This window comes from Paramormyrops kingsleyae, chromosome 19 (assembly GCF_048594095.1).
Source record: "Paramormyrops kingsleyae isolate MSU_618 chromosome 19, PKINGS_0.4, whole genome shotgun sequence".
NCBI classification, from domain to species: Eukaryota; Metazoa; Chordata; class Actinopteri; order Osteoglossiformes; family Mormyridae; genus Paramormyrops; species Paramormyrops kingsleyae.
Window position 1 is genome coordinate 20,635,660 of NC_132815.1, and position 72,089 is coordinate 20,707,748.

A 72,089-nucleotide genomic window follows, 5' to 3' on the forward strand; every position below is an offset into this window, starting at 1 on the left:
TTATTATAGCCCTTTTTGACAACAGCAGTCCAGAACTGATACTCAGTACAGTGGATATCATTCATTTGGTTCATTTACAGTTTAGGGTTTGATATTGACTTTATATTTGCTTTGTGCAGGCAAATCTACAATCACCTTCTTTCTGGGCCTTTCACAGCAAGGGCGTTTCAGAAGTGGTGATGAGCAATGTCCTATTATAAGGTATTTGCTTTGGATTGTTTTAAAATGTCCTCCAAAAATGTCACAAAAACATAACATTTACATTTCAAAAGCATCTGCACATTTCCTGCAGGGGGCAGTGTACCCAAAGCAGTGTGTCTGTGCAGCAAAATGAACCCTAAAATGCCATAGGCAAAGGCAACAATCAATCCAGCTTTTTGCCCATCTTGGGGAATCCTGTAAGCTCTGCTAGGGAGCACAAGGCAGGGGCAGCACCCTGGACAGGATGCCAGGCCACAAACACTAGAAGCAACTAAGAGGAGCCAGTTAAGTCTCACTGCATATCTTTGGACTGTGGGAAGAAACACACAAACTCCACACACACATATTGCTTGGGGTTCAAGCGGCCGGCTCTGGAGGTGTGCTACCCAATAAAGCACTGTACTGCCCAAATAATACTCCTGTCATACTCCAGGGTGTTTGGACTGATGATGCAACTTCATTTGTGTACATTATTCTTTCAAACAGCTCATTTTATTGATATAATCATATACTATATTAAGAATATATATATATAATTTATTTATTAAAATTTATCTTCTTCTCATTCCCCAAGATGAGACAGTGAGCTCTACATAACAAATGCGGTTTTTGTGCAAGTATCATGGATTCCTGCAATTTAAAAACAAAGGTGATGGACTACGCCAAAGACTAAAGCATTTTTTTTTATAAAAGAAGACTATATCCGCCATCTTGTGGACATTTTGTTCAGCAAACAGGAATCATTCGAAAACACTTTTACCCTCTTCTGGCCACTAACGGAATTGCACGTGATCCCAAATCCCATAATAAAAGTGGCAATTTAACAAGTACCATGCTGGCGTAGGATTAAAACCGTTAACAATTGCTTATAAAATGTAGGTGCAGTCTCTACGCAGGAAACAGACTAATAAATTATTATTTTTTAAATAATAATTAATAATTTATGTCAAGTTCTAATACATTGTAAACCATCTAAAAATGAAATCCATTTTCTGTAGCTTTACCTATTCAGGGTAGCAGGGGGGTCCGGAGCCCATCCCGGAAGCTACGGGCGCAAGGAGGGGAATAACCCAGGATGGGGCGCTAACTGATTAAAAACAGTAAAATATATTTTAGTCACTATAAAATAAGACGATAACAGAGCTGACTCATCGAAAAGTTTTGGAGGAGGTTTTGTATAGCTTACATGCACATTAAAGTGTCAAGAAAGAGTCGAAAACTTTTTTTTCGAGAACTCTACAAGTTTTAGTTTTAGAAAATGCCTGGATGTTAGTTATATATCTAATTAATTAGTTTTATATTTCATTATATTTTGTAATTAAGAACCATAGCCTAAGACAGGGGTCTCCAACTCCGGTCCTGGGGAGCTACTGTCCAGCCTGTTCCTGGTGTGGCTCATCAGAAGGCAGGTACAACAGAAAACCTACTGGACAGTAGCTCTCCATGCAGGACCGGAGTTGGAGAGCCCTGGACTAAGAAGACAACCGGTTCTGATTGTGATAATAATTGGAAAACAATACGGTGGCTATTATCACTTTTTCACTTGTTTAAAGAAGGTTGTTGGATTGTGACAGGGTTCGAATTACAGGCTTTCGGGAGCCTGTTGTCCAGTGCGCACCGCAAGCCACAGGGACGCACATATAAAGGCGGTCAGTAATACGGTTACTGCGAAAAAACATTCTACTATGGCTACTGCAGGCAGTTAATACCGTCAGTGACATTTCATATAGGCACAGTAACAGCAATATAATCACGCAAGACGTTTAACAGCCTAATCAGAGCAAAGAAAACAAAATCACAAAGCACGCACACCTCTTCAGCAACACATCACTTGGGGAAAAAGCAGGTGAGCATTACTTAGATAACTTGTTTTAAACCACAGCGAAGCAAAACAGCCGTTTGCAGCCCATATTTATATCCTACAATTTTTTAAATCATTATTTCAGGAACGTTAATGAACGGAAAACAAAATACAACGTATAAAAGAAAAGCAGCGCATTTTCAGAGCTTCCCTTAAAGGATCAGGGGTGGCTTTGGGGCAGAAGCCCGAGCCCGTTTCAGGAAAGCCGAGCTCCCTAGGGCCGCATCAATTAATCCGTAAGTTATGATAACGCCCATAATACTCAGTATTAAAAATAGGCCTAGTTGACAACGAATATTATACCTTCGAATACTGTATACCGCGGTATAAAATTCAAACCATAGCAAGCAAAATAAGGCGGAGATAACGGATTTGTTCCTATGCTACTTTGTCACTTTTAACAGAGACTGTGTACACTATGTTAAGTTTTATTTACAACTGCGAGTTTATTGTTTGTTTGTTTTTTATTTATAAATAATTTGCGCTTCTCAAACTGCGGTTTGGCTCACTAGTCAATTAATTGATTATTATTAAAAATAAGTTTTTTGCAGCTGTAGTGAAATCGCACGTGTTCGTTTGTGTACAACAGAATTCTGAAACTAAAAGATAATGTTTAAAACCGCACGCATATGGCGTGACTATGGGTGTGGCTTGTCAAGTCCCGTGACCTCTTTCAACATCAAGAGAAAACGGCTTGAAGGATTTGGGGTGTTAGAACGCCTCAGAAATATCTTTAATATCATCTTGTACGGATTACTTATATAAAAAATATCATCATTATCCTTCAAGCTAAAATATAACATCATGTCATTGGATTTGACAACTTTGTAGCCTAAAATATATACACAACATAAAGTAACAACTGATAAAACATACATTTCGACATATTTAACAGATGGTAGAGCTAATTCATTTTGAGTTGGGTTGTAAATAGTTCTGGCACTCATACGTGGCTTTGCTGTACAGAGGCGTTGCTTTAGGTATACTGCCTCCTGCAGGAAAATTATGTAAAATACAACCAAGGAAAGGTTACAAGGGAAAGCCGAAAATTCAAAGTGACACGTAGGCCTGTTGTTGGGGGGGGGGGTGGGGTCACAGCATTAGATCTTTACGGCATTAGAAAGAAAATGTATGACGTCATTGTTTGGAATCTATAGAAATCAACTTAATCAGCTAAAAATGAATTTAATCCGCTGTCTTCGATTTGGAAAGCTCTGCTGACATCCATTCATTCAAAAATCATTTGCAAATTTTAAATAATTTATTGGTTTTGAAATATTTCTTTGAGATTTTACTATATACCCAATGTCCTCAGCATGCATTATACAACCAGAGTATAGATTCCATCAACTATACACTCACCTAAAGGATTATTAGGAACACCTGTTCAATTTCTCATTAATGCAATTATCTAATCAACCAATCACATGGCAGTTGCTTCAATGCATTTAGGGGTGTGGTCCTGGTCAAGGCAATCTCCTGAACTCCAAACTGAATGTCAGAATGGGAAAGAAAGGTGATTTAAGCAATTTTGAGCGTGGCATGGTTGTTGGTGCCAGACGGGCCGGTCTGAGTATTTCACAATCTGCTCAGTTATTGGGATTTTCACGCACAACCATTTCTAGGGTTTACAAAGAATGGTGTGCAAAGGGAAAAACATCCAGTATGCGGCAGTCCTGTGGGCGAAAATGCCTTGTTGATGCTAGAGGTCAGAGGAGAATGGTCCGACTGATTTAAGCTGATAGAAGAGCAACTTTGGCTGAAATAACCACTCGTTACAACCAAGGTATGCAGCAAAGCATTTGTGAAGCCACAACACGCACAACCTTGAGGCGGATGGGCTACAACAGCAGAAGACCCCACCGGGTACCACTCATCTCCACTACAAATAGGAAAAAGAGGCTACAATTTGCACGAGCTCACCAAAATTGGACAGTTGAAGACTGGAAAAATGTTACCTGGTCTGATGAGTCTCGATTTCTGTTGAGACATTCAAATGGTAGAGTCAGAATTTGGCGTAAACAGAATGAGAACATGGATCCATCATGCCTTGTTACCACTGTGCAGGCTGCTGCTGGTGGTGTAATGGTGTGGGGGATGTTTTCTTGGCACACTTTAGGCCCCTTAGTGCCAATTGGGCATCGTTTAAATGCCACGGCCTACCTGAGCATTGTTTCTGACCATGTCCATCCCTTTATGACCACCATGTACCCATCCTCTGATGGCTACTTCCAGCAGGATAATGCACCATGTCACAAAGCTCGAATCATTTCAAATTGGTTTCTTGAACATGACAATGAGTTCACTGTACTACAATGACCCCAACAGTCACCAGACCTCAACCCAATAGAGCATCTTCGGGATGTGGTGGAACGGGAGCTTCGTGCCCTGGATGTGCATCGCACAAATCTCCATCAACTGCAAGATGCTATCCTATCAATATGGGCCAACATTTCTAAAGAATGCTTTCAGCACCTTGTTGAATCAATGCCACGTAGAATTAAGGCAGTTCTGAAGGCGAAAGGGGGTCAAACACCATATTAGTATGGTGTTCCTAATAATCCTTTAGGTGAGTGTATATAGTAAAATATAGGTTAATCAATCCTCTCAAATCTATAAATATAGTCTATTTTAATGCCTGAGATTTTTGTATGAAAGGTTTAAATCTCCTGTAGGTTAAAATATTCTGAGTGCTTTATTTTAAGACTTTTGATTGAAATCCAGGTCTAGATGGATATAGAGGAATTAAAGGCGTGAAACTCTTGCCTGTATGCAGCTTTTGGGAAATGCAGGATTTACTAGCTCAAACCTGCCAATTCCTAAAAAAAAAAAAATACACACTACTGTGCATCAACAAGTTTTTTGCGTGCTCTTAAAACGAAACATGCTAAATAATTTCTGTTCTTCATAGTTACACCAAATTGCTGCTTGAACACACAGGTTGTTCCAAAAATATCATTTTGGATGGACGAATTCACGCTCTGGGAACAAAATTCAATAAAAACACAAACAACTGATTAAAACTTACCATTTTTATTATGATAATGTTATTTGATATGTCGAATTACAAGTGTATGATGTAACGTAAAAACAGTTAAACTTATACATATATGCATATTTACATTATATATTTATGGAAAGAAATAAGCTACATCAGTATACGCTTCAAAGGAAGAAAGTAAGAAAATACACCTACAATGTGAGTTAATTGAACTACAAATTTTACAACATTGACGTGGTATTTAAAACCATGGAGAGGACGGGGAGAAAAAAAAACAACAAAAAACAACATACGCAACCAGAAACAGGAGATGTTATCAGTTTCAAAGAAAACTGCGGTATAAGGGAGGCACTTTGAGGTTGTCAGGACGTGAACGCATGGCACTAGGAAGGTAAAAGATAAATTAGACATGGAGAAATGGAAGTAGTCAGGCGTGATACGTAGCACAGAGCCAGCATTAAAAGAATTCATTTTTTTTAAAGTGATTGGTGTACCATATATACTGCAGCCTAACACATTGACGGTTTCTCACTTATGCTCAAGAAGTAAATCACTTAACATGACCAAGAACTTATAGAGTATGGAGAGGTCATAGGAAAACCACTTTTCCGCTGGCAAAGCAACTCAAACATTGGGAATGAAGCGGAGCAGCTTTGCACTCATGAAATTAACCTCCGCAGACTAGAATATACGTGCATCTTTATGCCTTCCGAATGCAATCTTTTTTTTTCCCCATTTTCTTTTTTTTTTATATAGAAAATATGACAATATACACTAGCAGTGAAATGTCTCAGTTATGCAAGTAAAGAGGCAAGTTAAAAGGATCAGAGTTGACAATGCATATAAAATACAGTACATGACGAGGAGTAGCACTGTGCCGTATAATACAGAGCAGAAATTCACTTGATCGGTATTGTCCAATATACACATTCTCCACTGCATCTCTCCTAAGACAAAGCAAAGTTCAATCAGATTCGTCCCACCTTGGTTCAGCTTGCAATATGCAAATAAATCAAATGCCTGACATGGGAGAAAATAACGTGCTTAGAAACAAAGCTAAGCTAAGGGGGAAAAAAAAAAATAATAATCCACTCTCCATATGCTTATTTAATGCTCTTTGAGAACTGGTTAACTTTTCACTCTTCCCTAAATTACAAAGCCGTTTTTCTTTCTGTTTTTATTTTGCTAAACGACAAAATTAGCGATTGTTCTAGCAGCTTTAGATATTAAACGTTTAAAAATAATAAGTGGACTGCCACTACTGTACCGCATTAGCCGTCTGCACTTATTCTCTCGATTACAAAACTAGAAAGAAAGTCTTTAACCCCTTAAGTAATTTCCATCAGGTAAACCACACTCTCTACTTTTCAATGTGAAACAATACTCAAAGGTGAGCTATGTACATAACACTGTCAGGTCTAGGACAGTAAAGTCTAACAGCGGTGATAAATACATCTAACCAATTTAGCATGGGGGCTATCATGATTTAGACATAGGGTTATTTATTTACAGATGCTGTAGGTTCAGTACCTCGGGATTACCTCATTAATATAGAGTCAGTCTATACAACGAACGTGTCAGCAAAGGGAAGCCTCCGGGCAGCTGAAATTGCATAGAAAGGTGAAGAAAGTTTGGTGCTGAGAAGTGAGAGTGGCTCTTACATGGGTAATGCCGAGAATTGCAGCCATCACCCCCATCCCCATCGCCGGGGGGGGGGGGGGGGGGGGGGTTTGGCGGGAGGGGGGGGAGGGGGATGGGGCCTCTCAGGCTGCCACAATAACTGCTCTTCTTAAAGTGTACTTGTTGGGATTTACCAAATTCGCCGTGTTTCAAGATGCCGTTAAACGGGAAAAAAAAAAAATGCACATAAATATTCTAGATGGATGAATATCGAGTAAAACAAATTTTTTAAAAAGCAAATACTAATATTGTGTGCTCAATTAGCAATCACACGCCAAGCTTTAATTCAACGATATTAGTATGTACTATATCAACTTGAATAAATACCTCTGCAAATGATCAATATAGATTACATTTATTGCCTACTGACATAGTATGTGTGAGCATGTTACTATACACAATTTTATGTGTAGATATACAAGTATACATACGCAAATATACACATGCACACAGACAGGCTATCAGCTATATGTAAATGTATATATGCATATACGTATACATATATACATCTTTGTTGCTGTGTGGTGGATTTCACTAATCTCATTTTAAACGGGAATCGTGGTGAATGTGGAAACCAGCACTTTCAAACGATGTATGATTACTTTATTGTGTTTTTTTGGTTTCTTTATGTCTGGGGAATATTGTAATAAATCCCATCCTTATTAGAAAGAGACTGCGAAGGATTGACTGACCATTAAGTGCCACTGTAAAAACAAAAAACTGCTGAATGAAATGCTTATTTGTCAGTTAAACAGAACAAATAAAAAAACAAAACCAAACAAAAATATCTGAAGCAGATAACCACAGCAGAGGTAAAGAAAACATTATCAAGATCACTTGATAGTAAAACTACTTTAGATTGGTCTCGAGTTCATTAAATAAGGGCTTCTTTACCTTTGATACAGAAAATAAAGTATAACTGTTAATAACTTTAACCCCCCCGGCAGGGTCTACATAGGCGCAGACGTTTTTGTTACGGAATGAATCATCTTGCATTGGAATGAAATATTGTGTGTGAACTGGCCTTGCCAAGAGCGGGAAGTCGCAAAATGGCGGCAAAACCAATGAGAATCGCAACAGACAGTCCCAAACGAACGAGAAGCACACCTATCACACCTGCACGGTTACGTGAAGATCAGGAAAGCGAACCGTCAATGGCGTCAAGACCCGCTCTTGAGGGATCCTGTGGCAAAAACTGCGCCGTTTCACCAGCAAATGCGATATTTCTGAGAAAAAGGCCACTGTTACCGACTGCAAATGGAAAAAGAAGAGCCATGCAGATCCCTTTTGCTGTACACTCCCAACGCTATTCTCTGTTCTAGTTTTCAGTCGCAAGACGTTGGCTTGTTTCGACATTGTTTTGTTTGTTTGTTTGTTTGTTTTCTGCACTAAAGACAACAGATTCCTTCACAAGGGTACACACAAACACATGTTGACGAGCGCAGCGTGCCGCTCTGGTTCTCATCGACATCGCTGCATCTGTTAGTCCGGTGTTGCGGTCTAGATGCGTAAGTGTATGAGCGTGTGCGTGCGTGTGTGCGTGCGTCTGCGAGTGTGAGTGTGTGCCTGTGATTTTGCCGTAATCTCGCTTGTCCTCGGCGTGGAGCACTACAGAGCCTCTCCGTCCCTCGCAGGCCGAGGCGCTCACCGCTCACGGCCTGGAGGGGGCAAAAAAAAACAGCCCCTCCTTCTCCAAAGGCTCCAGGAGAGAGAGAGAAAGAGACAGAGACGTCACCCTCTGGAGGTGGTCAAGAAACGCGTGGGGTGGGGGGGCGGCTCAGCCGGCGGCCTTATGGCGCCCCCCGCAGCAGCGGCAGACCTCGCCGCAGTGGTAGCAGGCACGCAGCGGCAGGTAGCAGCACAGGCAGGGTGCCACCAGCGACAGGGCCGCCAGCGCCATCCAGCGCAGGCAGAAGTGCTCCTCGGAGGGGTCGCAGGAGCATGGGTCCGAGAAATCTCCCTCCGAGTCGGACATGCAGTGGTAGAGCATGCTCTCAGCGCACAGCATGCAGCTGACGCGGTGGATGCACTGGCGCACAGGATCGGGCGCGTCGGGGCACTGGCCGCGCCGGTTGTCCTCGTGGTTGAACATCTCGCGGCAGTAGGTGCAGCGCGAGCGCTCGCCGTCCTCACGGCGCCTCCGCGACGCCTTCGTCGTCTTGAGCGGTGGCGATGGCGGGGCTTTGGGGCCTTTGGCCGGGTCGGAGCCCAGCTCCCCACGCCCGGGGTATTTCTCGGCGTCCAGCTTGAAGAGCGGGCCCCCCGAGTCCGGGTCGTCGCGCTCTGGGCCTGGCCTCCACGTCACCGGGTGGCGGTAATCCTCATAGCCGCGGCTCAGAACGTCCCGCCGCGGGTTGATCCGCACGATCTCCTCCTCGTCCTGGAAACTCACGTGCCGTGGGGTCTTGATGCTCACCTGGTTGTGGGAGAAACAGCGGCATTAAATTCAGGCGTGTAAACAAGAGAAAACATTTATCAGGGTTCTTGCAGGTTTCAGCAAGTTAAATTTAAGACCTTTTTAAGACCTTTTAAGAGCATTATGAGTAAAATTTAAGACCAACACGATGCATTACTAGAAAGATTCGAAAGATACCAGAAATTCTCAAATGTTATGTCACTCGATCATATCCTTAGCCTAACATCCGCATATCATATGTGTTTAATAAGTTTTAATATGTTCATATGTGTTTAAAGCATGTGGGAGTGGTATTTTAAGGCTTAAACTATAAAAAACTTTATGTATATGGTCTTTCTATATCGTGGATTTTCACCTATCGCTGATGGGTCTGGAACGTAACTTCCGCGATAGGCGGGGGATCCAGACCCATCAGCCATAGGTGAAAATCCACGATATAGAAAGACCGTATACATAAACTTTTTTATAGTTTAAGCCTTAAAATATATAGTGATCCCCCGCCTATCGCGGAAGTTACGTTCCAGACCCATCAGCGATAATGAAAAGAACTGGAAACAGCTGATAAACACGGGGAATCCACACAGGGTTAACGAGGGGGCGTGGCACACGTGAGGAGCGGACGAGCGGGGCAGGACATACTGCACTTTTAATCAGATTTTTTAGATTTTCTAAGCAATATTTATTCAAATAAGTTTTTTTTTCATCTCTATTTTGCTTTTTTGTCTTGGTTTACCTTTTTAAAATCTTGTTTTTATAAAGCACATTAAATAACCGCTGTGTATGATAATAAAAACTTGCCTTATCTTACCGTAAGGAGACCGAGAAACGCTCTCCTCAAGACCACAGGAACAACTACAAACTATATGCTGGAAACTAAGACATTCACAAGGTAACTCCATGAAAAGCTCTGTAAAAGTAGAAATGTGTTTATTTTATGATAAGATAACGTGAGCCAACTGGCTAGTAGTTGCCTTTTAACTGAAAAAATTCACTCCAGTCATCAGAGAAAAAAGTTACAAACGCACTACATCGAAACATTTACATTGCAATAATGTATGGCATGAAATAAACCTGTAACTATATCATTCAGTAATAAAACAACATACCGTTCACATTGGCCTCAAGAACCAAGTTAGCGCTTGATTCCCCTGCACTTCCTGTTGTAGCTGAACGTGCACCTGACATTTTAAGGCCTTAAATTTAACTTTCTGAATTTTAGACTTTTTAAGACCCCGCGGGAACCCTGATTTATCCGACAATCCTCTAAGTCAGGGGTGGCCAATCTTATCCGCAAAGGGCCGGTGTGTATGCGGGTTTTCGCTGCAACTCCCTAATTAGGACACTAATTAGAGGACAGTAAAAAAAACTAGAGGACAGATTGGCTGAAGAGTCCTCACACCTGGGTTCGGACAGCTGACCTAAAGGTTATCCTAAAAACCTGCATACACACCGGCCCTTTGTGGATAAGATTGCCCAGCCCTGTTGTAAGTGCTTACAGGGCACAGGGCTTGGAGAAACGCTGGACAGGATACCAGTCCATCACTCACACACACACATATACCACATGCACAACCCCTAAGACTTTATGCAGCCAAACTGTTATAGGACTGAAGGAGGAAACTGGAGCACCTAAAGGAAACCCACGCGACACAGGGAGAACATACAGACTCCACACGGGCACAGCGGAGGAGGGATTTGAACCCACACCCCTGTAGGCGTGAGTCAAGCCAGAAAAAATCCAAGAGAAAAACCAAACTGACGACAGATCCATAAATCTCGACGTTATCACTCAGTAAGACGTCTGTGTGAGAGACCAACCACACATAAAACACGGCACTGTGCCTCACTTACCGGGGGAGGCAGGTACCGGCGACTCGGGGTGGAGAGGTCGAAGGCCTGGGCGTGCGCATAGCACACCCGGCAGGGCTCACTGGTCACCACGTTCCGGGAGAAGATCTCTGCCTTCCTCTCCATCGTCGGAGGACAAAGAGCAGGGGCTTCGGGATTCAACTGCGAATACAGCAGACGACACGCTTCGTTCATGTCAGCTTCATCTAAAATAAATGCTAGAAGCCCAGTTTAGTCCCAAGTCTTATGTCCCATTCACTGATTTTTGAGGCAGTAATATTTTCAGCCAGCAGAGGGAGCTGGGGTTGATGCAGGCCACTTGTCTTGAGTTCTCCACTGACTCAAAGGCTGTGTGCTTGGAACACTGAGTTCTTATCTCCACGCTTACGCCCTGCGGCATTTTTAATGGTGCAGAAACGGCAAGCATGTGCCCGACAAACACAGCCATGCTCCTAACCTCCCACCGCACACCAGAGCTACAGTCAATAATCTTAAGCAGTCCCGTTCCTTTTTCTTTTAAAAAATGTATTTTTCACAAAGAAGGCGGTTACTAAAAATATGCCTCTCGTTTACTCTCATTGGGGTCCGCAGACAGTGTGTCCCTGATTTACAGAGGACAAAATGGACGCTTTAAAAAAAAAAAAATAAAATAAAAATTTTTTTAGGACGCATTCATCGAAGCAACATTTCCCTTTATTTTCAAGAAATCAAAACGTGCCAAATATAGACTGTGTGTCACACAGGAGGAGAAAACGAGGCATGAATCACAAGAGTACATCTGTGCCTGCAGATATGCAGATGTCCCTGTGCACACAGGGACACGCACGCACACAGGGACACGCACGCACACAGGGACACGCACGCACACAGGGACACGCACTCACACAGGGACACGCACGCACACGGACATGCACCACAGCCACCAGGCAGCCTGTGGGACTGAGGAAGCGTCACAGCCTGACGGCCAGACAGGAAAACCTCAACAGAGAAAGAAGGAACAAGAAGTGGACTGTTCTGAAAATTCAGGAAAAATGACAAAGCACAGGCAAAACAGCTCCTTGACGACATACCTGATACACACAAGCACCATGTTCGCAATCAAGAATGACCTGTAAAATAGGCATTTTTATCCAAATACTATGTTTTGTCAGTAGTAAACCTCCATTTTTATGTCACACTAACAGTCGCCCCACCAGGAACTTCCAGCTGAGATTTCTGATCATCAGTGCAGTTGCTCTACCACTATGAAAGGGGGGGGGGGGTGCACATCTCACTGAAAGAAGCACTCTAGGGCACACCTGGGGTGCCAACCTAAATGGGTAGGACAAACAGCTGGGATGGAGATGGCTCACTTTCGCTAAAGCCCAGAGGAGAAGCTGGGGGACACAGGAAGCCCAGTGGAAACTGGACATGAGACAGGCCGACACGGAGCGCTCACAGGCCGACACAGAGCCCTCACAGGCTGATGTGGAGCACTCACAGGCCGACACAGAGCCCTCACAGGCTGATGTGGAGCACTCACAGGCCGACACAGAGCCCTCACAGGCTGATGTGGAGCACTCACAGGCCGACACAGAGCCCTCACAGGCTGATGTGGAGCGCTCACAGGCCGACACAGAGCCCTCACAGGCTGATGTGGAGCACTCACAAGGCAACAAATAACATTTAAAGGGTAACACAGAGCACTCATAACCTCATAGCCAATGACACAGAGCACTCACGGGGCAACATAGCACACTCACAACGTTCAATGAGCAACAAGAAAATGCTCACAGACCAATGCGGAACGCTCACAGGGCAACAAATAACACTCAAAGGGTAACACAGAGCACTGACAGGGCAACGCAGTGCACTGACAGGGCAACGCAGAGCACTGACAGGGCAACGCAGAGCACTGACAGGGCAACGCAGAGCACTGACAGGGCAACCCAGAGCACTTATAGCAAATGACACAGAGCATGCACAGGGCATTGTGGAGCACCCGCAGCCAGTGATGCAGAATGCTCGCAAGGCAAGACAGAGCACTCATAGAGCAAGACAGAGCACTCACAGCAAATGATACAGAGCATGCACAGGGCAACATGAAGCACTCACACAGCAACGTGGAGCACTCGCAGCCAGTGATGCATAGCGCTCACAGGCAACGTGGAGCACTCACAGGGAAACAAGGAGCACTTACAGCTAATGACGCAGAGCACACACAGGCAATGAAGCAGCGTGCTCACAGCCAATGATGCAGAACGCTCACAGACCACCGCAGAGTGCTCAAAGGGCAACAAAGAACACTCACAGGGCAACACAGAGTACTCACAGGGCAACACAGAGCACTCACAGGTAGGGCTGGGAGATAAAACGATAACGATGATTATCGTGATATAATTTCCCTCGATATCGATATGCCAAGTGTTCTATGAAAGTTTGATATAATTTTAGACACAACATGTTACTGGTGATACACTTTGCATCACAAAATGAGATCACTTTCTCCATGACAACTTGTCAGGATCGGCAGTGGAGCACAATGAGTGCAAAGGCAGTCATGAAAATGGGGGATTTGATTGAACAAATAACAGAATGCAATGGGGCAAGTAGGCAGACAAGAGACAAAACCGTCAAAACAACATGGCAACTCACCAGGAGAGCAAGTAAGTCCAAAGCAACCCCTTCAATAAGGGTAATCCAGTGAGATCCAAAAGGAAAATCCATAGTAAAATTCAATCTGTGAGAAATTCCGACAATAATAATCCACAGAGAATTAAGAAAAGGTAGGAAGAATGCCAGCTACAGCGTTTTTCAGCAATACCTAACATAACCTGCTCATCTTGTATCTCGGACTTGTGAAATGCTACGCATAGCGCTTTTGGTTTCCTTTTGGGCGGGCATGCTTTGAGCTCAACAGAGAGCTCAATTTAATGGGATCAGGAAATACAGAAAATTGTTCCGGAAGCAACATTTTGGTCATCACTACTGTCTGGCAAGTGTTTTTTACATTCTAACCATAAAGAAAAGTTTATGACTACGATTAACCATCTGATTTTCTTCATTTTCAACTCCGGAATAAAAATCAGCCTTTAAACTGGAGAGAAAAAATAACTTGACATTTATCGCAAATTGACCGATATGAACATTTTTATTGTGATAACGTTTTTGGCCATATTGCCCAGCTCAACTCAAAGGGCAACACAGAGCACTCACAGCCAATGACACAGAGTACTCACAGACCAACTCAGAACACTCAAAGCCAATGATATGGAGAACTCATAGTTAATGACACAAAGCCCTCACAGGGCAACATAGCACTCACAGGGCAAAACAGAGCACTGACAGGGAAACAAGGAGCACTCACAGCCAATGACGCAGGGCACTCACAGGCCAACGCTGAGCATTCACAGCCAATGATGCAGGGCACTCACAGGCCAATGATGCAGGGCACTCACAGGCCAATGATGCAGGGCACTCACAGGCCAATGATGCAGGGCACTCACAGGCCAATGATGCAGGGCACTCACAGGCCAATGATGCAGGGCACTCACAGGCCAATGATGCAGGGCACTCACAGGCCAATGATGCAGAGGACTCACAGGCCAATGATGCAGAGGACTCACAGGCCAATGATGCAGAGCACTCACAGGCCAATGATGCAGAGCACTCACAGAATATCACACGCATTAGCACCTGTGCGTAAACTGGAACAGATCCACACATCCCGTTACACTTGCAGTCCTTGTGTCCAAAGGAGAATTAGTGGTCATTCTTACCACTCCTTCATCCTCCACACAGATGACTGCCCAAGCAACTGGCTCCAAGAATGTGGAGATGGCGAAACTACCAGGCAACCATACACACGATGTGTCACCAATCAGTATTTTAAAAAAATATGTGGGAAACAGGATGCAGAAATAATTCCCAAAAAGGTGTTTTTCCACTGCAAATGGTGTGTGTGTATATTATATATATAATTATTTCTTCATACACCACACTTTACCTACATTTTATGCAGGCAGATACTTAGGAAAGACCGAGGGAAAGACTTCATTTCCCAGAAGCACATTCTCTCACAGTGAATAAGATGGCCGTCACTGTAATGCTGCCCCCATGATGACGATTATGAAGGACAGGTGGATGCTGGCCTCTATGTACGGATTAGTACTGAACACGCCATCAGTTCTGGGAATCCGATTCGCGCGCACACCAGCACGAAGTATAAGGATGCAGCTCATGCTGCAGGTTAAACCCCAGGCATGAGTGCCAACTGGGAGCAAAAACGTGGACCGTCTGGGGGTCCGTGAGGACCGGGTTGGGAAACGCTGCCTTAAATAACCCTATTGTGTGCAAGGACGAGTGCAGACATCGAGCTGGGCTTCTCCAGAGAAGGCCTTCTCCTATGCATGCCTGGGGTTTACAGGAAATGTCTACTTAGCATCACAAAAACAGCAGTTGGCCAGTGCAGCGGGGCTGTGGCGCCAGCCTGCATACGCGATTAGCTTCCCCCTCGCGCTTCTCACTGGAAATGTGCCGGGGGGGAATTTAGCACCGCCCACTTCCTGTCCCTGAGCAGCACATCAGCAGACATACCTGCACTCCGTCTTCAGACATCTCCGGGTCACTGTGGGTCGAAGGGCAGCCTGTAACGACAAGACTGCATTTCAGGGTGTTACCTAGCACATGCATGTTCACACGTGCGTGCACACACACACACACACACACACACACAATACCAGCATACAAAGAAACCACAGTATTACCAATACCTATTCTATTGGAATAAGGCCAGATGGACTGTCCTGTCTGCTACTGATTCCTGTACATATTGCTTGCACACACTCACCTTTAAATACGCCTCTTTAATGAAAGCACCAGCCCACATCCCACAAACCCCCCCCCCCCCCCACTGCGTCTCTCTGGTTGTTGAGACTGTACTGTCACCTTTCCTGCCTGCAGCATGATGGAACGCTTCAGACGGTCAAGACGAGTCCCGACCACCAAACTGCAGTTTAACCACGTTTCATAACAATCCCCCCCGTTTCCATGGTGTTACATCTTGAAAAACCACAACCCCTCCTCCCCCACTCCCACATTTCATTTCAGCCATTCTACATAGCTATCTCTCTCTAACTGTACTGTATGTCAGTGTGGTGCTCAATAAAGTACGTTAAAAACAACGCAGGCATTCAGCTAAATAATCCTTATAATTATCCATTCAGCGAAAGTAATATTAATGATAATACATGAGAATACACATTCCCCTTTCATCTCTCTTAGCAAAACCCAAAAAGTGCAAATATATCGTGGATGGGTACATATGCGTGTACGGTACGCACCGCTACCACCCCTGGCCCCGGTGCGCCACGTCCGTCTCTGATGGAACCCGGGGCCAGACTGCCGGCGAAGCCCTGTAGCCAGTTGCCATGGTTACGCAGGGCCTCAATCCGACAGAGGGCTCAGAGCGCAGACGTGTGAAGGATCTGCGCAAGGTAATGCGGGGTGGATCGGAGGGGCTTCGATAAAGAGCCGGGTCTCAGATCTGGGAACGCGGGGCAGTAGGGAAGCACCCACTGTTATCTGAAACTGGTCGGCCTGATGGAACATTTGTGTGTGAGCCGAGGTGAAACGGCATGCTGCAGGGACACGCATGTTATGCCACACGCTGGTTGCTATGGCAACTCTGACACTGCCTCGGGGTTTTAGGGTCAGTGATACGGTCAGTGCGTCAGACTTCCATAATAAGAGCGACAAAGGGAATAAAACAGCCAGTGTGTGGCGCCGTGACCCTGCCTGATGCCAAGTTAATGACAGCACAGGCCCGGGCAGGATCGGATCGCAAAGAAGACACGCTATACCTGCCCAAAGGGCTGTAATAATCTAATAAATGTGTTACGTAGGTATATATTGCAAGAGGAAGAGCATAGCCGTTTTGCTGCTTTTGCTGTACTGAGAGACTGTCATTGTAGGGTCTTTCCCGCCTGGACAGGAAACACCGTACTCTGCTGAATGCAGTATGACCGTCACACCTTGCATCATCTTTCATTTTATCCGGATGTACTCAGAGGCCAAACACACGCACATACTCAACAAACTATCAGGTTTTTAAATCTGGAGGTGATCATAATCCCGAGGATAATAATAATAACTGATACCTTATTGTTCCGCGTGGGGAAATTCTCTCTACGCCTCCCCCGACTTGCAAGCGGGCGGTGAAGGGCTGCCACCCTTAGCTCCCCCCAGGGAGCTGGGGATTAAGGGCCTTGCTCAAGGACCTGCAGATGTGCCGATGCCAGGCTCCATACAGCAACCGTCTGATCACAAGCAGAGAAGCTTATCCCACTGAGACACACGCTACCCCACCTCTGACCTCAGATGGTCAGATGCTTTCCAGCGTGCTTCTCCACTGCGATTCCCTGGGTAGACAGGCCTCTCAGTCCCATAATGCAGCACTGCCTCTCCTGCCAACAGGGCAATGCCCAAAGGGTGCCCCTCTGTGCCATCGTGCCCATCCACAGCACCTGTCACCGTGTGAGGGGTCACAGGGGGCTGTCAGGTTAACAGCCTGGTGCCCATTTCTGTGACAAACCCCCCCCGTGAAAAGCTTTGCTCTTGGATGGACTCTCCAGGCAGCTGTCCAGCCCTGGAATACCCAACAGAGTGCGACATAACAGCGAACTGTGGCTCTTTTCAAATTGTGGAAGTCCAAAGTTTTTCTGGACGTATGCTGGGGCTGGGAGGGGGCGCCGTTATGTAACTCGGAGAAGGTGGTGGCTGGCCGAATGGACTCCTTTTCCGCCAGTCGCCTGTCTGCTCAGCTGTATCGCTCGCCAGAATGTTAGCAGAATGTCAATGCAGACCTAGCACTTCCGGCAGAGACGGATTGGTGGGGGTGGGTGGGCTAGAGGCACATCCACAGCAATCAGAATCATAGGCAGTATGACAGGAAGTCATGGACACAGGAGGCTCTGCCCCGAAATGCCTCCCTTCCCATAATGTTTGCTGAAGCTGAATGAGCTGGGTGTGACACTCATTGTCGAGAAAAACATGAGCAGCGCAAGCCAACCAGAGAGAAGATTGCAAGGTATTCACCACCCCCCCCCCCCCACGCCGAATACCAGTGAAGGCCAAAATTACTCAGGAGGAAAAGAAAAAAAACAAGCATAACCTGGAGGCATTTTTACACTGAATGCCGGTTCCTGTGGTAGGGGGTAATAAATGACCCCAAGAGGGCCCTGCACACATGTTCCCGGGAGTGGCCTGAGATCACCTGGCCACACACCAGGTGCATCACCCCGCCACTGAGGTGGTCAGAGCGCCCCCTATGTCACGAGTGCAGTACTGAAGCAGGAATGTTATGTAATACAGTCTGGAAATGGGGCATGGCAATGGAAACTAAGGCGGCGGGGGAGTGGGGGCTCACCCTGGTCGATGTCCTCCACAGCCCTTCGGATGCCCCTGTCGAAGGCCCGGGCATCTGCTGGGCTCTGGAACGTCAGGCCGAACTTCTTGTCGTTGAGCCTCCAGTGGTGAAAGATGGGGGTGACCTTGTTGTAGACAAGCTCCTTCTTCAAGACGCACTCCAGGACCACCTGCGGCGCCGATTGGCTGCATTAAAACCCTCACACTGTGCGCACGCCGTGGGGAATTATGCCATTTCCACATTCATCCTCTATAAAAGGTGTACAGGAAACTCCACAATCCTCCTGCATCTAACTACGGGTCATTAATATTTAATTGTTACCTTCCTGTCCTGAAGGAACTAAACAAAATAACTCCTTTCATTGTGAGGAATGCCTGTGATCTGCGAGACCTTGTGTGTCTGTGTCTGTCTCTGTCTCTGTGCATACCCTGTGTGTGTGTGTGTATATATACCCCCTGCCTGTGTGTGTGTGTGTGTATATATACCCCCTGCCTGTGTGTGTGTGTGTGTATGTGTACCCCCTGCCTGTGTGTGTGTGTGTGTGTGTATACCCCCTGCCTGTGTGTGTGTGTGTGTGTGTATACCCCCTGCCTGTGTGTGTGTGTGTGTGTGTATACCCCCTGCCTGTGTGTGTGTGTGTGTGTGTATACCCCCTGCCTGTGTGTGTGTGTGTATACCCCCTGCCTGTGTGTGTGTGTGTGTATATATATACCCCCTGCCTGTGTGTGTGTGTGTGTATATATATACCCCCTGCCTGTGTGTGTGTGTATACCCCCTGCCTGTGTGTGTGTGTGTGTATATATATACCCCCTGCCTGTGTGTGTGTGTGTGTATATATATACCCCCTGCCTGTGTGTGTGTGTGTGTATATATATACCCCCTGCCTGTGTGTGTGTGTGTGTGTGTGTATATACCCCCTGCCTGTGTGTGTGTATATACCCCCTGCCTGTGTGTGTGTGTGTGTATACCCCCTGCCTGTGTGTGTGTGTGTGTGTGTGTGTATACCCCCTGCCTGTGTGTGTGTGTGTATACCCCCTGCCTGTGTGTGTGTGTGTGTATACCCCCTGCCTGTGTGTGTGTGTGTGTATATATACCCCTGCCTGTGTGTGTGTGTGTGTATATATACCCCTGCCTGTGTGTGTGTGTGTGTATATATACCCCTGCCTGTGTGTGTGTGTGTGTATATATACCCCCTGCCTGTGTGTGTGTGTATATATACCCCTGCCTGTGTGTGTGTGTGTATATATACCCCCTGCCTGTGTGTGTGTGTATATATACCCCCTGCCTGTGTGTGTGTGTGTGTGTATATATATACCCCCTGGCTGTGTGTGTGTGTGTGTATATATATACCCCCTGGCTGTGTGTGTGTGTGTATATATATACCCCCTGGCTGTGTGTGTGTGTGTATATATATACCCCCTGGCTGTGTGTGTGTGTGTGTGTGTATATACCCCCTGGCTGTGTGTGTGTGTGTGTATATACCCCCTGGCTGTGTGTGTGTGTTGCCCCTGCCCAGCACAGAGCTGCAGTACAGCCCCTGTCTACTGAAAAGCAGCAGCATGGGGGTATGAAGTGCCTCTCTGGCAGGACCCTGGGGAGGGGGGGGGTAAGGAGACAGAGCGGAGCCGGGGCCAGTAAGGTGAGCGTACGCGCCGCCCTGAAGAGGAAGTCTCGCCGGGACACCCTAAACCACATTCCACACAGGGAGTGGGTGGGCTGGAATTCAACCCCCAACCTAAACAGAATCAGTGCTCCCTATCAATTCGGGGGAGGGGGGGGGGCTCACCATGACCGAGGAGGCATTCCTCAGATCTCACACCACCAAGCCCTGTGTGACAGAAACAGGGGAAGCAGAGACGAGCCTGAGAGCTGCTTGTGTGCTCATGGACGCCAGCACCGTGATCCCAAAATGGCCGCACGTGCCGGCTCGTCCCCCTTAATATGGGGGGGGGGGGGGGGGGGGCAAATGTCCCTGCTTATCCATCATGGGGGGAGTGCATGCCATCCCCCACTCTTCGCCATGGAAATCCTGGATCTGACTGTTTGGTGCACGTGTCTCTGGCTTTCAATGAGGTCACATACAAGGCAGTGGAGCATGATGGGAAATGGCGTGCAGCAGCAGGCCATGGGGAGGCTGCTCCCCCCACCCCAACCATCGCTGTTATGACCCTACATGAGGCAAACGTGGACCCGCACAGCTGCACATGTCCATAAATCACGGCTGGTTACTAAAGCTGCCGACCGGATAGCATGGCCTTCCGTGGATTACCTCCGGATACCGCGCCCACTTACGTAAACGCCACGGCCAAAAAAGATGGACAATTCTCACCCATTCATCGATACAAACAGTTACAGTTTAGCCATACTGATACAGGCATCAGTCCCATATCAACAGACGAAGGTCTTCTAATAAATCACAAAGACCCCCCTACCTCAGGAAAGCAGGGGTGTTCACCGCCCCCCCCCCCCCTTCCAAAATGATCACTATTGAAAGCATGTGGTGCAGACATTTCCGAGAACGGAGACCCTGGCTATGTCCTGATGCTATCTGTGTCCCATGCGAAAGTCTGCCCTTTGCCACAGCAAGCACACTGCCTTTCATTTAGACAATGGAGGATCTAAAAAAAACCCCATACATGTTTTTCCAGTTATGTGTATAAAATCAGCAATGTCAGTGCGCAAAGCCCTGAGCTTATCCACGGTGAGGCTGTGAGAATAACGGAAGCAGACATGATGTGCGCGTCTCATTTAAATCTCAGAGACAAAAAGAGTGAATGAGGAATGAATTAATGAATGAATGTATGAATGAATTCTTAATGAGAGCTGCAGTTTTTGCCCCCGTTGATGAAGACGACGGGGGAAAAAAGGTGGTGGAAAACGAAAAGTTATTAATGAGTTCATTCTGAAAATGGATGAGATTTTGAAAAATCCAAAACAAGGAATGTTCCCACAATCCTACAGCTGATCTGAGATCAAATTAAGATGATAGCAGAAGCTCACTGAAAACAATGTTATGTGTTTAAGCGTGGTATCTTTATATATATTGCAGCATATCATTCAGGGTCAGAACATGTGAGCCCGTGATCCAATCCTGCACTGACTTGTATCCCATTCGCAGGCTCACATGGAGTCCCGCCCCTTTAAAAATCACATGACCGAACCCAACCAGTGAGAAGGGAGCATGCAGGTGAGGCTCCAGCCCCAGCCCAGCTTACCGCATTGTCTCTGAGCCTCTCCCCCTGGATGAGGAAGTCGGTGCGGCTGCCGTCTCCATCCTGCCGCCTCACTCTCCTGACGGTGACACAGCTGAGACCCCCACCCGTCATGGGAAGCCACCCTCCGCTGGAGTCGTCCCGAGTCATGACCACGGCTCTCACACGTGCAAAATAGTCACTGTCACTGGGGGCAAAGGGGAGGGGGAGGGGGGTTAGTGCATGACCACCGATCTCATGCGTGCAAAACTGGATGAGCTCAAAGTCAGGAAATTAAGAAATAATCACAGATCACCGCCATTAGAGAAACAGATATGCAATTAACATGAAGACAGACAGTAATGTCTCTGTAAGCAGCAGCCTCAGTTAGGGTGGCACCTTTATCGGTTTCAAATCGAAATCGCGATTTGAAATCAAAAACTGCTATTTAGGACATACATTATACAGCATGTCGGACCCAGGATTTAAAACTGCTGTGAGAATAGTTTTACACAAATTCATGCCGTGCTCCCTGTGTGACCATTCTCACCAATCACAAGCGCCGTGCTTCTCGCGTGCCAGTTATGCTCACCAATCAGAAGTGGCCCAAGAAGGCGTATAGGCCCACAAGCAGCAAACATGTGAAACCCAAGGAAAATGTTACATTCGCGGTGCGGAAAAATACTGATTCCGCTACTGAGGTATAAGTGAATTGCCTTTCTATTTCATGCTCCGAGATTGTTTCAGAAAGGTCCTATAATCAATAGAACCGGCGAGCTCCTTTTAAACACCAGCTGCAATATACTTCAGCGTATCATACCTTTGGTTATTGTTAATAGGCAATAGCATTAGCATACCGCTAACCCATCAAAACAATGAGACAGTCAGTAATTCTCACAGCAGCGGAGTCGGTGACCTCCAAAAAAGCCGTAAAACCCACAATACAGTCGTGTTTATGTCATATGTTTTTGTGCTTATTAAATATAAGTGTCCAAAGATTAATCCCACAACAGTAATAGAATAAAAGTCTTGCTTTAACATAAATACTAAAAGAATAGATCGCTTTAATCGTTATTACAGTTGGGTATGGGCACGCGGTCTTATTTAAAAACATACAAAAAGAGACGCACATAATGTTTAATCATCCGTTTTGTATTTGTCCGAGTAACAAAGCAAAGGAATGATAAGCTGCTTCAGTCGAAAACTGCATTTTACTTCTCATTTAAAATAAAATGCAGGGTTGGCAACTTTGGTCAGCTACATGGAGTGAGACTTTCTGGTCTCTGTTCTGCACACACATTTACATGTATGTAAGTTTTATTACCTTGTAAATAATCTGTAGGGTTTGCAAACTGCCGTAACGTTTTTGATGCAGCTAATTTTAAGTTCAGAATGGAATATAGATTTGCCGTAAGATTTCTTGCATGAGAGTCTGAAAGAGTTTGCAACCACAATAGCGCAAACAAAAGGGCTGCATACACCGAAGTAGTTCTTGCTTGTTCATTGGCGTGGGAAAAGGCGGTTCTAGTGTTATTAGGAGGGTAATACGCGTTACCTGCAAGGTCGCTATTTTTCTTTTTGCTGCAATTGTTTTCATTATTACTTTATTTAACTTGACACATCACAGCTTTAAATTCTCAGCCTTGCATTAGAATATAGACTGATGCTGCGTCATATGTTTTAAAATGACTACACACTGCATATTGAACTGAAGCTTGACATTAAAAAATGTCATCGCAAATCAAATCGTAATCGCAATATCTGTCAGAAAAATCGCGATTCGATATTTTCCCCAAATCGTGCAGCCCGAGCCTCAGTCCTGATCAATCAGCTTAGACATGGTAGCATAACAAAGCTGGAAAAGCAGTCCTGTCAATCAGTTGCCAAGACAGACGATCTCCAGGCTGACCACAGGTCCTGACACGTGTACAGAAGAAAAAAAGCCCAGTATGTGCTGGGACTGGTCCTCTACCCATGTGCAATGACTGTGGCCACCATCAGTGATGCCCTTCGCAGCCTCCACCCACAGTGTCACCCTCAAACAGCATGTGGTACGGTCATCCAGAAAGCACAGGGTTCACAAGCTTGGATACAAGCAGGCGGGGGGACGGGCCTTAGCGGGGTTCGGGTCTGAGCGGGCGGGGGACGGGCCTTAGCGGGGTTCGGGTCTGAGCGGGCGGGGGACGGGCCTTAGCGGGGTTCGGGTCTGAGCGGGCAGGGTTCAGGCCTTAGTGGGGTTCGGGTCTGAGCGGGCGGGGTTCAGGCCTTAGTGGGGTTCGGATCCGAGCAGGTGGGGGACAGGTCTTAGAGGGGTTCAGGTCTGAGCAGGTGGGGGACAGGCCTTAGTGGGGTTCAGGTCTGAGCGGGCGAGCCTTTGTGGAGCTTGGGTCGGAGCAGGCAGGGGGTACGCCTTTGGAAGGCTCAGATCTGAGTGCGTGGGGGGGGAGGCGTTCATACGTCTTCAGTGATGCATCACAGACAGCGAAAGTGAAGGGAGGCGAAGATTCAGCGACAATGGGAAGTCACCCTGCACTGCATTTCGCAGCAAACGAGGACACGTTCGTGCGTTTCCGCAGACTTGTGAAGGCGCCACAAACAGAAGCTGAGAGAAGCCTGGTGCCCTGATCCTGCTCAGGGTCACGACTTCCCCATTTAGAGAGGGGCCAGCGGCAGGAGGCTGGGAACTGTGACCACACACACACACACACACACACACACACACACACACACAATGACAGCCTTAACCCCTACCCAGCCCTAACCTTAACCATAACTTCCCAAATAAAATAGAAGGTTTATGTATATTTTTTATAAAACTGAATTCCCCATGTGGGGCCCAAAAAAATATATCAGGATTTTATCACATTGTGGGGACATTTGGTCCCCACAAAGTAATGTACACCTGGACCACACATACAGTGGAGTAATGTATATATTTTTCTTCAATTAATCATATAAAGACACATACACAGATAGGCGTAACTTCACAGCCGCATGTATCAAGCTGAGCTGTGGCTGGAGGGTCATAAATGTGTCTGAAAAGCTCTGCAAGACGTCAGCTGCAGATTCGGCTCTGAGGTCATTTGAAACCACAAAAGGAAGCAGACCTCGCCGCTTGTGCTCTTGCTTCATGCTCACAACACCTGAGCAACCCAACAATAGCCCCCCACCCCCCCCCCCCACCCCCGCCCGCCCCCCCTGAACAAGCTGCAGACTATGAAACCACACCTCCCATCCTCATGCCACCACACTGTGTGAGGTCAGTGTCCATCCCCCTGAGAACTTTCTGTATGACTAAGTCACCCTGCAGACAGAGCGTAACTCCCACCCCGCTGTGGAAGACAGAGCGTAATGCTGTATTCGTACACCTGACGGCAGAGTACATATTCACGCACCCCGAAGCGGAAGATAAAGCCTAATGCCACATTTACACATCCCACAGTGTAAGACGGAGCAAAACGCCATATTTGCACATCCCACAACGTGAGACATGGTGTGGCACCATGTTTACACATCCCACCGTGTAAGGCAGAGCGTGCCGCCATATTTACACACCCGACGATGTAAGGCAGAGTGTGCCGCCATATTTACACACCCTACGATGTAAGTCAGAGTGTAACACCATATTTACACATTCCACAGTGTAAGACAGAGCGTAAGGCCTGAAAATGGGAATCAGTCACAAAACACATCGTTATGCTAATTCCAACATCAAATTCCTAATATAACAAATGAGCTGACAGCCACTAATCAACTTTATTATTTCATCATCTTTACCAACATTTAGACTTCACCTTGTATTACTGACCAGATAAAACATCAGGCCTTGTTCAGTACGTACAAAACACTGAGGATATCACAATTTCCTCAATTCCCCCCCCCCCCCCCCCAACAATGTTCAGCCCCTCCACCACAGTACAGGAAACGCTGCTGTACATTCTGCCTCTGTGCACTCAGGTCCTGCCCCCCCCCCAGGTGACTCTACTCACGAAGCTGGCACATTGACCCCCGCAAGGAAACAGACACACATACACGCTGGTCCCTGCACCCAATGGGGTGGGGGGGTGGGGGTTAAACGTGATGCAAATGGGCCACCGCTCAGAGTTGATGGAACAGTGCAGGGGACAGGAGCATAGCTTGAGTAGGGAGGGACGCAGGCTGCCAACATCAGCCAATGGAGACGGTCGCTTCTCGATGGCCGGAGACATAGCACCCTCACATCCATCAACTGACGCGAACACACCTTCCAGCAGCAAACGGGGGGGGGGGGGGGGGGGGCTTTTCCGGACAGCCAGACACTATCCGGCCTGAGCAGACTGGCTAGTCCTCCAGGTGGTAGCTGACCGAGCTCAGAGGAAGAGCACGTGAGGAGGAAGCTGATGACACACTGGAGGTCAGTCAGCCCCCAGCTCCCCCACCCTACACCATACCCAAGCCGTAGCTAACACAGCTAAGGCTGGGACGTCCCTCCCCCTGGCCGCCAGAGAAGCAGCCTGTTTACACCATGGAAGCCATTCAGCTGCTGGCTTGCTCTCCGCGTCGGATACCGTGGGCTCAATATGCAGCAGCGTGGACAGCGCCATGGCCCCCTACTGGTCATTCATGGAACTCCACTGGATCTGGTGTATTTTCAAAGTGCTCTATAAGATGAAACCAGGTAACACTTTCGAAACAAGGGGACACGCAAACCGAGACGCATCCTTTGGTCTAATTATGGAGCGAGGCATAAAGGTGTGGAAGGGGTCTAGGAGGAGTAAAGAGAGGCACAAAGGGGCAGAACTATGGTCACAGGGGCATGAACATCAACAGAAAGTTTTATTGACATCTGCACAAAGGAAGCCTTTAGTCTTCAATAAAAAAAAAATAAGGATGGGCCTAAAACTGTCCCCCTAGTGACAGTGGCCCTCACGGGGACACTGAACACAATTGCCAGACATGCTCTGCTAGCTTACATAACCTGGGCTCCGAGGGGCAGAAGGCTCTGGGAGTCACCCTCCATCACCCGACGCCCATGCAGAAAATCTCCTCTCCGCACAGCGGGCAGTGGAGTCCCTGCGCCGGATGGTCTAGTGGATGACTCATCCCGGTCGCATATCCCGGTCGCATGCATTGCAGCATGAAAGATCCAGAAAGCACTGCATACCGCACAGGCGAGGGGGAGGGAGGGGGTTGCAAGATGGCATTATCGCTTCTTACGCTACCTTCCTCTAGTAGCGACCGCATTTGATACCACCAATCGTGCCTTTTACCGAAAATCCGAAGAATTAGCTGACGATACGCGGTGCTGCTCTGAATGGGCTCTGTAGCTGTGAGGAAAAGCATCAGAAACAGAAAATCACGTTCTTCTTAGCTCACTCCGTAGCCATTTCAGCTACTTCCCAGACTTATGGAATAAACGCAGAAATGTCAGGAGTGCCCGCGATCCTGCCCGGATTCATTCAATGAAAAACACCAGGCGTAACGCAAATAGGTAACCATGACGACCATCATGGAAACCCATCTATCCATCTTCCAGCTGTTTATTATGGATGACCCCCTGGGGGAGGCTGGAGCAGGAGACCCTGGACAAGATGCTATTGCAGGGCAGGAACACACAGACACACTCCACATATTCATATTTTTATCCCCATACTCTGCAGTCATTTATAAGGGCATAACCAACCCTAATCCCAACAATGACAACCTTAGTCTCTACCCAGCCCGAATCTCAACCATTTTGAAACCATACAAAATACAAGACTTTTGGAATTTTACATTTTTTGACCATGTATCCAAAACAGTCAGGACACTGTGTGAAATGTAAAGAAAAACAGAATGTAATGCTTTACAAATGATATAAACCCCAAATTTAATTGAAAATAGAACAAAGACAACCTATCAAAAGTTGAAACTGAGAATTTCACTTGTTTTATGACAAATACATGCTCAATTTGAATTTGATGCCAGCAACACGTTTCAAAAATTTGGGATGGGGCAACAAGAGATTGGAAGAGTTGTGTAATACTGAAACAACACACCTGGTTGTATATCTCACAACCAATTAGGTGAATTGACAACAGGTCAGTAAGATGACTGGGTACAATTAGGGCCTCCCAGAGAGGCAGAGTCTACGCAGTGAAAATGAGGAGGAGAAGTTCACCACTCTGTGAAAGACTGCGCGGGCAAAATAGTGCAACAATTTAAGAATAAATGTTCCACAATGTAACATTGCAAAGAATTTGGGAATTTCATCATCTTCGGTACATAATATCATCAAAAGATTAAAGGAATCTCCGTACGCAAGTGACAGGGCTGAAAACCAGCTTTGGATAGCCGTGATCTTCGGGTGGCACTGCATTAAAAACAGACATGATTCCATAGTGAAAATCACTGCACGGGCTCAGGAACACTTCCGAAAACCATCGTTTGTGAGCCCAGTTCATCACTGCACCCACAAACACAAGATGAAATTCTATTATGCAAAGAAGAAAACATATCTAAACATGATCCAGAAAGGCCGCCAACTTCTCTGGGCAGGAGGTCATTTAAGATGGACTGAGGAAAGATGGAAAAATGTCTTGTGGTCTGACAAATCAAAATTTCAAATTCTTTTTGGAAATCATGGATGCCAGGGCCAGAGAGGAACCATCCAGCTGGTTATCAGCGCATAGTCCAAAAGCCAGCATCCATGATGGTGTGGGGGGTGCATTAGTGCCCATGGCTTGGGTAGCCTGCACATCTGGGAAGGCACCATTAATGCTGAATGATTTATAGGGGTTTTGGAACAACATATGCTGCCATCCAGACAACATCTTTTTCAGAGAAGGCTGTGTATGTTTCATCAAGACAATGTGAAACCACATATTGTGCAAATTACAACAGCATGGCTCCGTAGTAGGAGAGTGCGGGTGCTAGACTGGCCTGTCGGCTGTCCTGACCTGTCACCCATTGAAAACATTCGGCGCATCATGAAACAAAAACATGACAAAGGACACCCTGAACTGTTGAGCAGTTGAAATCCTTTTCAGACAAGAATGGGACGACATTTCACTTTCAGAACTCCAGTAACTGGTCTCCTCAGTTCCCAAACGTTTACAGAGTGTTGTTAAAAGAAGAGGGATGTAACAAAGGGGTAAAATTCAATTAAATTCAAATTGAGCATATATGTGTCATAATACAAAATTTCAAAGTTTCATATGTTGTCTTTATATATTTTCAATTAAATGTGGGTTTATATGATTTGTAAATCAGCTTCCGTTTTTATTTACATTTTACACACCATCCCGACATTTTTGGAAACGGGGTTGTAGAAACAGGTTTATAACACATTATGGGGAAATCTGGCCCCAACAATGTAGTAATTACAAACACACACACACACACACACACACACACACACACAATATGAATGCATACATGCACACCACGCTTGCAGATACAGAAAAAATGGTTTACTTCTAAATGAAAATAATAATAATCAATCATCATCATCACTTTATTAATCCCCATGGGGAAATTGTCTTTTTTACGCCTCCCACAACTTGCTCTTTGTGAACAAGCTGTCTGTGAAGGGCAGCCACCCATGGCAGCGCCCAGGGAGCTGAGGGTTAAGGGCCTTGCTCAAGGACCCGCAGACGTGCTGAGGCTGGGTTTGAACTGGCGACCAGTTTAATGTAAATGAAGTGACAGTGAGGTATGACATTGTTCCTTCAGCATATTGGTGTTTTAAAAAAATTAAAAAAAATAAATAAAAACTCAAATTTTCCCCACAAAATGATTACAAGCCTGCAGTGACATGAGCTTGAGAGCACACATTGTAATAAGACCAAAATCTAGTAAGATGGATATTCTATTTGTTTATACAATTTATATTACACACACATATACATGTACAGTATATGGACATAAGTATGCAGAAGGCTTTTTTGTCTGTGGGATTTTTTGCCCATTCATCCAGAAGAGCATTTCTGAGGTCAGGCACTGATGTTGACATGAAGGCCTGGTTCTCAATCTCTGTTCTACAGGGGTAGGACAATGAAACTGAAGCATTGGCCAATATCGTGTTTGAGGTTTCACGCCTATATATGCTCAGCCTGGTGGCCAGTATTCACTGACTGCACATTCCATCAGTAAGAACAGAGTGTGGTGGCTGAATTAGCAGAGCAATCACACAGCTGTACATAAAATACTGCAATCCACATAAAATAATGGGAGACATATCAGAGTTCAAAAGAGGACAAATTGTTGGGGCACATCTCGCTAGTGCATCTGTGAGCAGGACATCGAGTCCTTGTGGCGTATCAGTTTCCAGGGTAATGTCGGCATACCACCACGAAGCACGAACCACATCCAACAGGAGTAACTATGGACGCAAGAGGAAGCCGTCTGAAAGGGATGTCTGGGCTCTAACCCGGATTGTATCCAAAAAACAAAACCACAGCTGTCCAACTCACTGCAGGATTTAATGCACACCTCAACTCTCCTGTTTCGACCAAAACTGTTCATTAGGAGCTCCAAAGCATCAATATCAGTCAGGCTGCTATAGCTAAACCTTTAGTCATCCGTGCCAATGTCAAATGTCAGTTTCATTGGTGAACAATAAGAACCATGTATTGCAGGTTTGGTCACCATACCTGAAGAAGGACATTGCTGCCTTAGAAAAGGTGCAACGAAGAGCTACGAGAATGATTCCTGGTCTTAGAGGACTGTCTTATGAGGAGAGGTTAGCTGAACTGAATCTGTTTAGCCTTGAGCAAAGGAGACTAAGGGGGGATACGATTCAGGTCTATAAGATTCTAACGGGTCTGGATGCTGTTCAGCCAAATGACTATTTCAATATTAGTCTAAATACTAGAACTCGTGGCCATAAGTGGAAATTAGCGGGAGAACATTTTAAAACAAATTTGAGGAAGCACTTCTTTACACAGCGTGTAGTCAGAGTATGGAATAGTCTTCCTAGTGTAGCGGAAGCTAAAACCCTGGGTTCCTTTAAATCAGAGCTAGATAAGATTTTAACAACTCTGAGCTATTAGTTAAGTTCTCCCCAAACGAGCTCGATGGGCCGAATGGCCTCCTCTCGTTTGTAAATTTCTTATGTTCTTATGTTCTCCGCCGAGTCGACCTTCACTGTCTTTCCCACATCCAGGAGTGTTACGGTGTGCAGAAACCCCAAAGAGGCTTACCACCCAGACTGTTGTGTACCCCGAGTGCAGCACCGAGATAGGTCAGTAAATGTCTGGGCTGCAATCAGTGTTAATTTTAACAACGAAAAATTGTCGTCATCATTATCATCAAAGACCTTTATTTTCAGACTAAAACGAGACGATAACTAAATAAAAATGATTTTGCGAGACCTAAGACTATGACGAAGTGTATTGACACTTTCATCAACAAATAAAAATGAGATGAAAATGTTTGCCAGAGACGAGATACAATCAGAACTAATGTAGTTCGCGTAAGGCAGGGGTTTTCAACTAAAACTTAGAGGTCCAGTTAAGAGAAAATTTCTTGAAGCAATGTCCGGAAGATCGTAACTACTTAGTGTGATATATAACTAACTATTAGTCGTATCAACATTGTATGTAATCAATATCTTACTGTCAAATCAAATTAATTCAGTACAATTAAAAAATATTGGCAACCCTGAACACACATTTTTTGGTTTCACCAGAGTTGATTTATATAACAAATAACATTACTTTATACAGTTGTTAAAAATAAAATCACCTGAAAGAGATTTTTGGCTCTATACACTAATAGAATTGTAGCCTTGGGGTAATTATTTTGATGTTGAAAACGATAAAATAGAATGGTTGCACTTTCTGCTACAGATAGCTGTTGAGAAGTATGTTTTCAATGTTTGGAATTTTTTTTCTTGATAATGGGTATAAATCTCAGACCATTATTGGTCTTTTTCTTTGAACATATTTCAGAATTTCAGGTGAAACATTTAACAGTGAACAATAGCAAATAAAAATATTACAAATATTTATTTTAATATTTTAAATTTTAATATTCAGAGAGAGCAGGCCTGGTGGCATTATAGCCTATGCACCTTTTCTTTGAAGTTATTTTATTTTTGCACTAATGGCACTACTGATTTTACAGTACTCAGTTTCCGGGTAAATAAACATATGTTTGTGTTTCAAATAAGAGTGAAATCTGTGTCTTTGTGTACTGCACAGTCAAGAAAAAATACAGATGCACAAAATTGTGTGAGCACAGATCTACGCACATTCCCTTTATAAATCCCAATGAGCGTGAAAATTTACGTACATGAACGAGCCCACAGCCACCCCCCCAACCCGCCCATAATTATGTATATTTGCATATGTAAATCTGTATAAATACCCGGTTTTGATCTGTTTTTCTTAAACAACAATGGATAAACCACGTGGGAAAAAGAAGTGGAGGTCGTGTTAACGGAAATCTAATCGAGAAAAGTGATATTATTTGGTGGTTTAAGTGGCATCAGCAATAAACGAAAGTTGACAGAGTGGCACAGCGTGGCGGAGACAGTTAAAAGTGTCAGTTCCGAAAATCGCACGGTAGCCGAAATTAAAAACTGGACGGACATTAAAACCGACGTGAAAAAACGAGTGGCTGTTCACCGTAAGTCTTAACGCCACAGGCGGAGGTAGCAGAATTCCTGGTCTCACACCCTTTGAGCAACAAGTTGCTGCAATGATTTACACACTTATCGGGTGAGGGGGACGCCGATGTCATGGCGGGTGAGTTTCTCTCGTACCATACTTGTTTGAAATACTTGCATGTTTATGAATAACACGTAGGGCGCAGATGCGGTGTTACTTTTGTTTATTCTGTTTGTTTATTCTTACAGACAATAGTACAAGAGGAGCCCACAGTGCCGAGGACGACACAGGCGGTGATGGTGCTGCTGTGCCGAGCACATCTTTGGGCGCTGGCCACACACATTCCCGTGCTTCAGAAACCGGGGGGGAGACCATCCGGCCGTGTGCTGACTGAATCTGTGCTGCAGTCACAAAAAGAAATCGTGAATGCTGTTAGATGTTGCCAATGAATTAAAACATCTAAAATGATACGCTGTGTGATATTTAAGTTGTAACGCTGTTCCATTTGGCGGAAAATTTGATGGGTCAGGGTCAGGTTCATCTTGCCTAAGCTCTTCAGATACCGGCAAGCCACGATTTTGTGCCAGATTATGCAACACGCTACATGCGTGTACAATGCAACACATTTTTTACGGACTGTATAGCAGCACCCCAAAAGGTCTTGTCCAGGCAGCACCAACAGCCTTTAAGCTAACCTACAGTGCGCTCCACCACCGCCCGAGCCCGAGAATGGGGGGCAGCATTATAACGCCGCTCTTGTTTATTCTGTGGGTTTGCAAGCGGCGTGAGAAGCCACGACTTCAGTGGGTATATACCCACTGTCCCTTAAGGAGATGTCAAATGGTTAAATCAAACAAAGCTTACAATATTGGGCTAAATTATAAAATGGGAAAAATCTTCTTACCGAGCAGCCAGCCATCACGTACCACCCCATATTCAAGTTTGTTTCCAACACTACTGTTTCTGAGAATGAACGAATCATGGGTTGAGCCAGGCCATCTAGCCACAACATTAATGCAGAAGCATTTTGAATGTGGGGGGGGGGGAAGCTGGCACAGAACTAATAGTTTATGTTAAATGTGGGGTGATCCAAAGGAATAATTATGAAATGTGAGGGGGACACGTCCCCCTCAGATTTAATGGCTGCGACGCCCATGCATTAATGAGACGCATGTTCGAATCGCACATAATTTGTACATTAATAGAGTGAAAGTGCTTTCTATTTACATAAGCAAATTCGTTCTCTGAAGGTACCTTTATAGCAATGTGCGTGCAGTCGATGGCTCCGATTACATTGGGAAAACCAAAAATCACTGCAAATCGCGCTTTAATGTTTGCCTGTTCAGCCACAGTGTAAGGAAATTTTATATATCTGGGTGACAAGCGGATTATGCCGTCCCATACAGCCGGCATGGCGCGACTTGGTGTTGACTGAGAAATACCCGATCGGTCCGCGAGTTCTCACTGAAAAGCACCTGTGGCTAACAACCCGAGAGTGGACAGAACTTGTAAAGGAACAGGTAAAGCGCAATTCCTCATCGTCTGCCTTTGTAAAGCTGGCCCCAGTTCAGCAAACAGCCCCAAAAGGATAGACTTAGAAGCCAGTCATTATCATGGGCCAAGAAATCACTATGATCCCTGAATACGTGCTCTCGTCTAATTCTTCCACAGGCTATGTCTTCCAATAACGCAAGAGCTGCCATGGCAGTTGTAATAGTTGTCATATTCTGCAGTTTTATTGTTACAAATTGATTAGAAATCAGCTGCCATACATTTGTAAACAACATACAATTAATGTCGGTGTATTGGATAAAGTCAGCGTCATGTTTGTGAGTTTAAAAAGCGAAACCACAGTAGCAATGACTTGCCACTAAGTGCCGTCCGTTTACAAAACCGAGCAGAAAAGTGCATATGCCGTGTCTGGAGCTGCCGTGAGAATGTGCGTAGCGGTACGCCAAGTTTCATTTTTATACATCTCGACGTGCGTGTGGAAACAGATGTACGCAACATTTTCGTGCGTACGTACCATTTATACATGAGGCCCCTGGCCACTGCCCTCCAAGAAGAATGGCTCAAAATCCTTGTGGCCACTGTGCAGGACTTTTATCTATCATTCCCAAGACGAACTCATGCTGTATTGGCCACAGACACCATACTAATAAATTGTTGGGGTGATTCAGTTAAGGTCAGGGGTCTGTGTGGGCCAGTCAAGTTCTTCCACACCAAAACCACCCAACCATGTCTTTATTGACCTTGCTTTGTGCACTGGGATACACTCATGCTGGAACAGAAAGGGGCCTTCCCCAAACTGTTCCTACGAAGTTGGTAGCATTAAGAGTTCTCTTCACTGGAACGAAGAGGCCTAGCTCAACTCCTGAATAACAGCTCCATACCAAACTTTGCAGTTGGCACAGTGCAGTCAAGCAGTAACATTCACCTAGCATCCTCCAAACTTAGATATGTCCATCAGACTGCCACAGAGAAGCATAATTCATCACTCGACAAAACACATTTGTACTACTCCAGAGTCCAGTGGCAGTGTGTTTTACACTGCTTCATTCAACAACTGGCATTGCGCTTGGTGATGTGCAGCTTGCATGCAGCTGCTGGGCCATGGAAGCCCATTCTGTGAAGCTCCCGGTGCAGTTTTTGTGGTGGGGTTATGCCAGAGGAAGTTTGGAATTCTGCAGTTACTGATTCAGAGTGTTGCTGACTTTTACACACTATGCACCTCAGCACTCGGCGACCACGCTCTGTTACTTTATGTGCTCTCTAACTTCGTGGCTGTTTTTCTGTAGCTCCTAAATGCTTCACTTTGCAATGATAACACTTACAGTTAACCGTGGAATACCTTTTACATTTCAGTCTTTTGTTTTTGTTTTATTACTGATACAGGTTACTGATACTGAAATTAATTTTGTTGAAGGATCTCTCAGTTCAGTTTCAGGAAGGCACTTCCCTCGAAGATGACCCTTGCACACACACGTGTGTACGTGTGTGTGTGTGTGTGTATCCCAGAACACCAAGAACAGGTCCTAAACAAACTGAACTTCTCACACCTTTTTAAAAACTCCTCCCTGGGGTTTGCCTCGCCCCATGTCCCTCGCTGCTGTTGGCTGTGGCTCATCACCGCACTCATTGCCAGTCACAGCACCTTTCACACCTACAGGATTTGGTGTTGCCAAAAATTACTTTTGCGATATTTAAAATGCTTCAGTTCATTATAACAATTGTCTTCCTTTAATATCACTACGCACTTATGGGAGTAATTCAAATTATCACAAAAAAAAAGGTGGTTTTACACGATGGCATACCATGAAGGCACTAGCGCTATAAATGAGCACTTAAAGAGGAAATACACAAGGGCTAGTCGGGATGATAGACCTCCATGTTTATTAAATTACCATTAGTATGGAGAGCTGCAAAATACCTTTCGTCCTAGCAGCTGCTAAATATACTCATTATTATAGTCATAAAGGTATCTGCCTACTACCCTCAGAATCTCCATTAAAGTGTTCGGTAAGAATCTGGGCTTATTCTACGTTGATTGATGGTGCCAGAGTGTGTGTATGAGCATTGGGTTTGTTGGAACCAGTGTTTTCATAAACAAACTACAATGAGAACGGACACTAAATAAAAGAATTTGTAAAGAGATAAAAATTAAAACTTTTTTTTACTGGAAAAACTCGTCAGACGTTAATCAGCAAAAAGTACCACCACATCACCGTTGACCTTGTTTATCCACAATATCTCCTCTTTTAAAAGATGACGTGGTTGCTGAGCGGTTCCTTTCTTCACCACCACTTCAGTGCTTATTGCTTCCATGATTTTCAAAAACAGTAGCATGCAGCACTCCATTAACTGAATTTAAGACAAAAATACGCTGAATTTATACTGATTACCAAGTTGGGCTTCACAATACGCATCCCTAATATTTTAGACATACTACTAATCTGCTTATCAAAACGTGGGCCAAAATAATGCCCGTATAGAGCCAAAAAGTCGGCCTCCATTAACTTAAATGGTAAATTCGGTTGACGGAAATTGTTTGGATTAAATCGACCATTTGGTAAAATAGCCTATAGATTAGTGCTGTCCCAAACGATTATTCTTTGACCGATTAATCTGCTATTGTTTCCCCCCCGATTATTCGACTAATCTAACAACGTATTTTTCGTTTGATCTGAAATTTATTAAGCAATTATTTTCAAATTAGTCATTTAATACAATTCACCCCATCCCACACACAAATTTGAAATTCTCCTTAATATTTAAATTTATTAAAACATTTCTTAAACATTTGAGCATTAACAAAAAGGCAAATCTTAAAAGATTCAATAGGATTTCTATGTTCCACTGAATCACTGCAATAGTTTTTACTTATTTCAGTACACCAATTTGACTTTAATTTTGAAATAGAGGTTAAAACATGGAATGATTTCATAACTAGAGAAACGTGTTTTTAACAAAACACTAGCAAAGGTAGCTTATAGTTAAGCTTACTTCAGTGAGGAAGGAACGATTTAGGCTACAGTGTGTAAGAGTAGTCGTAAACGATTATTTGTCTCACTGTTACATAACAGAATGAAAGTAAACAGAAAATATAAAACGGCTGAAACAGCGTCATTAACGTCAGCTACAGTAGAGGTGCAGAAAAGGCATCATGACTGAAGTATTCCCAAACTTTGGAAGACCGCATTTTTTGCCGCGTGTTTCTCCAGAGGCTCCGGAGCTCTGCTGGTACAGTAGACGCAGCCATGTTGCTTCGTGCAGGGCGGGCGCCAAATTTCCTTTTTGCAAGGTGGTAGAAGATCTCTCATAAATATTGAGACAAGTGTTACATCATTGGCCAGTGCATGCCTCACAAAGTAGTGCAGCACTCTTGGCACCGGCGATATTAGACAAAACTATATCGGAATTCAGTCTATAATTGATATACAGTGGTACCTCAGAACTCGAATTTAATCCATTCAGAACTCCGGATCGAATCCTAAAAAGTTCGAGCTGTGATCGAATTTTCCTCATAAGAAACAATGGAAAATCAATTAATTGGTTCCCGGCCCCAAAAAGTTACATATGAATATGTTTTAGCATTTAAACACAAAATGAACCAGATAAAACAAGAAAGGCATATACTGTACTAAACACATCTAAACACATTTATCAAAACAGTAATTTGTAAAGTAAGAAAATGTATCCAAACAATTTGTCCTGCCCCGATCGTCCGCTCCTTCCGTGTGCCACGCCCTCGTTAACCCCGTGTGGAATCCTCGTGTGATCAGCTGTTTCTGCTTGTTGTCATTAGCCCTCTGTATTTCGTCCGTATTTCAGTTTGTTTCCCCAGTCCGGTCATTGTATTGTCAGTCTGCGTTTTTCCTGCCTTACCTGCAATTAAACCCCGTATTCCCCAATACCCTGACATCTCCGTTCCAACAACAACATTATTATAATTAAACGTATTAAAGATTTCTTATTCATTATTTTAATATTAATAATAAACCATTATTTTAAAATGTATTTTATTATATAATAATTACTGTTACTGTCTATCATGGTCTAAACGTATTTTTAATGTCTAAATATATGTATTCAGTTAGTGTAAACATGCACGGTGCTATCACAGCGAATGCGAGGCTGAGAATAACGCATTACCCTTTGTTTCCGCTGAGAGACGTGCCGCGTGACTCATTTCCCCGCGCGTACAAGTTATTAGGTCGACGTTCACAGTTTGACTTCTGTGATTCAGATCGAGCTCTAGGTAATTTTTTTTCGAACTGGTTGGTTTGACTTAAGAAATTTGAGTTCTAATGAGTTCGAGAACTGAGGTACCATTTTAGTTTTAACGGTGCTAGCAGTGAAACAACTAGCTAACTATAAATAAATAACTAAATAAAATATTGTGGCTCTCGAGTGGCAAAGAGATTATCAGGTGGATAGTAAAGTTCAGTTATTAGCACACTTTTATTGTGCGATTCTTAAAAAGAGAGTGTTAACGTGCTTCCGAAGGGATAAAGTACTTTCCCTTACAATACGTTTAGCTTATCACGTAGTGCACTGTGGCTACAAAACAATTACGTAGTTTTACACAACGCGTCGACACTAAAATTCCACGTCGACGCATTTGACGCATTTTTCTAATCGGTGTCGTCGATTACGTCGAATAATCGTCCCAGATTAATCTATACAAAAATAGTCATTAGTGGCAGCCCTAGCTCACACGTAGTAATCAAGTGCTGATTTGCCACCACTGATCGGAAACTGATTTGCCTCCGATCTAGGGGTTTTGCTGGCAATTTCCAAAAATGGTTGGTAAGCAGAAAATTGGGGCTAAAATCATGTAGCATGAACTTACTTAGCATTAGTTTTACTGGAAGCTGGCATTTGCACAGACATGCACCAAGCAGGCAAAACAAATCATCCAATGAGAAAGATGCATGGAGACAGTGAGAATTGCTGTGTGCACTTGCAGGTCTATGCGTATGTAAATGATTGGTCAAAATAATAAATTTTTAAAATGATAAATGTGAATTATAAAATAACTTTTATTATTTGTAATAATGACATCCGGGTAATTTTTATGAATGTTATGTCCATTATAATAGAGTAAACTACTGATTAATTTGATGAGAGTGATTGTTTGTACACAACACAACCCATTGCACTTGGTGTGATGCAGGAACTAACCCTCGATGGGCCACCAGCCCATTGCAGAGTGTACATGCTGACTCACTCATTCACACTTATGGCATATTCAGGCAACCCAGTTCAATTAAGTTGTATTTTTTTGGACAATGGGAGGAACCTGGAGGATCTGGTGTAAACCGACTCGCTCATGAGCAGAAGATGCAAAAAGTCACTGTGACAACTCGTAATTTTTTGCTTAACGTTTTTGAAAAATCGACCACAGTACAGAAAGATTAGACTCAGATTGAACTTTTAAAAACAAATTAAACAGGTAAAACCAAAGTGAATAAGTGAATTAGTGAAATGCACACAGATGAATGAACCAAAAAGCCCCCCAGAGCATGCACATTTGTGAGACCTCACCAGGCTAATGCACGAAGCCCGCATCTGCACCACGGGTAAATGGAGCCCCGGGACAGCAGTGGCCACAGCGGTGCATATTAAGATAGGTGGTTATCATCTGAAGCCTGTGCTGCTCGCCAAACTGAAACGCTAAGCTGTGATAACAGGAAGTGCGACCGGGAGCTGACAGTGTCAGGGGAAGCTTTGATGTCACATGAGCTCTGAGAACGCGGATTCCCATCACAAACACGCCACGGGGACCCGCGACACGGAACCCGCAACAGTGTTTAGGATGCTGGCAATCCCACGCCTGAAGAACAATGAGGGCTAAATGAGAATGTCATTGCAATGTCATTAGTCTTTTAACCACAGGAGTTTACAAGTGACTATCCATAGCAGGAAACAGCTGCAATTTGAAACAGCTAAACTTCATCATAGAGGTAGAGCCATGAATCAACATGAGGATAAATAACTTTCTGCAGCGATAAAGCGAACCTTCAGCCATTAAAGCGTGACCCAAAACATTTCGACATGATGGTGATGATGACGGCTTGCTTAGCACAAATCGCCCCAGATGGTACAAAGCATGAATGGGACCCACGGGGGGGGGGGGGGGGGGGGGGGAAGGGCGGTATGGTGGCTAACAGCGGTTGCCATTTTGCCCAAACTAAGTCAGTCCATATTTCTGCTCCTTCCAATCTTCCTGCCAGACAATCCACATTTTTGCTCCCTGAGCTGAGTGGTAGCAAAAACATGGACTGTCTGAGTCCCCGAGGGCTGGATTGGGAAACACTGACTGACATAATGCAGGGGAGCACAGTGACCAACATGTCACCCAAACACAGTGACAACTGGTATTTGTTTACTGAGCACCATGCAATGTAGAAGTTCTTCTGCACTAATGATCAATGCATTTTCCACTAGTATTAATTTTGAGTTTTACCAATGTTTATAGATGGACAGCCATGTTTCTCCAGGGTACAAAAGCAGGCAGTTCTCTCACATGGCAACAATTTGTTACCCATGTTAACTATTTTGAAGCAGTCTATTGTCTGTCTTCAGGTCAAGGAACAAAAGCACAGAATGTAACACTGTAAATAAATATGACATTTCATAAAGGAAACAAGGGCCTCAGATCACATAACCCCATATTCACAACTATTCTGCACTTTCTACTCACGATTATCCAGCAGAGGCACTAATTAACGAAAGGGATCCTCTGACTTCCTCAGTCTAAACAGTAAATTTGGAACATGGTAAGCAGTTCGACAACTCCCAGAATCTTTGAGAAAACCTACAGCGTCCTCCTCAGTGACATTTCAGCTAGTTTCATAGTCTACACCCTAAATACTTACAGGAACCATTATGTGAAAAGGGGAAGTGGATGTAGTTTCAATCAATACAATTGAACTCGTGACGGGAGGGGGGGGGGGCGTCAGTGCGTGGACACGTCAGAGGTCCCTGCCTTCAACAGCATCCCGGGGATCAGCACTCATCACAACACCCTAGCCCACCAGCACTCGACACTGAATCACAGGGCAATAGGGCCTGGATTCATTGACAGAATCAACACTGCTTCGTAAATAGGTTACTAACTCCAGTGTGGGGGAATGACAGGCCTAAATGTACATCAGGCAAAGGGCTGGTGATCACTCCTCCATCCAATCCTAAATTTAAGGCAAATGTAAACAAGTGAAATACACCAATCAAAATCACAAAACAAATAAGGTGCCAAATATCTTGGAACTGACTGAATTTACACCAAACATGCTTCAGAACTTAGATAACAACTGGCAAAAAAAATGAATTTTTATCAAGACAGGAATAACCACACATACAATTCAGCAGTTAAGACAGTGGTAGTAAGCATTAATCAACGTTTTAGTAAGAGACAAGAAAGTCATTTTCTCCCCCAAAACGTGAATATTCTGTTGAATCAGCTGCCTTGAATGCAATCACAGTAATGAAGTGCCACAGTAAACAGGAAGTCACGGTCACAATAACGAGGATTAACCTCTTTCCAAGCTGCTTGAGCACTTGGTGCTGCTCCACCTTCCAGGGACACTCCATTTTTGTCCACCACGGCAAAGAATCTTCTCCATAACTGTGTTGCAATCACAAACTTTTCCGGATCTTTCTGGATCTGGCTGGAAGATAAGAACTGCAGCCAATTTTAAGAAACGCTGAAAACCTAACTACACGTATTCTCTTGTGTTAAGACAATCAGGGTCTGCCCTTCAGTTTTCCCATGAATTACTGTCATCCCGAACAGCCATTACTAATACACGGTGTTTGTTAACATTAATACCATCTGTGATCATTACTGACACGCTGTCTGCACTGGACTGCTGCCACCTTGGCCAGGAGCACCTGCTAAGTGAATAAAATCCTAAATGCTCCCACGGCAACCAGAACTTCCAGCGGCATACCGCATCCATGAGTCGACAGGGGCGAGTACAGAGAAGAGGCCAAGTCTCATTTACGTTCTCGTCTAGCTGCTGGCCAGCTCCCAATATTAAGAGAACACGGCGGTGATAGGTCTGGCAGCATTCATTAAGCGGTACAGGTAGGCCCAAGTTCCTGATAGTCTATGTCCCAGGTTAGTGTTAGTAAGGCTTTTAAAAAAAACAACAGAATGCAGAAGATGGCCTATATAATATGAAGATGGCCTTGCAATATAATATGAATCACAATGTTGCAGTGGCAGTTGCAGATTCTTGGTTGTCTCTGAGCAGCTTCATTGTTGTAACCTCAAGTGAAGTGTAATATGCACCAGTGTAGATTGTCATGTCCTACTATGTAAGCTTTTCAAGTATCTTTGGGCAAAAGCATTTCCTGGGTGGCGATAACGATGGAATCCCCTAACGATGTATTAATAAGCAGGACCTCATAAGAAGCTGGGTTAGCCTCTGCCTTCAGAGCAGCGTCGATCCTTCTAGGAACGCTGCCATAAACCTCCTAATCTGTATAAAATGAGGTATCAGATTATTTCCATTACTTAGAGGGATAAAGGAGGTAGAAATCTGCTTTGCGATCTGGCTTCAGAATGACGAAAAAGCTTGTGTCAATTACATCAGGTTATTTGGAGAGGCAACGTAAGGCATTTGACTTCATCCTAGTGCAAATGAAAGCATTCCTGAATCTGGTTTGTAGTGTGTAGGATATGGGAACACTATGAGGGACGCCTAAGGTGCACCTGGGCCTATAGGATGAACTCAAATTTCTTGGCGATTATACAGAAATGCAGAAGAATCTCAGGACGTAATGACTCCCAGGAGATGGCTGCCCATACCATTACAGAACCCCTTGTCGTCAGCTGAATGCATCCTCTGGCGTTCTCCAAATGAAAACCTATCTGGATGTCTGACATCATTTATACCTGACATGCTAGTTACTGCCATTTAACCTAAAATGACTCATATTTGTAACAACAATTCAGTTTTCCACTCCTGTACATTTAAAAAAAAAAAAAAAAAAAAAAAATCATGTGAGCTGAATAGTTTCTTAAAGAATCGCTATTATGTGAAATACTAAGAACTATTGCCCAGACTGCCTGCTTGTTATTTTGCCCTCCCCCTGGCAATAACCGAGTAGGGATTACATATTCTACAGGAAATGCGGTGCTGTCTCGACTGTATATTAACAGAATTTTGTTTAAGCCACTGTTTTTTCACAAGACTACAACCAAATGACATATGCTTGTCTATGTGAACCTGAGCATATTATACAAGCCAGACACCCTAAACATGACTGACAACTGCTCCACTTTAAGAGGCTTGGAGACTTGGTAATGAAATTACAATTAAACGGTTTTGTTATTTATTTATTTTACAAATGGGACAATGCGCGCAGATGAGTATGCAGATAGCAAAACTCAGGGGATCAGGAACTGCAAGATTTCAATAAGCTGGTCGGCCTGAAATTATTATGAATATACAAAAAAAAAAAGTGTTTTTCTTTGTCATGACAAAAACATGGGCCCTTTAGCCTATTAGAAGCATCTACTGAATGCAAAACATGCAAATTCTCTCATGGATTCTGTAGGTTAGAAATACCTTTAGTGTCCCAAGGTGAGTAGAGGCTTAACCGAAAGAACAGCTCATTTCTGATTGACGGTTGGAGTAAACTGACAGGGTGATCACAGGTTAAAAATATCTTTGCAAAAGCAGCGCAGGATTATTCCGTTGACAAAAATGTTGCACACTGATGGATATCACACTGTCTGCAACGTGAAAGGGGGGGGGGGGGGTCAGATTCACACCATCCCAGATTAAGACTAGCACACATACTTTTGAATAAAAAAAACAAAGCTCAAGTTTCAAAAATTCCTCATCTCTACACACACCTACAGCATGCTAGTGTTTACAAGCCGTGATACAAAACTTAGGAAGAGAATGTCAGAATTTCACTGTGCGTCCCATAGGTCCACAGTCCAAATTGTTCCCCACAATGTTATAACATGTGCTTTTAAGATACCCAGACTTTCCGGATATTTTTTATTTTTTTTTTAAAAACAGCCGTAAAACATTTATGACTGGATTATACAGATTTCCAAAGCATGCATCACAAGGTTAATGAGGTTGGAGGAATAACATCTGTTTGTGAGTAGCCTCTCCCATGCCATATAACATGTGGCCTGGCCTTCCCCGCCCCTTCCATCACTGTAAACGGCGCCCTCATTGTCTTCGGACACCTAAGGGCCTATTAAATATTTAAACACTTCCTCTCCTACTCAACGGCCACAAATTAAGTAGCTGGTAGGAACTATTTCACAGTCAAGAGATAAACAAATCTACAAAAAGCAACCTCTGTGAACCTGAACACTGAATAGCCTGCGGAAAGGTGAAGACCCAAAGAGTCTCTATTTTATAAAAGAGGGTGAATGTGTTGGCGTTGTATAAAAAAAAAGGGATTTAAATAAGTGAGTAGTATAAGTGACTGCGAGCCCTTGCTGTCACAGGTCATATTTTGAACTATACCAAAATAAAAGATATAGATATAACAACCCATAAAAGATGTTTTCGGCTCAGGTCATTTATAAAACGGTGGGGGGAAACCGTGGAAGGCTAAGGCGAGACTGAAGAGCAACCGAACGTGGCATTTTCAAGGCTGATTTTCGGATGGGTCTTTTTAATGCCACACTGCTTATATAAATATGAAAATTAATACAAAATAAAAATATCGGCATCCTTTAAGGTCACGACAAAACAGCCTATTTCTGTGTATAAATGCTGGGTGTCATTTTACGCTAATTTAATTCATCACATGCCGCTATTACAACATAATACCAAGGACAGGGCCTACAGCAACAGTGATAAAACTATAACTTATTACATTTAGCGCGACTGCAACTTGGACATTTGCTCCTAAAACTAAGCAGTAACGCCTATCTAAAATAAAAACAAAACTGCTTTAGCGCGAGAGAAAATAGTGCGACGTGGACGCGCAGCCCGAGTCTGAGGGGGGCCCAGCGCGTTCAGCTCGGATCGATAACGCGCTAATCGCCGCGGACTCGGGAGGCGCGGCGCCGCGCCGCGCCGCGCCGGACAGCGCGCTGTGAATGGGCGGCCAGGTACTTTATGAATGGGGGGTCACGTGACGGCAGCACCTCCCTTGGCTGATATTTCTCGCCGACTGTCAACAGGCGCACGCGAAGGTCGTCGGCCCGTTTTCATGAGAACAGCCGGGCGTTCCGGGACGGACGGGCGCGAGTGCGTCCGCGCCGCCGCGAGCCACAGGTTCATTAACAGCGCTTACACGCTTTTTATGAATGGCGCCTCAAGTATGCAAAAGTGTGATTGAGGAAAAATATGGCGTCTTTTTTTTGTTACTGACACTGCAGCAGTCAACCCCTGTCTGCTTGATTAGGACATATAACCTCGCAACGGCTATTTTAACTTAATACTTTGCTTGTTTCAGATCTGACACAAAACAGTAGCTAACGTTACCCGAAGCCGGGGTCAGAAAAAGGAAACAGAACAAAAATTAATAAACTAGTTACAATCAAACCGTAATATCGAAAGTCAGATACTTCTCTTTGCCATGCATTTTTTGAGCAAGATCTGCATACATCATGCTCTGAATTTTTCACGACTGTCAAAACGATAACATTAGAAGTATCAAGAATAATTTATTTTTTCCTTAAATGACTACGTACATTCCTAAACAACATTTTAAGACGTTCTAATTTCTTTACTTCTCAATGGTTAACCATTGGAAGCGAAAGACAAAAAAAACTAAACATATAGTCATCTACATAGGTTATAACGTTATTTGCAATCCATTGCTTTCATTTCCCAACTCTGTAGCTAGCCACTGATGTAGCCATCAAATGTCGGGGTTTGTGTGGCCGCATTTCATATATGTTAGAAGCAGTAAAGCAATTACCCAGAAAACGAAGCCAAACACCACTGGAGAAGTCAATGCTGGTAATACAAGAATGATAGTGTTGTGAACATTTAGATGCAGCATGGAGCGCTTCAAGTACTGAAACCTACAAAAATCAGAGGACAGAGATGACGGACATCCTTGCAATATATTAGAAGACACTTACTCGTTGGTTGGATTAACCGATTCCTCGCTCATTTTTCCTCACGGGGATCCCAATCCTAGTCGCACCAACGACGCAGCCACAGCGGGGAAAAATCGCGCAAACATCACCATTTTTTTAAAAAAAATGAGGAAAAAACACAGGACCAATAGTTTATATCAAATAAAAAGGGAAATTGTACGATCTATGGCAAATGCATTGCAGCTGATCACACACACAGCCGTGATCTATTCGTGAGAATAGCAAGATGGAGTTGTTCTTTCTTCGACTGCAGTAAAATCCAGCCACCGCAAAATAATCATCCTTATAATCACACCAAGCCACGATCAGCTAGTCAGACGAATGCCGATGTTTTATTTAAAACGCAAAGAAAATAAAAGAGGCGGAGAAAAAAAGGCAAACAGCATAAATACAGGCACGTTTATCCGGAGCAACAAATTCCCTCGGTAACTGGGGGCACACGGCGTTATCTAGTGCGGAGTGCTGCAGCGTATAGTCTTCTGATAAAATATCCACCTCCAACGCATAAAAGCGTAAGTCCGTCCTGAAACCAAATCAAAAGGAAAGGACACGGAGCCGTGCGTATTTGATTGTTTTTCCTGTGTTTTTTTTCTTAATAAGCCGATGTGAGATCGCAGCCTTCCCCGAACTCCATTTTCAACTCGGCGGTGCACATAGGAAAACTGGGCGGAAGCGCTGACCTCAACTCCAGAGATGGATCCTTCCGCGACGCTTCCGAAAAAAGAGAACACGAGAAGCGACACATATGTGTCCGGCCGAGCCAGGGACGTGCACTGCTTTACGTAACGCGGCGCGCTCGCCTGAACCGTGTGCGCCCGGGCGCACCGCGTTAAAAATAATAACCATTATGATCCAGCAACCCCCTTAAAATAGTCCCCGCACTTCCCAAAAAAATAGAAGTTTCAGCACAGCGATGGTACTTAGAGAAAGGGAGTTAGTGTGAGAGCACGCAAGGCTTGTATTTGCATGGACGCACGTTTCGGTCTGTATTGCATGGGGATCCAATTTACATAGTTTAGCTGCAGGGTTTTAGCAGCGGGGTCCGTTTGGGATGTTTTTTCCACACAGCGGCGTTTCTGGTCCGGTGGGAAAGCAGGCCGGAGCGGGGGGGTTATGAGGGACTGATATTCAGAGCGAGTAATTGCAGCGTCTCTGTAACACGTGGGATTACATCATATTCCTATATGCAACTTTAAGTTTGTATGCCTAGACCTATTTAAATTCTCTGGGGGACCTTGATCTGTTTGTCAGATGTATTGTTTCAATTCCTAGAAGAAACTGCGCATATTATGAGATCATTAGAAGGGAAGCCCATAGATACTTGCTGATAACAACATTAGAAAGTAAAGTTTAGTTGTTTATCTGACTAGTTAGTGTTTTCAGGTCCGTAAAACGGTAAATCATCCAGAGTAGCAGACTACCATTGTTACGTTAGTAACTGCTTCAAATACATTTTTATGGAGGGTGGTCCCTTGCAACATCTCATAATAAATAAAAAAAAAAATCTAATTCAAGCAGAACTTAGGTTTTAATCTACTCAGTTACCAACTTATCATCTTTGGTAAAAGAACATGAAGAAATTACTACGAATAACAAGATTGTAACAAAGATCAAAAGCGAAGGTCAATACTTTAATACTCATGTTAAGTAAATGAGCAATTCAAACTGCCATGTATCTGTTTGTGTAACGCAGCAGCCACACTGTACAATCACATAGTCAGGCGCGAAGACTACAGGGTAGTTTTAAAAAGTAAGCGATTTGCTTAGAATAACCACTAGAATGGCTGCTGTGAATCACTAATTTCCTGTTAGCTATGTAGCATATATGCACTATATATAATTATTCTTTATAAAATTACTTAGGCTACACGTATATAATGTGTATCTATAATTAACTAAGAGACAATACAATAATAGTTATTATTAATAATAATGATTAACATGAATTTTTTTTACGGTGCCTGTTGCTTAGTATGCTGCCCTGTTTACGCCCGGTTTTAAGAAGCGTCTCGGGCAATCGGATCACAAGTAGACAGACGAGACACGTCGCCGTTTACACCTGTGTCTCCAAGGTACCACGTGTGTTCGAATTACGTTACTGCCCCGCACAAGGGCATGGGAAGGAAAGTTTATTTATATACCACAATTCAGATGCAAGGCAATTCAAAGTGCTTTACAGAGGCAAGAGGACACATTAAAATGGAAGACATCAAAATTACATGTACAATAATACAACAGAAGCCTTAAAGCTAAAACAAACAAATAAATAGTTTAAAAAAAGATGTTAGCAGACCTCAGGTCTTCAGGAAGCATAGAACCTGACTTAAGTATGCTTGGTCTTAATTCTGGGAACACTGAGTAGACCTGCCCCAGATAACCTCAGGGGATTGGTTGCTTCATAAAGCTCAAGTAAATCAAAAATGTATTTAGGCCCAAGACCATTTAGTGCTTTGTACAGAGTAATAATATTTTTAAATTAATCCTGTGATGCAGTGGAAGCCAGTGCAGTGATTTAAGGACAGACATTCCTTCTCGGGGATGCATCAGGACGCATTAGCGTTTATATGTGGTCAAAAGCGACCACCTCCGCTAGTGGTTTGAGTGATCAGATGACAATGCGTCTTGGTGGTCGTTTACACTTGTATTTAGCTCTGACACATGCTGACACATGACGAAAGCGCTTCTCACTTGTAATCCGATCACCCAATACACATTTTAAAACCTAGTGTAAACAGGGCCATTGATGAAGTAATTAACCAGTCTTCAGACAACATTTATACATATATAACTTTGCTAAAACAAACTGATTTGTAAAATTGTGCCAAGATAACAGTACGTATATATAATACTGACAGAGCAAACTATGTCTGAGGTACATACAGTATGGTATGAGTTTGGATCAAGCTACATTATATCTCTTGATAATTGACACCCGACTAGGAGGGAAGAATCAGTCGTGGTGTATCTGTTTAGACATTTATTTACCATTAGCCTATATCTGCACAAGCGTGTTCACATCACAATAAAATTGTCGATTACCTGCAGTTATATTCAGTCTTTAGTCATTTTAAAGTTCAGATTTATGCAGACTCGTGAAGCACAGCGGGAAAAGTGTGATTGTATAATTTAGCAGTTTCTGCTGGTGGGAGTCTGGAAAGTCCACCTGTCTGTGATGCATTCATGCTAGAGATATCAGAATACAGTGCCCTCAAGTCTACGTTTCATTTCAGGGATGCTGCTCAGTGATGCAGTACTTTGAAAGCATTTTATAGGGAATGAAAAAAAGTCAATAATCAGGCAATTAAGGATTTCCTCTTTATAAACTGTGAACAAGATGGCGGACAAGAAAAGATAGCTCTTAGTATTTGACAGATGATTCATTTTAGGTTGAATGCTAATTAGCAGCATGTGTCAGGTATAAGACATCTGACAATCAGCACTTGGTATGGGAGATTTCGGAATGAAAAAATAGGCTAGATGGGACCAGAATTGTAGGTACATTTGTCCAAAAAGATGCAAAAAGGAACTCAAAGCTCAATGACAGGAAGCCATGACCTTAAAATATCCTGGTGAACTGAGTTAGCATCTCTGTGACCCAGAAACTCCATTTTATATGGCAGGGCTGCTATTTGAAATGAAATTAGCATACAAAACCTAGAACCCCAAGCGATGGAAAAAGTAATATGGTCATCTTTTGCCTCTTTTTCCAGCATTTGGAGAACGCCAGAGGATGCATTCAGCTGACGACAAGGGGTTCTGTAATGGTATGGGCAGCCATCTCCTGGGAGTCATTACGTCCTGAGATTCTTCTGCATTTCTGTATAATCGCCAAGGAATTTGAGTTCATCCTATAGGCCCAGGTGCACCTTAGGCATCCCTCATAGTGTTCCCATATCCTACACACTGCAAACCAGATTCAGGAATGCTTTCATTAGCACTAGGATGAAGTCAAATGCCTTGCGTTGCCTCTCCAAATAACCTGATGTAATTGACACTGAAGCTTTTTCGTCATTCTGAAGCCAGATCGCAAAGCAGATTTCTACCTCCTTTATCCCTCTAAGTAATGGAAATAATCTGATACCTCATTTTATACAGATTTATTTTATGGCAGTGTTCCTAGAAGGATCGACGCTGCTCTGAAGGCAGAGGCTAACCCAGCTTCTTATGAGGTCCTGCTTATTAATACATCGTTAGGGGATTCCATCGTTATCGCCACCCAGGAAATGCTTTTGCCCAAAGATACTTGAAAAGCTCCTGGTGGTCTGCTTATGCATATATATTTATTTTCTTTCGTTGGTATTAACGTATTTAATTCCAGGAGCAGATACTGACACAAGCACATTCCCATGTCATAATAGTACCACTGGTTTCTTTGTGTGTATACTGTTTGTGTGTGTCCCTGGATCTTATCTTTCAGATACAGCAGCTGGTGTGATGATACGGTGTAAAGCAGCAAGATGCAGAAGCTGTCCTCTTATTACTCTTTCTTTTTTGTTCTACTGTTTATGTATTATTTCTCTTTCCCTGTCTCTCTCTCTGACCTCCCTCCTTATTTTTATTTTTATTATGCATTTATTTATTTTTCTACTTCCTCTGTCTCTCACCCCTTTCTCTCCTTTCTCACTTTCTCTCTCTATCTCTTTCCCACTAACCCCCCCTGTCAGCTCCGGCTTTGTGGCGCAATGACATACAACCGATTAATAAAGAGTATACCTCAAGTAACAAGAGGAGCTTAAATCCGAAGCTCCACTTGGCAAAATAAAAGTGTTGGCACAATAAAGCACCCAGACTAACATCCTGCTTGCAAAACTGCCGGACACGACAGGGGGGAAAAAAAAAATAATAATACATCGTTAGGGGATTCCATCGTTATCGCCACCCAGGAAATGCTTTTGCCCAAAGATACTTGAAAAGCTTACATAGTAGGACATGACAATCTACACTGGTGCATATTACACTTCACTTGAGGTTACAACAATGAAGCTGCTCAGAGACAACCAAGAATCTGCAACTGCCACTGCTCAACCAGCTATTTACCCACAAAATATTATGATACATGTTATATTATAAGTCTACCCAAGGCAAAGTGCGACCCAACTCCTCGTTAAGACAAAGCTGATTAGTATAGAGTATCTGTTTCAGTTATTTTGTCCGTCCCTTGTATATCAAAAGTTCTTTCAAGGTCAGTGTGTATGAATATAACTCAAAATCCAAAAAAGGATGTTGCTGACCGGGTCTCATTTGTGTCTCCTGTAAACATCAAAAGAGCTCCTTACAGTTTCTAAAGAGACAGTGATGAGGCACTAAACACAGGCTGACCTCCCTGGGAAAATGTCCAGCATGGAATGCAAGGCGTTTTTCTGAGGCCCTTAGCGTGCAGAATTCTGGGTAAGCTGTGTGAGTTCCTCCTGGACAGGGCCCTACAGGATTCCGCTCAAGAGGAAGTAGGATTTCCTGTGAAAGCGAGGCAGTGATTGGGACTCAGTCGTTATTTCTAGTTTGCTGTTAGCCCCAAAATCATAGAAAGCAAACAGATTTTTTGAAAAATATGAAAATGGTTGTATTTATTCTTTGCATTACAAAGTCGAGCTCATATCAGGCATGTAAAATGAAGTTCTGTTTTCCACTTTATAATATTAAACAGTATTGTAGTTTAGCTGACGTTGGGCCTGATTTACTAACAGTTTGCACCAGTGCATATCCTCTTTTGGCAAAGCTGTTGATACAGTTAATTTTGTGACTGGCCATATTGCTTATGCATTTGTTGGAGTTTCCTTTCAAAATGCAACATTTTTGGGAGGAGGGTATTTAAAGGAACCACGCAATGTGATTTACTGAGGTTTGCCATAGACAATTTACTGCACATTGCAGCACTATTTAATGCAGATTACAAGCGTATCTTATTTTGGGCTTGACATGGCTGCAACAGTTGCCACTAGGAGGCGCTGCTGAGGGACACGAGAGTAAACCTATGCGGGTACGATCATATTAAGATTAAGATTATAACAAGCTGCATCCGGGTTGTTAGGAGATTACCCACACCCTCATCTGGTGTGCTTGTTACGCTGCGCTAATTTGATTACCCTTGCTAGATTGAGTCAGTCATTATGTAAATGAACTGACTGTATCTGTGTTCATAAATTCTTTGCATTTTTAGTAGATCACCCGCAGATCTGGCCTCTGCCATCGATGCTTTTGTTTTTTGATTGTGCCCTCAAGCCTTTTGCCCTGCTTAGTAAATCTGGCCCATTGGAAGCTATGGTTTAGTAGTTGAGAACTTAATGGCAGTTGAGTGTGGAGGTGTCCAGCATGTACAACCAAACTGGAACCACTTGTACAGCTCATGACAGGTCAGCAATGCTCACAGGAGAATGGAAGAGAGGCAGCTGACCCGCAGTCTAATGAGATCCCAGATATAAAAAGCCCTTGTGTCTATGTTCAGACTTCTATATAGATGGCTTGGGTCTCTGAAAGGCTGGCAAAGTTCATTTCTCTGGTTTCCCAGCCTTGGTCCTCTGAGGCTTTGAAGATCTTTGAAGGCCTGAAATCATTAGATGCTAAAATGAGCCTTTAGCCACTTTGGTTAAGTACTATTTGCAAGAAATGTTATCGGATCCTAATCAGTTACTGATTTAAACAGTCCTCACAAACACCACCTCTTACAAAAACCTACATTGACATGCATAACTAATTGATAAAAAATATAGCTAAGTTCCCAACAGTTTGTGTGGTAGCTTTTCAGAGCAGTTAGAACACCACAGAGGAAACAGTATTCACCAGCAGGGTCAAAGGTGAACCTCAAATGTGTCTTTAACACGCAGCGCTTTCAAATCCACATTCTTTGAGGAGAATGTAGCAGCTTTGCTGCCAGTGATCAACTGTTTGTTTTTTGAGAAGTAGGAAGAATGCAGGGGTGTCCCTTCCGGGTCAGGAATCCCTAAACCACTTATCCTCTCCACTTTCAAAGTATTCAGGCAGTCTTTAAGAGCTGACCTCTGCATGTCAAATATTTTACCCACCAATGCATTATGAGTGTTCTTGGGAAATTCTGCAGCATGTTCTGTTAAAGAACTGCATCAGTATCTTGACAAACTTAAATAGAAAGAAAGAGGATACGGCTAATTATTGTCTGTATCTAAGGCATGCAGTAAGCACTAATAGGGAAGGAATGGATGGGGCTGTAATATTTTCACCAGATGTATGAGTCATTTGCACTCTCCTTCCTGTGCTGTAATACTACGGGGAATTTGGAGTAAGAGGAGCAGGAGAAATCCATGAATAACTCTGTGCACCATATAAAAAAGCTTAATCGGGGGCCATTTTGATTTAGGTTTCACAATGACTTGACGTAGGCTTGTCAATCAAGGAACTCTATCTTTTGTATAACATGAAGCAATAATTAAACACAAAATGTACTGTTGCTGCATGAGTTAAATATATTTTGAGTTGTGTGACCATTTAAAAACTTTAAACATAGAATATCATGTCCCATAAGAAGAGAAAAAGCATGTATTGTTTAAACCAAATAGAAACGTAATGAACGCATTACCCAGCGACATGCTTTTATTCTTCAGAGGATTCAAAGGTTCAGGAAGTCACAGTTTCTCATCTCACAAATATGGATGTCTCACAGCATTTCCTTCGTGGGTCGTGGAATGGGACCTACGCGAGCAGCTGTGGGTATATGTGCAGTCCGGCCTTCCCTTTCAGCAAATTTCAACAACTGAAAGAACAGACAGTCATCTCTGGCAGCCATGATGGGTCAGAAGAGGCAGACTGCACTGTAAGTGAGACACAATGTTAGGCTATTAATTAGTTACGCATACATATTATTCAGAAGCAACATGTAAGATTACAGTTAAGGTACATTATTATTATTATTATTGGTGTTGCTGTTTTTGTTGTTGTTGACAGAATATAAGCAGTTACTGGTTGGGTCAGATGATCCCTGACGTATCGCTATACTATAAATTGGTGGAATTTACTACACCTACTTGACAATGCGCTTCTCTGATATCCAACAGCAGTTTAATGCACTGATTGCTGTACTGGCTTGTGAGATTTTTTTAAAAGCATCTAACATGTTGCCAATAAGTGTAACAGTAAATGCAAACATCCAAAGGCAAAGGGTGGAGTAAAACCAATTAAAGCCACATGTTTTTTTATATACTTTAATATCCATTTACACCCCTGGATATTTACGAAGAGTAGATTACATTTCATTATTGCTAAAATCAGCTCAAAAATTTAACAGGGCTGAAATTAATTTGTGCCTGGCACAATTAAACTGGGAAACCATGGGGGATTAGTTTTAACTGAGGCAATATGGCAAATCAACATGCCTTTGGAGTCATCACATACAGTAAGCCTTCATTAATGTGGGAATCCAGAACTGCCAAATCCCATCTAGGGGGAATGGTTGGTTTCCCAATGAGTGTTATGTCCGTAGGAATACGGCTGAGGTGTTAAATAACTGTTCAGCTAGTCCTGGATTCCAGTGACATGGCCAAAGGACTCCACTGCTTAGCCACTATAAATCACGGGCCAGTCAGAAAACAGGAGTCACCCTCTACACTAGTCATTATGGCTCATCGAGAACACTGTGCTATTTAAAGTCATAATGCCTCCTTCCTCTGTTCATGTCTGATCCCTGCAGCTTTTAGCACCTGCATGCAACACGTGGTAAAACAGTGTAGATTGTCATTATATGTTCAGTTATGTAAGAGTGTGGGGTTTGTGATGTCACTGTCTCCAGCAGGCCACTGGCAGTCCGTGTTATTAATAATTAGCATGTTGTGTATGGTTTCACTTACTGAACAGAGCGGTAAACTTGCACTGAATCGATAGTTTCCAAACTCCACTCCTCTGCAAACTTAACTGAATAATCACATTGCGGTGTCATCAATAACTAAGCACTAATATACAGTGAATTATACACAAACTGCACAGCAGTCAAGCATTGACATCTACTAGGCATAAATATTGGCAAGGATTGTTGAATAATTGGTGTAGACAGTGAATATGGTAACTCTTTACTTGACGGGGCACAAATATAGTATTATACTATTATGTATTAATTAACCACAAAGTCTTAGTTACATACTGATCTCATGTTTATTCATCATTAATGAATCGTGACGCATGTTTTATTGCAAGTAGTAACTATATTTCTTCATGATTTGTTCAGAATTTGTATTTCAGTAGTGAGTTATTACTAAGTGTTTGTAAAGTGTTACTATGAATATTGCTGGTGAGGTGGATGTTTTAGGAGTCAGGTCTTAAACACATAGCGTCCACCTTCAGAGACCTTAGTCTATGCCTAAGAGATCCATCTGCAAAATGTTCCTCTAAAAATCCCTCTTCATTCTGACATTTTGTTATTGGGCGAGACGGGGCGATGGATATTGCAGGGTGAGGCACGGGATTTCAGTGGGAAACATTGAAGACAGCGTTAAGAAGGACTCTTGTATCCCTCTTCAATGGCAGGACCAAAGAATGGGGTCACATGACCTTCACATGACCACATGGTCACATGACCTTCTTTCTTTTGGGCACCAGGCGGTACCACAGAGGGCAGGTGGGCCAGCAGCAGATAGCTCCAGTATTTTCTGCAGGAGGGCTGAGCATTGACTCAGTGTAACTGTGGTCACATCCCACTCACTAAAGCTCATGGTCATGACGTCACACACCACAGTCTGCCTGCCTACAGTCCTGCTGCTGAGACACTGTGCCTTAAGGAAACAGCACTGCGGATGTTATGGATGCTGTGGTTTTGAAACACTGTTTATTTGGTCGTGACTCCTTTGGCTTGCATTTCAATCTTTATTCCTTCTCACAGGGAAGAGTCCTTTGTGCGGAAACGTGGTTTGCAGTGCTTGTTAGACACATCTGGCATGAGAAAGGCCTCTGATATGCGGGCTCACTGAGAGGTCAGTCTCTGTTCCCTGAAGACAAACATGAGCCGTAAGGGGCAACAGGAGCAGATTAATGCATAGATGATTGTAAAGCTACAGCCTAGGGCCCCGGAAAGATCAGGGCCCTCAGCAACAACGGATGGGTTTAGCTCATTAAGTCTGGGTTCTGGCAAAAAAAGGGAAAAAAATGACAAGTTTCACTGCTGGCAACATCATTGTTTTTAATTTTCTCTCATTTCTCTCTCAGATCCAAAAGACAGCTCAAGTCTCAAAGATAGTTGGGGCATCCTAGCCATGTCAGCCTCATCAGAGAAGTTAATCAGCCCCTGACGGACAGCTACTTTGGCCTATGCCCCCCTCCCTGCCTGGGGTTACCTCAGGCGGACGGGAGTGCCACTCAGGAAGCGCTCTTGGGAGCCAAGGCGTCAACGGCAGCCATCAGCAGAGGGAGCCCAGCGTCCCTGGATGCTGCCCAGCCGAGGGCCCGCAGAGCGGCCGTGAGAAGGCAGCCTGTGCTTCTGTGGATGAAGGAGACAGAGCCAGGAGAAACTGGTTACTGAGAAGAACGGTGCGTGGAGAATTATTAAGAAGTGGAGGAAGTCCGACTCACGCGTTAGTCACCTTTGGCGATGACTGGATGCGAGCGACAGAGAAAGAGTGTGGCACGAAGGGGACCGGCAGCTCACTGCACGGCAACACGCATCTCTTCGTCACTGCCTCACTGTATGCAGTACATATGACACCCACCCATAAGGGGTCATTGTGGCTCTGTGCTGAGCCCTGAAAGAATGATGAGCTATTTTCTTGGGGAATGTCAAGCAAAAAAATTTTTTACTGATGCCCCTGATCTGCCCACGTTACGGGGGCATGCTTGCGCTTGCTTCATGCCTCACCAGTAAGGGGGTTCTGAGTCCAGACCTTCTGCTCTTGTGTGGATGGCTTCCCAGTGAGTGTTCTGGTTTCCAGCTCACACTGTATGTTAAAATATATTCGCATACAAGGTATCTATGTAACAGGACCATCGTTTAAGCATCCGCAGCAGCATATGCTATAATTTGGGAAGCAAATTTTCCTATGATAAATATACAGAAAAATAAACTGAATACGTGTCCAAATATGTGCACCATGGCAACCCAGTGCTGGGAGAGGAGGGGAAGCAGGATGTGTATGAGGTGAAGGTGTTAAGATCAGTTCCGAGGAAGGTCACTACTGTGGTACCTTTATATTTGATACAATATATGGCCAAAAGCATGGGGACTCCAGCCTGTCCAACATCTCTTTCTGAAGCCTCTGCTCTTCTGGGATGGCTTTCCATTAGATGTTGGAACATTTCTGGTGGGATTTGCTTGCCATTGAGGTTGAGTGTTGATGGGTGATCAGGTTGCTTTCTATGAGTTTGTATGACCTCCACTTTGCATCTGAACTTGCTGCCCAAGGTTTCCGCTTCCTAATCACGTCACTTGCAGTTGACATGGGCAGCTCTAGCAGAAATGTGGCAAACTGACTTGATGGAAAGATCGTGTCCTCTGATGGAACCAAACTGAAAGTCGCTAACCTCTTCTCTACAACCACCCATTCCGCTGCCAGTGTTTGTTGCTGGGTACCGTAGGACTGTGTGCTTAATTATACACCTGCATAGACTACTTTACCTGAAATGCTCTAGTACAATATCCAGATTAATAAATCAGTAAAAAATGGAGAAGAGTGTAAGCTAAATGTCAGCCATGTGTAGTTTAAGGCAGGGTTAAGATATGCCAGAAGTAAGCTGATCAAAGTAACTACCAGTCAAGAACTAATCACATATTTTAAATACACAACGGACAATTTGCCATTACTTAGGTACTTAACATACACTTTAAAAGGACAACAAATATTAAATATTACACAGAAAAGGTGAATTTACAAAGTGTATCCCTTTGCGAATCATTTTCCCCTTATGGTGTCCGGGATCCTATTGGAGCGATTCCGCTAGCAGGAAGACATTCCTCCATTCGGGTACCTGGACATTCTTCTCTCTATGAAACAATGGCAAAGTCAAGTTAACTGAGGATAAAAAAAATAATTAAATCGGATTAATATTAAAAGTATTAGTATTAAAGTTAACATGCATTTGAGACAACTACTTGGATTCTGTATGTGTCATACTTTTAAATAGTTCTGACAGATCAGATTCTGTATTTTCTCACAGAGACAACTTTCAGGGTATGGCTGACCGTATAAAGTGTTAATAAAGCCATTAAGGATGTAATTACATTTTTAATCCATATATCAGAAGGATCATTGCACCCAGAGCTGAGAGACAACTTGTAATCTTGACAGGGACTAGAAGGTGAGAAGTGGGAGGACACTTGCTGGAACAGACACCCGAGTCACACAGGAAGTGACCCTTGTAGGGCAAGATCACAAACAATGCTCTGTTACAGTTCCTGCCGATCTGCATCGTACCACCAGAGAGGGGCTTGCTAGAGCTGTGGGTGGGGGCACAGCCTCGGGGGACTGTGAGCAGCATGCGGTATGGCTCGGTGGGCCCTGGAGGATGGGGGGGGAGGGCAAGGTGGGATTGGGAGGAACACGAGGAGGGCGCAGTGAGTCCAGGGAGGGCAGGGAGACAAATGGACCAGCTCGAGCACTCTGAGCAAAGGAGCGAGAGCGGGAGGGAGAGGGTTCTGTGGAGTCCCGTGTCTGTCAGATAGCACGTACCAGCAGCCCATTCCTGTGATGGCAGAATAGACTGTAGGGGAAGCTGCTTGGTGCGCTGAATAGCGTCTTTGTTCCGTGTGCCGTGGCTTTTACGCGCTGCCAGGCCTGCAGATACAATAGCAGCCGCATGAGGGGAGAATTTGAATGAGACGGCCTCCTCTCGCCATCTCCCCAGTTTCGCACTCCCCCCCCCCCACCACACACACACACACTGTCGCCCCCCCTGGAGCAGTACGCCATTTCGAAACGGGCACCCGTTAGCGTTTCTCTGTGCCGACGTGTCAGCGAGTGGGTGCAGCAGCGAGCGTGAGCTCTGTGTGGAGATGCAGTGTGTGGGATCAGCTCTGCATCCGACATGTTCTGTCTCCGACTCTCCTGGCTGCGGCTCCCGTTCTCACACCGCCCGCTCCTCCCATCTGCGTCTTACCGACATGTAGTAGCTAAACTTAATCTTAGCAGCAGACTCGCCGCGGGTTTCATTTGCCGATCACACTGCATATAGCAACATTTATTCACTAAATCATTAATGAACGTGAAGACACTTTAACTAATGGACTGATGCATTACCTGTCTTTTGCTGTGCTCTTTTGCCTGTGTGTCATTGTGAGTTGTGGAGCTTCTGTGTGTGTGTGTGTGTGTGTGTGTCAGTCACAGTGATCAAAGTCAAAGTTTTATTTGTCACATACACAACGATACTGATCACAATATACAGTGAAATGCACGGTTGCAGAGCCAGACTGTGAGAAAAGACAGAGACAAGACATAACATACTACAAACATTTGACATTAAATAATAATCATAAGTATCTAAGATGTGTAAAACTACACATGTCCTAATCAGAGGTGGAAATTTCAGGTCCAGAGAGTACAAATCCAGGCCAAGATTTAGTTTCAACCAACCAGTTGAGTACTCTGTGACTGTGATTCTTTGTACTCAAGTGGTTGGTTGAAACTAAATCATGGGCTGGATTTTTTACTTTTTAGCCTTGAAATTTCCACCTCTTCCAGGCTGTGATCATCTTTGGATTCATGGACCTGCATCACCTGATGTAAATGTTCTGGAGGTTTGGGAGTTTCTGTCCGATGCTCTGTAGAGCCCTGCAGTCCTGCCGTGTGCTGATCCCAAATCGGTGATGCCCCCCGTCAGCATGCTTTAGATGTTGGAAGTTCTTTAGTATTTGGAGAGGCAGCCGGAAAGACCTGAGTTGCCTAAGGTGGTACATGTGTGTGACTATTTATCTAGTCTGCGTTTGCACCTGTCTGTCTGTCTGTCTGTGTCTGACCACAAAAGAAGGAGAAAATCAGATCTGTCCTTTATGACAAACTTGTGAAATATCTGAAGAAATATCTTTAACATGTAATTAGTTATTTATAACAGTCTTCCTGGATATGTTACAGTACATTGGACTTTCAGATACTGAGCTCACACCCAAATGTCCACAAATACAGATGGACACACACAAACAAACAGAATGTGATATTCTTAAGGGGTGTTTCACACAGTGGCTTCTATTAAAGGGCGTGTGAACCAACATGGAGTGGTGGAAAATAAAGACACTGCTTCACGTTGCCAGGGTCACGGGTTTAAATCCCATCCATGCCCTGTGTCGGTGGAATTTGTTCTTCTTGCGTGATATAGGTTTTTCCAACAGTGCATAAACATGCAGCTAGGCTAATCTGTACCACTCAATTACCCACAGCATCTGTTGCATGTATCCAGGGTTGTATTGGCATCCCCTACAGCGTGTACCCAAACTCTCTGCCTCCTGGTACAAGCTCTAAGATGATGGATGGATGAAACAGCAGGCCTAACTTCAGAAAATCTAAGAGCCCAGATCAAAATTGTGATGACGCTTGTTAACTTATATATTTTTTTTATCCTATCAGCTTCTGAAGTGTTCACACCCGTCATGACTTGCTCCTCAGAGCTGGTGCCTCAGTCATAGCTGTAGCCACAGAGCAAATTTTGACTTCCCCTTTTCACATGTAAAAATATACCTTAGTCAGAGCTGTACTGTTCATGTCATGAAGTTTACATTGTATACTCGCTCTTGATAAAGCCGTAGCTATTTCTGTCTGTCTTGGTTTGTCTTTGATGGTTAATCTGGGGAAGAGGGGGTATTTATCTGTATGTGGCTGTGCTGGGCCCTTCATTAAACATCGAATCCCCTCTGAACTTGCAGTCCATCCCCACGCACAGCTCCCCATCCCCCCAAGCCCCCCACCTCCTGTTTGTCAGGAAGGAAATTCTGGTCTAGACACCTACTACAATATCTGAATTAACAGTGTGTTTTTTTTTCAATGTTTGCAACAGCGGAAATTGCCACACGGGTAACAGAAGTAAGTCACGTTTATAAGCGACTTTAAACTGATATTATACGGGTTCTGTCGACATCTACTGGACACAATTGTCATTACACGTAAACTTTCAGAGTGTTTTTCTTACAATATTGAAAAACTCGATTATTTGAATTTATAGTAGTATGATTCAAAAATCAAACGTATATTCCCTGCACAACAGCTTTATACAGCTTTACTCTTTTTGGCATCTGAAGATGATGTTTTTCATCTACATGATTTGACCACAGTTTGAAACGGTACACTATGGTAAGGCAATTTCACAAAATCATAGTATTATGTTATAGTACTGATACATTCTTATATATTAGCCTTTAATATAGTTCATTGCCAAAGCACTTTGTAATCAACAAAAATTATAATTTAAAATCAATTTAGGAATGATAGCTTGCACATATTATACTATATTTGTCCTAGAATTTGGTGTCCCACCCAGACCGCTGGTAAACACTACCTGCACAGTCTCTGCTTGCTTTTTCCCACTTGCTAATTAGGTTTTTTTTTGGGGGGGGGGCACCATTTATCTGTCAGTGACAGTGCACTCTGTATCCCCCGAGTCAGTGGCCACATTACACACATATTTTTGAAAGGTAGGTGTCAGTCTGGGTGTGGAATTCCCAGCTTAATCCAGGGTTCATGCACAGTAACAGTATCTCCATTGGCCACCAGCACATCTATAAGCGCTGGTGGAGAACAGCTGGCGTTTGCCAGAATAACGGATTCAGTGGTGACTAATGCCTCTTCAGACAAAACCCATATGAAGATACTCATACTTCCTCCAACCAGCACTAGAGGGCGTTGCACTCTGGCCGTAAAATACAATTCACACACTAATTAACCCCCCCCCAAAAAAAAACAGGGGATCAAAATGGTAACAGGCGTAATGGTGAGCTGTGCACCGCTGCAGCCTCTGAACACTCACAGCAGTGTGACTTGCCAGCATACCGTGCTGTACTTTACATACTGTAGAGATATTCAAACAGAAACTTGACATGACTATCAATTTGTTTTCACTAGTTGAGTAAAGCGACAGGTCAACAGGATGATGAAAACCATAGACCACAGTCATTCCATTCCTTTCCGTGTTTAAGTGGAGAACCTTAAATGAAACTCAGTGTTTAAAACTGACCATTCAAACAGAGGAAAAAGTTGCGAGGAGCTCCAGAGTGAGACGGAAATAGACCTTTGATGAGCTTAATGAGGCTCTCACATGAAAAGTCTGCAGCATCCTGTTCCCTTCACAGAACTGGCCAGAGGGCAAGAGGCTTTTTAAGGGTTCCATGGTGGTTTCAGAATCTGAATACCTCAGTAATGTACTGTAGTGTCAGCACAGTTTTTCAGTACATTATTACAGCAATTGAGTATCTCAGTACTTTATTAATTCAGGTTATGTTATAGAGTGCCAGCACAACAGTCAGGTCAGACTGGTTTAGATGGGTGCATCGGATTACCACATGATTTATACAGAAAGAAGGAAGAAAAAGTTTCAATATTTGATGTGTTGTCTGTGTTCTATTTTCAATTAATTTGATAATGTGAGGCTTCAACAAGAAGGATTTGTGGGTCTGAACCAGGGGCCTCATGTATAACGACGAGCGTAGAATTCACACTAAAACAAGGCGTACGGACAAAACTAGGAATGTGCGTAAGCAAGAAAAAATCCAGATGCATAAAACTGTGCGTAAGCACAGATCTACGCACATTCCCTTTATAAATCCCAATGAGCGTGAAATTTAACGTACGTGAACGAGCCCACAGCCACCCCCCCGACCCGCCCATAATTATGAATATTTGCATATGTAAATCTGTATAAATGCCCGCTTTGTTCTATGTTTTTCTTAAACAACAATGAATAAACCACGTGGGAAAAAGAAGTATTTCAGTGAGTGCGAAGTGGAGGTCATGTTAACAGAAATCGAGAAAAGAAAAGTGATATTATTTGGTGGTATAAGTGGCATCAGCAATAAACGAAAGTTGACGGAGTGGCACAGCGTGGCAGAGTCAGTTAAAAGTGTTGGTTCTGAAAATGGCACGGTGGCCAAAATTAAAAAGAAGTGGTCGGACATTAAAATCGACGTGAAAAAACGAGCGGCCGCTCACCGTAAGAGTCTTAAAAGCACAGGCGGAGGTTGCGGAATTCCCGGTATCACACCCTTTGAGCAACTAGTTGCTGCGATGACACACTTTTATCGGGTGAGGGGGACGCCGATGTCAGCGCGGGTGAGTTTTTCTCGTACCATACTTGTTTGAATTACTTGCATGTTTATGAATAACACGTAGGGCGCAGATGCGGTGTTACTTTAGTTTATTCTCTTTGTTTATTCTTACAGACAATAGTACAAGAGGTGCCCCCAGTGCATTAATAGAGTACATTAATAAAGTGAAAGTGCTTTCTATTTACATAAGCATAAGCAAATTCGTTCTCTGAAGGTGACTTTATAGCAATGTGCGCGCAGTCGATAATTCGACTACATTTGGAAAACCGGACATCGCTGCGAATTGCGCTTTAATGTTTGCCTGTTCACCCAGTGTAGGGAAAATTTATATATCTCGATGACAAGCGGATTATGCCATCCCATACAGCTGGCATGGCACGACTCAGTGATGACTGAGAAATGCCTGATCGGTCCGCAAGTTCACGCTGAAAAGCACCTGTGGCTAAAAATCCGAGGGTGGAGAGAACTTGTACAGGTACCGGTAAGGCGCAATTTCTTGCAGTCTTCCTCCGTAAAGCTGGCTCCAGTTCAGCACACAGCTCCAAGAGGATAGCTCTTGGAAATCTGAATCGACTTAGTAACCAGTCATCATCATGAGCCAAGAAATCACTGTGATCCCTGAATACGCGCTCTCTTCTGACTCTTCCATTTGCTATGTCCTCTAACAATGCAAGAGCAGCCATGGTTGGAATATTTTTTGTCTTTCCCTGCACCGTTTTATTGTCACAGATTGATTACGATCAGGTGACCGATGGCCAATTAATTTCGGTGTATTTCATGCAGACCGCGTCATGAATGCGAGTGTGACACAGTGAAACTGCAGTAGCACTCTTTTACCAGTAGGTGCCTCCATTTTGCCAAATCGAGCAGAAACTTGCGTACGCCTTGTCTAGGGTTGCCGTGAGAATGTGCGTGGCGGTACGCCAAGTTTAGTTTTTATACATCTCGACGTGAGCGTGGAAACGGGCGTGCGCAACATTTTTGTGCGTAAGCACCGTTTATACATGAGGCCCCAGGTTTCTGTCAATAGACACAGGTCCAGACCTGTGTGAAGCGCAACATCATTGGCAGGAAGTCATTTGTTTCCTACAGAGCAAACATTCAATAATGAGCATTTTATGTTGGGTTTATGTTGTGGCTCATTTAATCTTGTCAGTGGGATTGATATTAAATAATCCACACAGGACCCCCCCCCCCCCCCCCCAGTGGAATGTTTAGGTTTAAATCTTGGTCTAGGGATTTGTGCCAGCATAGATGCCCAGATTGATTCTACTCCATTGGGCCCTTGAGCAAAGCCCTTAACCTGCAATTGCTTCATCCTGGGAATGACGTTAATCTACATCCTCCAATTTACAGGAAATAACTTGCTGGTTGGTGGCAGGATTGCCGCTCCAGCCACTGAGAAAAACCTCACACTGGTCCATTCGGACTAGCGTGGTGCTGAGGTATCACCTGCCATATGGCTGCGCTCAGGTTCTCATCCCTGAGGTGGTTTGTCTTGTGGTGGGTGTGGCAACACGCTGTAATCAGTGCATGCTCCTTACCTAGTAATAGTTACTATATTTTTTCTAGGTTCATTCAGCTCTGTTTCTAAATCGTTGTTAGATGTAGGGGATGCCGTGTGATGGAGGACCTGGCTCAAGGCCAAGCATGATCTAAAGGTGGGAGAATTAACAGCCTTCGGTTTAAGGTCGTGAGCCTGAGGCCTGGGTGCTGCTCTCAGTCAGGCAGGTAAACTATTTGCTATGTTTTGGGATCATCTAAATGATCCCTTTCCATGCAGGTGGAGACCATCCTGTTTATAAAAGCTGAGCTGTTCCCAAAAAAGGTTCCAATTATCAATAAAGCTATGCTCTAACCAGCAGTTTAGGAAGAGTAGCCTAGTATAGTTACATCCCCTCTGTAAAGAACTGGTAGGAGACTAGAGACAATTAGATTCCAACATATTCTTTTTGCTTTTGCACACATGTAAATGGAGTTCCTCTTTAACATTTCTTGTCAGGACTTTATATCATTAGTTCCAGCAAGAACCACCAAGCTGGAGACTTCATTGCTGGATAGTGAGTCCAATTTCACCTTCATTTCAGAAACTCCGGTCCAGGAAGGCACTTTACAGAAACTGCTGTTCTACGGTTGTTAGAAACTCTCAAGTATCCAATTATAAGCACCTTTTCTGCTTCAGCAGACATGCGGCCTGGAGATGAGAACCTATTGCTAAGTGGAACAGCTGAGTGGTGTGCAGGAACTCTCGGCTAAGAGCTCTTAGAACCATGTCTGACCATGACCCAGGGCTCGTGTGTCCTGGATGCTGCTGCTGACTGTCAGGATCAGTCCTTGCCTTGACCCGTTCTATCTGTCATTTCCCTAAGTTCCCTGTTTGGCCAGTGGGTGTCGCTGGTTATCCCGTTTTGTTTCCTGTGTTCCCTTGGGTTTACCCCCACTCACAGTCCCCATTGTTATCCCTGCTCCCTGGCTCTCCACGTGGCTGAGGGGGCTGAGTGTGCAGCTGATTAACCATCCGTCCCAAACCATTGTGACATTTGGGGTTTTTGTGCCCCGGAAAAACCCCACATTAATCAAGTTCCTTGTGTTTATGTATTCCAGTCTATCCTCGTCTGTAGCGTCATTATATACCTTGTTTGTGCCTGTATTATGTCCTGTATTCCTTGTATCTCCTGGTATTTTTAGTCCCTAGTGTTTGCATAATTGATGACCCACACCGGTCCTTCGTCTAGACCTCGTTACCTGTTTATATACACTCACTGGACACTTTATTAGGTACACCTGTTAAATTGCTCATTGAAGCAAATATCTAATCAGCCATTCATATGTCAGCAGCACAATGTATAAAATCATACAGATTCAGGTCAGGAGCTCACTGGTGGATTTAGCTGTGGGCAACATGGCCCAGGCAGCATCTTGCCGGAGGCAGCACAGGGTGCCCTCACAATAGTGACATTTGCGTGATCGGTTTTCTATCACTTATTTGCACATCACGTCAATGGTATCGTGTCAAATCAGTAACATTATGGAATGCTACCATAATTTGTTCATGATACTGTGAATGCATAGTCTCACAGACATATTGTTGCATTTTCTTCTGATTTGTGTGATACTGTTAAGAATAATATATAGTCAGTTTGCACAGCCTCGTGAAGAATTGATTTGACTCTTGGTTGACAGTGTTGGTGGATGAGTGATGTATTGAGGCTCAAGTGCCAAATTAACACAAAAGGTCAAATTAAAAAAAGGTCTGAGTAAAATTGTGGGAAAAAGAAAGCCCAACAGGGGATTACTTTGATTATGAACCTGTTTCCAGCAGAAGTTAGTGTCTTATTGCACATGGAACCGATTTAATAAATGGTGGTCGATGGATGGAGCAAACAAGAACCGACATCATTGGAGTATCTGCATGTTTTTAACCACCCGCCTATAGGTAATGTTCAGCATGCATTGCTACATTTGCACCAACTGAAATATCCGCATAACGGTGAATCCGTTGCACGCTGCATTGAATCAAGTTTGGAAGTGTGGGGAATAACCGAAGACAAAGTGTTACTCATCATAACAAATAACGGGAGTAGCATCGTTAACGCAATATGCCTGCTATGAAATAAAGGAGGAGAGGAGATAGCAGGTCACCAGACACAACCTGCTGGCTAACAGAGGAAGACGACAGCTGGCTGGAGTCTGAAACTGAGCCGGATCAAGAGCAATTAGATTCATTAGTTGTGGAGAACAGATTAAAAGGATAAATACTGTTCATGTGACTGTTTTTCATTTTAATCAGTGATCATGATCATTAATCATGATCGAAATGCATTCACAAGTCTCTGAGATTAATGAACAATATTTTAATAAAAACAAAATTTAAATAAACATACAGTTTCAACTGAGCAGTTACAAGAGTAAGTGCAGCAACATGTAATGTCCCTTAACCGATATTTTGAATTGAACATATGAGAGAATCGGTTCTATAAATTGAACCGAAATTCCCATCACTAATTTGTAGATACTGATCATTCGGAGCACACAGTCAGCTTAGACACGGTTGTAGTTCCTCCCCCCCCCCAGGCTGTCTCCAGTCCGGCTTGGTGTTACATCACGGCATGACTGATGATCCGCGACGTGGCTTTCAAATTAGAGGGAACTTCATTGTATCATTTATTGAAAGACACAATGAATGGTCTAAACAATGGCAGGAAGGCAACACACGAACTAACTAAGACTGAGAACTAACTAAATACAAGAAAATGCAGAGTAGTGAAACAGAGTTTACAGTGGAGACAAGCAACAGCAAAAATAAGCAAGAACTTTCAGTAGCCGATAAAGGAACAGGGCATAGGAAGGTACAAACATTCACTTGGCAATTTATTTGACACACTTCGCAAGTACTGGGGTGGACCCTCGTTTGCCTTCAGAACTCCCTTAATCATGGCGTAAATGCTTGAGACATTCCTCAGAGACTTTACTCCATGTTGACAAGATAACATTGCTGCAGATTTGTCAGCTGCACCTTCGTGATGCCAATCCCCCATTTTCCCACATCCTACATGTGCTCTGTTGGATTGAGAATTGATGACCGTGGAGGCCATTTCAGTACAGTGAACACTGTCATGTTCAAGAAACCAGTCTGAGATGATATGAGCTTTGTGACATGGCTTGTTATCCTGCTGGAAGTAGCCATTAGAAGCTGGGTACACTGTGATCATAAAGAGATGGACATGGTCAGCAACAAAACTCAGATAGGTTATGGCATTTAAATAATGTTCAGTCGGCACTAAGGGCCCCAAAGTGTGCCAAGAAAATTTCCTCCAGACCAGCAGCAGCCTGAAATGTTGATATAAGGCAGGATGGATCCATGCTTCATACTTCAATTTCTAACCCTACCATCTGAATGTTGCAGCAGAAATCCAGACTCATCTGATCAGATGTAACAGGGCTGAGAGTGATTCTCTGAATTTCCCTGTGCATTTGGATTTTTTTCCTGCTTCTGCGTATCGAGGTATAGTGGTAGAGGGGTGGGGGCTGTGACATTTGGATGATGTAGATAGGTTCCCACACTGGGATTTTTTAACTTCTTGTGTTGCACTCTATTTCACTAAATCCATTGCAATAACTGATAGTTCTGTTTTTTTCTATCACTGAATTGCTAAATATTATTATTGTTGTTTTTATATGAATGCAATATGAATAGACTAAATAATAAATTAATAATGTATTATCATCACATATTTAGGAATAATATTACAAAGTCTGTGAGTTTCTGCAAGCTTCCCACTGTGAAAATCAGACCGAACTACAGTGGTTCAAACAAACGTGGTTCAAACTAGAGATGTTCTTGCGTATGATGGTTTGACTTACGATATTTAGACTTTATGATGGTGTGAAAGTGACCCACACTCAGTAGTCATCAGACCAGACTTCGAATTTTTTACGCAACCATGCAATCTCATAGTGTTTAACAACATATCGTATAGTTATTCATTTGTCATTTCATATTCGGCTTAAGATATTTTCAACTTACGAAGGGTTCATCGGAACATAACCCCGTTGTAGGTTGAGTAGCATCATGTCGTGGCGGGAGAAGGACGACCCAAATACAGGCTGTCAGCAGGTACAACCCCTCTTAGGGGAGTTTATTGTGGAGCCCAGGCAGGACAGCACACGCAGACAGACAACAATGACTGACCAGGGAGCACAGGACTAAGAGACACTAATGTACATGACTAACATAGGAGCAAACACAAGGCAGCTGTGGTTAGTTAACAAGAGGGCAGGAACAAGAGGTAAGACAAGCTTCAGGTGCGGCTGATTGGAAGCCACACATGAGGAAAACACAGGGAGCAGACACCCAGGGTGGGGCTGGATGTGACAAGTAGCATCTGTACTGTGGTACTAACAAAGTGCAATGGTTTTGGGAACCAGTTGTACTGAAGTTGTTAATTAGTTTAACTATGCATCGTTCCATGTTAGTTCAATGCAAACCTCTGTCATTGTACAGGAAATGCACCCCGGATCTTTTAACTCCTTTATCTCTCTTGTAGACTTTCGGCACTATTCACAAGACCTGCCAAGTAACGGCTTGAATCAAAGGTGCTGAACTCACCAATATGTGGAACTACTCAGGAGTGATACTCGTTTCGTGAATGAATCATTTTGAACCAGCTCTTTTAAGTGAATGAGTAGAACCAGAGAGTCAGAGACCAAATGAGTCAGTATGAGGGAGCAGGGAGGTACATCCCCTATGCGGCTGGATAGTCACACAAAACAATTCCAACAAACTATGCTATGCACAGGGGCACTGAACGCAGTATGGCTACGTGAATTTGAAAAGGTTGCTGTGCTTTTGCATGAAAATTTTGACCTGTACAATACGTGGATTACAAAAAGTTCGATTTTTTTTTTCATCTGAAAACCAGTTTCATTTCGATTCACTGAAAAGAACCAGTTCAAAAGAACGGTTCATTCACGAATTGTGCATCACTAACGTTCACTTGGATAGCTGTTTTTCCGTGCATGTAGTGTTTCTCACTAAGATCATATCGTGTTGTTGTTCACGGAGTGCTTTTCTCTCCAACTGAAAATTGCGGAAATACAAATCTGATCCCACGTTGTATCGAACTTGGGTACTAATATATCAGTTGAGGTAGAACAGATTTGCAGTGTGATATCACATGTTGTAGCAGAACTGACTGTACTAAAGTGCCCCTCCTACGCGCGAATCCTATCCTCGAACTCTACTATGACTAAACATTTCTGGCAAATGAAACTGTCAGAAACATTGGAAGGATAGTCTACACTGTGCATGCCACAAGACACATACTGACACATGCACTATATGGACAAAAGCATTGGGACACACCTCTTAATCATTGAATTCAGGTGTTTCATTCAGACCCATTGCAAAATGAAGCACCTAGCCAGGCAGTCAGGTTTACAAACATTTGTGAAAGAAAGGGTCATTCTGAAGAACTAAATCAGGGCTTTAAATCTGGCCCTCGATTCCAAATTCAGGCTTTGTTGTTCAGTTCTTCCAGGTAGTTAGTTTAGTAATTACTGATTCTGATTCTGTGCACAGAGGCTTCATAGCTGGCTTGCAGGTAAAGGAAGGCTGAAAAATGAACAGTGGGGACCGTAATTTGAGTAGCCCTGGGCTAAATGAATTCATGCATGGTACTGTCATAGAATGTCACCTTTGCAATAAGTCTGTTTGTGAAAATTCTTCCTTGCTAGATATTCTGTAAGTGGACGTATTATTGCAAAATGGAAGCATTTCGGAACAAAACAAAATCAGCCACAGAGTGAGACTGCTGGGATTGCTGTAGTGAGAGAAAGCGGTGTACACGCAATGTACAGTTGTGTTGTGCGCATGTTACAGCGGTTGTTTGGGAGTGTGTTTGTGTGCTAGTAAAATTTACGTGGGTGGCTGTTTTTTTTTTGGTCTGCGTGTGTGCTTATCAGTCCTTTTTAGTAAACAGTGAGAGTGTTATCGACAGTGAGTTGCATCTGCGGGTGTCACGTGAGCACCATTTTCTGTCCGTGTAACTTTGCAATAAACACCCACGGGGCAATATTATCTAACATCAGTAACGTTAACTAGCGCCGGAAAAGGACAGTTGCCCCTGAGCTTTGCTCGGCCACCAGTCGGGGCCAGGAGGACAGTTTCAACTTTTTTCCCCTCTTGGGCAGTAATCTGCTGTGAGACGGTATTTTTGTGGTTTTTTGACCTCCCAAGAGCAACTTCACTGTTTTGTTTTTTTTTAGCTTTTAATCTAAAATGGGCAGGGAGGTCAGTTAAAGTGGGGGGAGACAGAAAACCCCAAACAATAATGAAAGGGGGCATTGTAAAAGGCCTACCCTTTGCTGTCTGTCCAGTACGTAAATACTAGGAGTATTAGAAACAAAATTCATGATTTAGAGGTTTTAATTTCATCAAACTCTTATGACATTATAGGACTAGCTGAAACATGGATGAGTGATAATGATGGAGAAGAATATAATATGGATGGTTACACTTTGTTCTGTAGAGACCATATAGGCAAGAAGGAAGGTGGTGTTGCAGTATATGTAAAAGAAAACTTGCAGACAAGTGAGTTCACTGATAAAAATAAGAGTACAGAAGCTATATGGGTAAAACTAGAGGCTAACAACTCAAATAGCCACAACATTGGTGTTTGTGATAAAGCACCTAATGTAGCAGCATTAGGGAAAGCAGAATGTTATACAACGATATCAGGCTTATAAGTAATAAAAATGTGGTAGTTATGGGTGATTTTAATTTACCTGGGATACAGTGTGACATAGTCTTTGGCTCTACTGAAAATGAACTTGAGATAATGGAATTGGTACAGAATTGCTTTTTTACTTAGTTTGTTAGAGCCCCTACCAGGGGAGAAGCCATCCTCAATCTTGTTTTCTCTAATAACCAGAAGAGGATTGGACAATTTGAGGTTTTAGAGCCACTTGACAGTAGTGATCATAACATGGTTAAATCTGAGGTTAGTTTTAGTGTCCGAAGAGCAAAGTCCAAAAGAAAAATATACAATGTTAGGAAGGCTAACTGTAATGGCATGAGACTGAAACTAGAAACTGTTACCTGGATGGAGTTAAATAGCAAAACTCTCGCCAGTGTGGGGAAGCAATTAAGAAGGTCAATAGGATGTTGGGTTACATCTCTAGGTGTGTGGAGTTTAAGTCAAGGGAGGTGATGATAAGATTATATAATTCTTTGGTAAGACCCCACCTAGAATATTGTGTGCAGGTTTGGTTACCTTACCTTAAAAAGGACATTGCTGCCTTAGGAAGGGTTCCACATCAAACTCTATTTAACTATACTATCTGTACTTTATATTTCTGCTTCCTGCACTAATTAAATCAAGATCCCACTGTAGCCTCTGTTCTGCTAGTTCAGTATCTGTTACACCACCCACCTTGGTGTTGTCTGAAAATTTAACCAGTTCACTGCATATATTGGTGTTGTTAATATCGTTAATGTAAATTAGAAAATAGTAAATTAGGAATAACAGTGGTCCTAAAATTGAACCCTGCAGTACCCCACTATGAATGCAGGCCCACAGTGACATTGTGCCTCTAATAACTACCCACTGCTTCCTATCTGTTATCCAGT

General features: G+C 43.7%; 1 protein-coding gene and 1 long non-coding RNA gene across 2 annotated transcripts; one reads left to right on the forward strand and one right to left on the reverse strand.

The window, feature by feature from the left end:
* Positions 1-6,790: 6,790 nt before the first annotated feature.
* On the reverse strand, positions 6,791-46,673 carry spred1 (sprouty related EVH1 domain containing 1). The gene is made up of 6 exons (XM_023807734.2): positions 45,754-46,673; positions 21,628-21,811; positions 18,413-18,581; positions 15,583-15,632; positions 11,011-11,169; positions 6,791-9,159 (listed from the first exon to the last, which is right to left on the reverse strand). The coding sequence occupies exons 1-6, from the start codon at positions 45,783-45,785 to the stop codon at positions 8,521-8,523; spliced, it is 1,233 nt and encodes a 410-aa protein (XP_023663502.1). The 5' UTR covers positions 45,786-46,673; the 3' UTR covers positions 6,791-8,520.
* A 2,550-nt stretch (positions 46,674-49,223) lies between these two features.
* Positions 49,224-56,713, forward strand: LOC111841761 (uncharacterized). Its single transcript, XR_002837751.2, has 4 exons — positions 49,224-49,535; positions 53,405-53,554; positions 55,610-55,700; positions 55,933-56,713. It is a non-coding gene; the product is annotated as an uncharacterized lncRNA (long non-coding RNA).
* Positions 56,714-72,089: the final 15,376 nt, after the last annotated feature.

Excerpts from the sequence above, each read along its gene's own strand:
- spred1 (XM_023807734.2), bottom strand. The coding sequence starts at position 45,785 with ATGAGCGAGGAATCGGTTAATCCAACCAACGA. Across the intron at positions 15,633-18,412 it reads TGTGGAGGACATCGACCAGG|GCTGCCCTTCGACCCACAGT; the intron begins GTGAGCCCCCAC and ends TTGTCGTTACAG. Across the intron at positions 9,160-11,010 it reads GCCGGTACCTGCCTCCCCCG|GTGAGCATCAAGACCCCACG; the intron begins GTAAGTGAGGCA and ends TCCCACAACCAG.